At 40.2% G+C, this 60,948-nt stretch overlaps 4 protein-coding genes across 4 annotated transcripts; 1 reads left to right on the forward strand and 3 right to left on the reverse strand.

Annotated features, from left to right (window-relative positions):
• Nucleotides 1–7,336: 7,336 nt before the first annotated feature.
• On the reverse strand, nucleotides 7,337–11,353 carry f2rl1.2 (coagulation factor II (thrombin) receptor-like 1, tandem duplicate 2). The gene is made up of 2 exons (XM_012869676.3): nucleotides 11,141–11,353; nucleotides 7,337–9,338 (listed from the first exon to the last, which is right to left on the reverse strand). The coding sequence occupies exons 1-2, from the start codon at nucleotides 11,217–11,219 to the stop codon at nucleotides 8,260–8,262; spliced, it is 1,158 nt and encodes a 385-aa protein (XP_012725130.2). The 5' UTR covers nucleotides 11,220–11,353; the 3' UTR covers nucleotides 7,337–8,259.
• A 6,504-nt stretch (nucleotides 11,354–17,857) lies between these two features.
• LOC105931134 (proteinase-activated receptor 2) lies at nucleotides 17,858–24,217 on the reverse strand. The gene is made up of 2 exons (XM_012869684.3): nucleotides 24,030–24,217; nucleotides 17,858–19,921 (listed from the first exon to the last, which is right to left on the reverse strand). Exons 1-2 carry the CDS (start codon nucleotides 24,097–24,099, stop codon nucleotides 18,858–18,860), a joined length of 1,134 nt encoding a protein of 377 aa, XP_012725138.2. The 5' UTR covers nucleotides 24,100–24,217; the 3' UTR covers nucleotides 17,858–18,857.
• Nucleotides 24,218–28,777: 4,560 nt separating this feature from the next.
• Nucleotides 28,778–32,610, reverse strand: LOC105931131 (proteinase-activated receptor 1). Its single transcript, XM_012869677.3, has 2 exons — nucleotides 32,313–32,610; nucleotides 28,778–30,569 (listed from the first exon to the last, which is right to left on the reverse strand). Exons 1-2 carry the CDS (start codon nucleotides 32,392–32,394, stop codon nucleotides 29,323–29,325), a joined length of 1,329 nt encoding a protein of 442 aa, XP_012725131.2. The 5' UTR covers nucleotides 32,395–32,610; the 3' UTR covers nucleotides 28,778–29,322.
• A 21,916-nt stretch (nucleotides 32,611–54,526) lies between these two features.
• Nucleotides 54,527–57,868, forward strand: LOC105931125 (proteinase-activated receptor 3). The gene is made up of 2 exons (XM_012869664.3): nucleotides 54,527–55,659; nucleotides 56,540–57,868. Exons 1-2 carry the CDS (start codon nucleotides 55,593–55,595, stop codon nucleotides 57,595–57,597), a joined length of 1,125 nt encoding a protein of 374 aa, XP_012725118.2. The 5' UTR covers nucleotides 54,527–55,592; the 3' UTR covers nucleotides 57,598–57,868.
• The last annotated feature ends 3,080 nt before the right edge of the window (nucleotides 57,869–60,948 follow it).

Consider the following 60,948-nt stretch of genomic DNA (forward strand, 5'->3'; position numbering starts at 1 on the left):
CATCTCACGATGCTATCTCATCTTTTCTTCTTGTATTGCCTTTTCCTGCATAAACCTCTAACAAAGTTCATCAAATTGTCCATAGTTGCAGTCCTGCCCTGGTCCATAAATGGCTCCATCAGTTTCACAACAACGTTCTCAAACAGCCTTTCTCCTGTGGGGCGGCAGGGAACTTTTCCCAAATAGGGGATAGCATTACACGTGTATTTTGTGTCCAGATCCACTGCAATCCAAAACTTAATTCCAAATTTATCAGGCTTGGATGCAATGTATTGCAGAAAGGGACAACGAACCTTTGATGGAAATAACTGCTCATCAACAGTAATATGTTGCCCTGGACTGTGGGAAACACACAGTTCTGTACAAAACTGTTGCCAGATGTTTGAAATTGCAGCAAATTTGTCCGTTCTCACACGCTCCAAACGAGTGTCTTTGTTGTCGAAGCGCAGATATTTGATTATATCTTTAAACCGTTTTTGAGGCATTGTGGCTTTGATGTGTGAATTCCCAAAGTCTTTGGACCACAAATCCCTCATGGCACCAACACTCAGTCCATTTCCATTCATAAACAGAACTGCAATGAAAGCCACCAGCTCATACACACTCATTTTCCAGCCATGTTCTGTTATGCGACCCTGCTGGACTGTGCAGTCTCTGATGGTCATCAGCACACCAATATCCACCAAACAGAGGAAGCTTTGGAGGCGACTTGTAGTTTTTCCGCCTTGCAAGCTCTGGCTGTTTCCTTCGGGTTGTTGTCATGCGGGAATGTGAACCGCCGCCCCAGTCCTAACCCTTTGTGACGTCCAACAGGTTTTGTTCCATGGCTGCCTTGTATTTAGCTCCACCCACTTCCCCCCTCAAACGTCCTCATGCTTCACAGTGAGGATTGTGTAGTTCTGATTTTTTTACACACATCATTTTTTAAAATACTTTTTCATAAAGGCCAGATTTGTCAGATTGACAGATTCGGCAACCTGAGCTACGTATCCCTGCAGTTCCTTTAAAGTTCCAAGGCTTTGATTAGTGCTTTGATTATTGCTCTCTTTGTTTAGATGGACACCCAAGTCCTGGTAGGTCAGCAGCTGAGCTATACTTTTATTTTTGGGTGATGGAATGAGTGGTGTTCTGCAAGCTTAAAGGGGCCTGCTTATGTACTACAACTATAATAAAAACACATATTCATCTTCAAATAAAACAAAATACACCCAGCGTTTATCCTGATAGTGTCCACTTAGTCCTTTTTGTGCCTGAAAATAATTTTGCACTACGTACGATCAACAGACATAAAACATTGTTGTGCCATCTGCCAGCCATACTGCAGAACTTTCAGAAAGCAAGATGGCAACATTTGACGCAGCTACCGAAAGAGCCAGTAGACTACGGTGGCCGAGAGGTGCAAACGCACTGCAAATGCATAAATGCGTTGCAAACACAAAAAAGTACTCCAAACACAAAAAGAGAGGCTGACACACGAAACACATGCAATGGGAAAATGCAGCAAAAGAGAAACTCTGGAATCACAGAAATTAGACACATACAAAGGAAACATGCTACAAGTAGCAAAAACAGCTGCAAGTTAATAAAAGCTGCAAACCAGCTCTGCGCTACGGAAGTGCTCCAGACCACTAGGGGGAGCAGACCACCCAGTGTTGCAAATTAGCAACTTTGTGGCTATATTTAGCAACTTTTCAGAGCCCTCTAATGACTTTTTTTTCTTTCAAAAAAGCGATTAGCGACAAATCTGGCGAGTTTTTTCTGTCATTGGCGACTAGAGACTTCACCTGCAAACAACCAATCAATTTGCAGTTACTCTTGCTCTCTCTCTCTCTCTCTCTCTCTCTCTCTCTCTCTCTCTCTCTCTCTCTCTCTCTCTCTCATACACACACACACACACACACACACACACTCACACACACACACACTGCAGCTGCCTCGTCCTGAAAGCCCTCTGCTTGAGGTCGGAACAAAGAGAAGAGAGAGAAGAGAGAACCACTCTCCTCTGTTTTCATGTTGAAAACGTATTCGCTCACCGGCAAAGCTGCCAGTGATTCCGCCTTGGATTACAAAGAAGGATGTAAATATAATGTAAATAAAGTCTTTAATCTAGTCTCTCTCTGAAACTGTTGCACTTCAACTATTCCCAGAATTTGATTCACGCACAGCTGGAATCCCTTATTCACCTCATTTACTGTGTCTTTTTGGTCGAATTTGATGTATATTGTAGTGTGGATTCAGGCAATGTACAAAAATTCATGAATTACTTTATAAAGTTCATTTGTAGTTCCAATTATATTTAGAGTGTTTTTAATCACGTTTTTGTCTTGCCAAAAGCTTCTCTTTCCTATAGCCTCTTTTTTTTTGTGTGTGCTTGGAGTGCTTTTTGTATTTGCAACACATTTATGTATTTGTAGTGCGTTTGCATCTCTCGGCCACGGTAGGTAAATATAAAAGCGCAACTTTTATTAACAAATAGAGCCAAAACAAAGCGTGGAGCCCAGTGATATAATTTAATAAACCAACAGGGGGCAACAAATTAATCGTAAAACCTTTGTATGCAACCAGAGTGAGCTACTGGTGTAAACATTCGTAAAGTCATAGTAGTGACTGGGGCCTTTTGAAATAAATGGTTTCTAACACAACTCAGCTTTAAACTTCTCCACAACTTTCTCACTGACCCGTCTGCTGGGTTTCTTGGCCTCCGTGATGCTGTTTGTTCACCGATGTTTAAGAAGAATCTTAATGGAGGCGGACACAGGTTAATTAATTGGGCGCTTCTGGAGACACTTGGTTACACTCATATTTATCGAAGGATATCAGAGTGAAAGGGGGATGATTACAAATGCACACTAAATTAAAATGTAATAATTGTGTTTCTAAAAAAATTGCCTCCATGTGAGATCAATAAAGCCTATCTTATCTCTTATCTTATCTTATGTAATAATTATGCCCCACTATGTGTTCATCTATCACAGAGAATATGATTAAACTGAAGTTGTATGCGACAATACGTTAAATAGTGTTTGTGCTACCAATACTTTTGCCACTGTAGACCTAAAGGCTGTTTCCTGCAGTGATATGGAACGTTGAACACATTTCACACCGCAGAGCAGAAGTCTTTTTCAACATTATTTGCATTTCCAAAGTTTGCAGTTGCAATGTGACTGAATGTGTGAGCTCAATCTATCATTGCCGACACAAAGGAGGTGTGTGGATCTGCAGGTAACATGCTTATTTGCTTATGTATTCCATGTTTTAGTGTTAGGGGAAAAACTCGTTTGAATATTGTATGTACTGGTAAGCTATTGACGAACATTTAAATTAATGTGCTATAAATATCACCTGTAAGAACGCAAACTGAATATGGCGCTGTGGTTGATCACTTTGTTCAGTGGTGTGTGAAAAATAACTTGATGCTAAATATTTAAAAAATTACAGATATGAACATTAATTTCTGTAAAGCTCCACAGTCTCCAACTCCAGTGTTGATTAACAGCACTGAAATATTTGGGTACAATTATTAACAATAAGCTGACGTTTAACATGAACAAAGACCTTATCTATTAGAAAGGGCTGTAGCAATTGTATTTCTTAAGGATGTTGAATATTTTTAGTTTAAACTGAAGGATTATGAGCCTTTTTTTTTATAGGTTCATCAAATACATTATAACTTTCTCTGGGGTTGCCTAGTTTGGGAATCTGAGGATTCAAAATAAAAACAGACTAAACAAAATCCTTAAGGCAGCAAATAAAATCATGAGTGTTGTCCAACTCAGAAAGCCAAGCTGATTTTACAGTTTCCTGACCACCCTCTCAATGTGGAGTTCCAGTTTATCCCCTCTGGGCCGAGGTTTATGCTTCCTGGGATAAAAACCAACAGATGGAAGGACTCTTGTACCTACAGCATCAGGTCTCTAAGCCAGGGTCATTTTTAGATTTTTCTTTTAAGATTTCTTTATTCATATATAAAAGTTTGTGTTTAGGATGTTGCACATCTGTGTTGAGCTGTATGTATGTATGAGAATGCCTAACTGCTCGACGTATTTCTCCCATGGGGGACAATAAAGGAACTGAACTGCACTAAGGATATTCTCATGGCCCCAGTAATGGACTTGTGTCTAATTGTCCTGTTAGATCTCAGTGCTGCATTTGATACAGTTGATTATAATATTCTCCCAGAAAGAGTGCTGTTGGGATTAGGGGAAAAGCCTTAGGCGTGCTTAAATCTTATTTATCTGACACATTCCAGGTTGTTAATGTTAATAATAAATCCAGGGTTACTTGTGGAGCTTATTTATTTGTGCACTGTTGCTTCATGCATGCTTGGTATACAGGATTGCTGCAAAGCCATCAACAATGCAGACAACAGTCCACTATGGCTCTACGCCAGGGCTGAGAGCTGCTTCATGGGTGTTGTGTCATACAAATGGCTACCAGTACTGACCTTTGAGCTAGAAGAGTCAGAGTTCACATTAACTTTATGTAAACATATTTTTCATGCTTTGTTATAGTTATTGTTGTTTTTAAATCTATATCAATGCAAGGGTTTAAGACTTTAAGATTTCTAAAGAACCACAGTCACAGCCATTTTCAACAAATGAAAGAAAAAATATAGAACTTTGGAAAACCCCAATCTAGGAGTGCCCAGCCAATTAAAATTATAGAATAGAATATATTATCTTTTGCACAGGCATAGGTATATAGTATTTTTTTACTCTCACAGTCAGCAAAAAAAGGTATGTATATGTACACAAATATATACCTAAACATATGACCCATGAGCCCCATAAAAACCATAAATAATACAACCATACAAATATGAGGATTCTTCATTGATAAATAATGGTGATACAAATATACACGCAGTCCTGTGTATTGCACAAAATAGATGGGGACGGAGTGCACTGATGCTTCATCCAGGAGGTTACACAATAACCAAATACATCATCTGAAGCACTGCAGACCAGTCCATGATCCAACATAAGCGATTGAGCAAAAACAGTGTCTATGATAGCTTCATGGCAACAAAACAAAGATGACTAAAAATAACACGAAGACCCTTTTAGATATCTCAAAACCCATCCTAATGAATCTTAAAGACTTGGAAAAAAATATTCTGTAGAATGACGAGAGTGAAAGCTTGTGGTAGGGGGTGCATCCTGTTAGGGCTGGGATAAAATGATCAGCATTTCAGAAAAAGCACATCACACTGGAAGTCAAACATGTTGATGGTAGTGTGACGGCCCGGGGATGGTTTGCTGTTTCAGGGTTTGGACGACTGGATGGAAGGAATTCTGCTTTTAACCAGAATATGCCAAATGTCTTTCCATCAGTTGGTAACGTTAAGCTCAAGCATTATTGGTTGATGCTTCAGGGCAATGATCCAATGACCAGCAAGTCCACCTCTGAATAGTTCAAGACACAAAAAAGGTGTTGGAATCGGCAAGCACTTAAATCCTATTGAGATGCTGTGTCATGACCTTAAACAGGGTGATCATGCACAAGAGCCTTTCAATGTGGCTAAATGAAAGCAATTCTGCAAAGAAGAATGGGCTAAAATCCCTCCAAAGTGATTTAAATGATTTAATGACGACAGCTGTGGCTGCAAAGGGATGCCCCCCCCTCAAGTAAATTAAATCCTTCCATTAAATCAGTCAAACCAACACAAGTCAGTCTCACAGCAGCGTGCAAACTACATGCTACATTTATTTTTAACTTTTGCATTGAAGTTGGGACTCATCTTGACTTTGCAACTGTTTATAACTTTAAAACTAAACCCTTCTTTTATTTAGTTAACATTTCTTAAGCAATAGACTGGTAACATCACATATACCAAAAGGCAAACTAAGGAAATGGGGCTGATTAGTCTAAGTAAATGTGGTAAATACATCCTGCATTCTAAAACTCTGATCTTGGGAAAGGCATTGTGAACAAAAACTTTCAATTAGCTTTAAGACTTTTCAGAAGTAGCGTGTCTGCTAACAGAAGGCTGTCTGTCACAGCATTTACCGGGTCCTTACTATGAATATAAATACTGTCTTTCATAGGCTGTGTTTTATTAATGCACCCTGTCTACTTTGATGTTAGATGCATGCAATTAGGGTGTCATCTCCAGATACTCTTCATGTAAAGGAAAGCTGCCCTACCACATGTAGGGAACTGTTTTAATGTCGAAGGCTATGTGTAAAATACCAAGACTAGACACATGCAAACAAAATATAGTTCAAAGCTAGGGCTTGCAATTATGCAAAAACTAAACTAAACCAAAATTGTGTGATGTTCTATTCAGTCTACTCGTAAAGCACATGTTGACACCACAAACTGTTTCAATAACACGTAGAGGAAAAGTTGGCGTGATCAATAAGATATATTGAGGTTTGTCCAAAAACTGCTCCTTTTGACAAATCTTCCGACCTCCCTGAATTTACATATTCACAATCTCCTACCGGAGCTCGTTTAATAGCGACAGTGTGCTTCATGTAGCACGGGTTTTGTCGGTTATTTGATCTATGTCCGACAGTCTGTTCCTCTGTTGAGCCTCAGCTGTGTTTGAAAAGGAGCTGTGACAGTGTAATGTGACCAGGGCATGGCCGCAGGGCTAAAACGTGAAAGAAAGGCATTCTGCTCCGCCGCGTTGACAAAAGGTAAGGGGACGCGCTACGTCAATGATTTACCCTGAGCTCTGCCTTAACTGGCTGCCCTCTGTGTTTTCACCCTGGGGGGGGGATGGTTGAGACTCTTAAGGTGCGGTTGGAGCTTGAAACATATCAGTTCACTTGCTGCTTATCTTGAGGTGAGCGATCATAAATGGTGAACAGAGGCGTTTTAGCTACAGATTAAAGTCTCTGCAAGCAGACATGCAACACTGGACAGCTCAGAGATGTGCAGTTGTAAGGGACAAAACATTAAATCAAGCTGGGAGGGGAAACATTTATAAAAGCCCATCAGTGGTGCACTAATAGAGAGATCTTACTATGAAAATGGAGTGTCCCACGTTTAAGTTTCTAAACGCAACAGAAACCAGCAAGATGACAAATTCTTTAGATCATCCTCAAAATGTTTCTCGTCATGCCTTGAGAAAATCTCTAACCTCCAGCTCATTGGCTCTTTCCCAAAGCAACCTTTGACTCACCGCACTCTGACTTTCAACACAACACATTCCAAAAAAATTGCACGAGTTTTATACGAGGCTAACCGAGCTAACAGAGAGGATGTTCGTCTGCCGGACGGCTATAAGTGCTGTGACTCACTCGACGCAACAGATGACGCAATGGGACGAGGCAGTTTCACAGAAACTGTTTTTGGTTCTTTTTATTTAAAAAAATATGTAACAATGTCAATGGTTGTTCTTTTTTTTTTATTTAAAAAAGGTTTAAAATGAGTTTAAACGGCTGACAGAACATGTCAAACAAGCAACATAAAATATATGAATAAAAAAATAAATATTTCTCGTTTTGCAAATTCTCTTGCAAATCACTAAAACTGTAGCCGTTTTTAAACAGATCTCATTTGCACTAACCTGCAGTATAACATGTACATATATACAAAGATGCACCAATCAACCGGCAAGAAATCGGAGTTGGACAATTATCTGCTGATTGTTGATCAGCAGGACAAATACTAAAAATGTCATTTTATGCTCAGAAATAAGAAGTCCCACTTTTTACAGTCTATGAGCTCATCAATCGACAGCAGGCCTTTTGCACTTTGTTGAGTGAACAAACAAAACAAAAAAATAAATAAAACAAAGTTTAAAATGTATGTTTAAATGCAGAAACGGTGATGATCTTGTAATGTTTTTCATTTTTCTGTTGCGTTCAGAACTGTAACTTTTACTGGAGAACCTGCAAACAGCTCTTTTTCTCTTTTATGAGGAATAGCATTTGATTTGATTTTTTTTCCAAATATCGTCATCAGCAGGTCAGACCTTAAACGCCGGCAACCTAGATCCGCCAGGAAAAGCCTGATTGGTGCACCTCATGCAATAAATGTCAGTCTTTAACAGTTGACCTCCCTTTTAGATCTATTTACACAGAATATAACACAGAAGAAAAATCCTAACCATTCACATTTTAACAGCGAGCAGAAGCTCATGATACAGTCACACACACAGCAAAACAGCGTCCTCCGAAGGTTTAGAGTTCATCTTTGGTTGAGCCCTGAGCCGAGTTTGGGTGGACTACATCGTCAGTGCAGGAGAGACAACGCGCCTACAGCGCGGCGCACTGCTTGATCCGATCGGTCCGTTCTCTCCGTCTCCTAACAGTTGCTGCTCTCCGTGTTGTTGCTCGCTGACACGAACGACTTGGTCTTCTTGGAGTACTTCATGGAGCTGAACGTGACCTTCTCCCGTTCCACCGTCCTGCTGCTCCGGCACAGCAGCGTGTTCTTCACGTGCTCCCTGAACTCGTCCGACACGAAGTAGTAGATGAAAGGGTCCAGGCAGCTGTTGAGACTCGCCAGGCACAGCGTCGTGACGTAAAAGCCGTAGCCGTTGTTCGCCTGGCCGGCTTTGAGCAGGGCGTAGTGTATCACCAGCATGATGTTGCTGGGGACGAAGCAGACCAGGAAGGTGAGCAGGACCACCAAGATCAGCAAGAAGGCTTTTCGTCGCATCTTTCCCGACGTGCTTTCTTCCATGCTGTTCCCCAGGGTTTGGAGTAACAGGACGTACGCCGCAATGATCACTATGCAAGGGACGAAGAACGCGACTGTGCTCATGAACATGAAGTAGAAGAGCGGGTGTTTGATAGAGGCGTATGGATCTTTGGGGTCTACTATGGTGACGTCATGGCAGGTTGTTATGTTCATCCCGTTGATCTTAGCTGTGTGGTCATACAGGTACAGAGGGATGGAGGTGATCCAAATGAAAGCCCAGACGGCCGCACAGACACCGATAGCGACTTTGTTGTTCTTCCTCTGGGTAGACAGCGGGTGGGCCACGACCCAGTACCTCTGCACGCTGAGGCAGGTGATGAAGAGCACGGAGCAGTACATGTTCCCGTAGAAGAAGCTCACGAGGACTTTGCACAGGGGCTCCCCGTAGATCCAGTCGTTTCCGTTTACGTGGTAGGAAATTTTCAGAGGCATCCAAACCACAAACAGCAGGTCGGCCAGGGCAAGGTTGGCCATGTAGATGGAGGAAGGGTGCTTCTTCTTGGTCCTGAAGAGGAACACCCATATGGCCATCCCGTTTGCTGTGAGCCCAACCACGAACACAACGGAGTAGACGATCGGGAAGAAAACGGTGGTAAGACCGCTCCTCAGAGCAGCTATTGCTGCAGGATCAATAGTCGCTGTGTTGTCGTCGTCGTTCTTTATTCCAATAAAACCTCGACCTAAAATAGACAATAATTAAACAGATATTAGAGTTAAACAGATTCATACATGGAGTTAGGTCTTTTTTTACATCTACTTGCATTACTAAGAAGAAGTTCAACTTAGGACATTATAAAGCCATCAGAAAATGATTTACAAAAATAGCAGATGGAGGTTAACTTAATCGCCTGACAACTTTAATTTAAGTGACTTGATAACATAAGTTTGATCACTTTGCCAGATCAACCTGGTGCAATTTTCTTCAGAAATGTTGTGCTCATACACCTAGAGGTCACACCTTAGCTTCATTAAGGTATCTGTTGACAGGTTTATCAAGCTGTTTAAAAAAAAAACTACTTCAAACCACAACGTGTTAAATGTTCTGTGACAATGGTTCTGGTAATGGATGAGTAACAAGAAGATTTTCATGTTAATTCCGGAATTTGACTTTTCTATCAAAGAAAACATTTTAGCAACATGACACAAAAAAGTCGGTCAGTTCTTTCCAGACCAAGTACAAGTACAAGTACTTCAGTTTAGATACTCTTAAATTCCAAGTACCCATACTGAGTACTTAATAAATTGATACTTATAGATCACAAATAACTTAACATCACAGACCACTGAAAAACAGTTTCTTTTTTTTATTTCAGTAAACAACCTCTTGATGTATAGCACCAAAACCTGGTATGGAGTGCCGTCTAGCCTTTGAGTTTCAGCTCAGCCCAGGAGTAAAGTTGGTATCAGTTCAGAGTATCGGGCTGCTTTTACAAGTACGAGTATGAGTACTTGACGATGGTATCGGGCCCGATACCAACACCAGTATCAGTAAAGGGAAACCACTGCCAAAAAAAGGTAAAGGCGCAGACTTTAAGCTAAATATCTAAACAACTTGTGTGAAGGATGATTCAGGGCTGCAGAGATGCTAGCTGTGCTTTTCCTGACCCTAGATCTGTACAAGTCCAGGGTGGAGGGAAGGTCTCCATCTCTCTGGAGATGACCTCTGCACATACAAATTTAACGTACTTTATTCACTGACCCTCTGCCAGAGTGACAACCTCCGTGAAAGGAGTATTCTAAAATGCTTTTTCTAAAGTGAGCAGGCATATTGAAACACAATGCCAAGAGAGAAAGATGTTTAATGTTCTCAGGTGTAAGAGATTACTAAAATGCACAAACAGCTCGCACCCACTATAAAGCACGGGGGTGGAAGGGTTATGATGTGGATCGGTTTTGTCAGGTTTTCTACATTCAAATGCGGGGAAATCTGACTAAGATCTGAAGCTTGGCAGAAAGTGGGTGATGCGCACAGAGATCGGAGCCAAGCACAAGAGCTTTTCAAAAACGCACTGCAGTGTTGAAATGAGCAGGCCAAAATTCCTGAAGCGACAAACCGATTAGGTCACACTGTACAATTATTACTGAGCCCTGTTGTTTCTAAAAGTGTGACTCTTTTTTTTTTCCTTCCACACAGCTTTTTAAATTGTGGTTTAATCTTTGTTTCTAAGCTTTGTGTTTTTCATCTTCATAATTGTTGTTACCACTTCCCGGTATCTAAAATGCTAGAATTTAAACGTCCAGCTTTAAAATAAGAAAGAAAAAAACAAACAAAGCAAAAACAAAAAGCAAACACAGCAAGGTCTGGATGGTGTTCTAGTGGCTTAAAAAAGGAACCCCCGGGCGGTTGCGTCTGGGGGAGGACGCGAACTCAGTCTCCCTGAACAAGAGCCTGACTGTTGCGCCCTGTGCGCCTCTCGGTGTTGTCAGCACACTGCCCCCTGATGAATGACTTAGAACGAACGCAAATACTATTAGAACTTACCTGTTTTTTTCGGTGGGGTAACCTCAGCAAAAGCACAGCCAATAACCAACAGAACCGACAATATCCATTTGGAATCCATATTCGTGCGCACAGAACTCGGAATCCGTCTTCCTCTGGTCGCCTCTGACCTGAGCTCCCGTCTAAAAGAGTCCGATAAGATCTGCTCAGCGTTGAAGGACACACCCCGAGACTACCTGCCCGAACTTGCGCGTACGTCACTTCTGTTTGGCACGCGGGTAGTTTTCCCCTGTCTGGTTTCCATGGAGCTCGTCTTGAGCGAAACGTCACACATAAAACGATCATGAATGCGGAAAGGCTGCGCCAGTGATACATGACACAGTTATGTCTATCCTGGAAAATAAATTCAGAATTCTACGCCCCTCCTCAACTGTTTGCTTCCTAGTAATGTTATCTAGTTCAAGCACATGAATAAGGTGGTCTTTGATCAAACTCTCAGTTTGGTATCGACCAACACGATAATAATAATAATAATAATAATAATAATAATAATAATAATAATAATAATAATAATAATAATAATAATAATAATCTAAAGAATAATATTAAAAGAGCTCCAAATAAATTATGCGTACTAAACAGATACACAGTTTGCACAGTTTGCAGAGCGCTTACATCCTGGGGAGGCTGTAAAGTTTATGGTTTCCTACAAGACTGCCCCTCTGTGCAACATAGCAGGACTACTGTTCCCATAATGCTTGGAGTACACGGAATGTTTGGCCTGTACTTGTTCCGGGGACGCAGAGTGGCCAAACCTGTTTGATACAACAGCAAAAGGCGTTCTGTGTCTTTATTATACACTCCGGGTCCCCGAGCGAGACCATTAGCCCCTGAGTGCTGCATTTAACCAATCCCTTGGTTAAATGCAGAGGACGAATTTCTTTAAAGGGCATGTTCCAATGGCAATAAATATACATATTATTTCCAACCTCTTACTACCTTCCCTGTCGCCTTTATCCTGTCCAAATCTAGTGGAGAAAAAAAAAAAACATTCTGTAAAAAAAAATTATGAAAAAAAACCCTGCAACGAGCTGGTTGCTAATGTGTGGATATCCTAAAACTTCGTTGAAGCATCTTTTGATTTAGGTCCGACATTCACTCTTGTCCGGCAAGAGGCTGCCAGAATGCCACATGTTGATTTGGCAACATTCCCCCTCTTCCTTCCAGACTTTAATTTCTCAGATTGAGCGGACATCTCTGGCCCCACGCCTTCTTCAGGTGACCGTTCAGATTTATTTATTTGTTCCCGTTGAAACCTTGTTTTCTGTGATGCTGCAAAATAAAATAGTTGTCTTTCAGTTTTCTAACAAACACTTTTAGATTTTGGATGAAAACTAATTGGTATTTGGAACTGATCATGATTTTATACACTTTGACATAAACCTTAGATCCATTTAAAGAATGATGATGGCACCATCAGGGTATATATCCACGGACATCATGTTTTTGTTTTTTTTTGGTCACTCTGGAATTGTGACCCAAAGGTTCTAGTGCGGTCCCTTCAGTCCATAACAGATCATCCCACTAGGTTTTAACTAGACGGGATCTTCAGGTGAAAATGCCACCCTGCTTGTTAGATGTCGGAACATATAGAATGCAAACAGTATTTGCTGTGAATTGCAGCAGCTCCATCCCTTTTATACTGTACATTTAGACTGTACAGTTTTCTTTTTGTTTGTTTTTTAAATCATTTTCAGAAAAATACAGTTTGTCTCAAAGTGCTCTCATATTTTCTGGAGCAATTGAAGGCACTCTTTCCTGTACCAGGGGTGTGGAAGATGTATATGCCCCATACAGATTTATTATGTAATTTTTTTGCATTCCTTTGGTAATTGAAAATATAGTAGTCTGATAAGACTACTGTATATGTAAAACTAAATGTAAAAGATAAATGTAAATCTAAGCTTTGAAATTACTATTTTCGTCACCTGGGACAAAATACAGTCCAAGACAACCAGGATTAGGAGTGTAAGTCTGGTCGTTCAAACACACACAGATGGGTTTGTTCCCTGTCGTTCGCTCTGCATATGCTCTCACTCCCTGCATGGTCAAGGGCCCGCTGTTGTTTGCCTTTAAAGGCGCTTAGTACAATTATTTGTGCACCGAAACAGACAGGCCGATGTCCCTGAACTGGAGGGACATTCTGGATGTCTCCATAGTATACACAGATTGGTGACACGCTCCAGTTCCATGCTCATGAATCCTCCAGTGTGGCTCAATGAAAACAATTCTGCAAAGAGTGAGCTGGGATTTCTTTGCAATGATGTAAAATACTAAAAAGGCCAGTTATCTTAAACACTCTGGGGGAATTTTTTTCCCAGTACTTTACAATTCCTCAGTTTTTACGTCTCAGAAAGCTGGAATTTTACCAGTTCCTTTGGTATGAAAGCAGGCACTAAGAGGGAGTGGTGGCGCAGTGCTCAGAGCAGTGTGCTTGCGTTTTGGGAACGCTACAAGAACCAGGTTCAATCCTCACAGACTGCCACCATGGGTCCCCGAGCAAGACCCTTAAACCCAGGAAGCTCCTTGTGTGCCACTCACTTATACTGCTCCCTAAGGGATGGGTTAAATGCAGACAGACTTCCCCTTTGTGGGACTATAAAGGGAAAGGTACATTTTATTACGGTTATCTAGGTTTCTGTTCAAAAAGGAGCACAAATGCAACACAAGAGACCTTTATGAATTAGACTGTTTAAAATAGCAACCCCTCCCCTCCCCAGATCTTCTGAATAGCCCCTCATAATGCCTTAATTCTGATGTCCTCTCCTGTTGCGTTGATCTGATAGTGTGTAAAATGCAACAACTTGGTGCAACCACACCCTGAAAGAGCCTTCTTAACATGCACACCGTGACACAGCCACACTAGCTGAGGTTGAAACCATAAAACCGCTGTCCCTGTGACAAAGAGTTTTCCTAAGCAATGACATCCCGGGAAGTTTTCTTGGAAATGTGGGTGTTTCCTGTAAAAATGAAAGAGAATGTGTGAGTGTTTTAACCCTTAAGGCTGTCAGGGGAACAGAGGAGCACTCAGACGCGTACTGGTGTACAGATGGTGTACTGATTTAGCTGTTTATAAGCTTATGCTTTGATTTAAGCATTTTGAATTGGCTGTTTTTTTTAAAGTATGTTACAAACATCCGCACACTCATTGAACTTTTCTGTATTCTCTCACATTAAAACCAAAAACGTCATTGTACTTCATTATGATTTCGTGGGATTAGACTAACGCAGATACTTGTAAAGAGGTAGGAAAATGATGCAGCGTCTTTGAAATGTTTCAGGACTTGCACAACATCTGGAAGTGTGGCATGCATTTGTATTCAGACCCTTTCGCTTTAATCCCCCTAAACATTCCAGGGTTACTAGATGTTTTCAGAAGTCTCCTGATTAGTAAACCGAGTCAGGTGGGAGTATTATTACCAGAACAAATATTAGTCATGCACTCTACAGATATGACCTGTTCGGACAAGTTGCAGGAAATCTATTCAAGGAACACTCAAAGAGTAATAAATCATTCTACAAGCCATGGCTTAGGATACCACATGTGAAAGAGGGTTGGAAACAAAACTGATCCTCCTGGCTTACATATAAAATGCTACATGTAACTCAAAATGCTGCATGTAACTTAAGATGACACCGTCATCTTAAACGTACTATCCTGCTATACATACTAGAAACTGCAGCTGATTAAAAAAGTACTTTCTGACTGACAGATGCCAACCAAACTTTACATAGTTTAGTGTAATTAATGGAGGAATAAAATAAGATTTAAAAAAAGATATCAGATTTCTTTCATTCAATTCAATTCAATTTTATTTATATAGCGCCAATTCATGAAACATGTCACCTCGAGGCACTTTACAAAGTCAAAATCAATCATATTATAGAGATTGGTCAAAAAATTTCCTATATAAGGGAACCAGTTGATTGCTTCAAAGTCCCGACAAGCAGCATTCACTCCTAGAGAAGTGTAGAGCTACAGGGAGAGTCATATAATGGACTACTGTGTATTTCTCACATAGAATCCCAAGACCATATATTGAGGTGTGTTGGTAAGATTTAATGAAATATAAAACAAATTTAAGGGCTATGATTTCTTCTACAGGGTGTATAGGCTCGACTTATCTCCAAGAACCAATTACATTAAAACGGCATTGCTTAAGGTCAATATAACATGCTGTTGCTAAAGGACATAATTACCACATAATTACCTTTTTTTGCTTTTAAAATGAATTGATCCGTCTGTTCTTGACTGAATGCGTGACTTCTATCAAGCCCAGTAAAAATGGAAAGGAAAACCACTATCGTGTCTTTATCTGATTTCCCTTTGGGATTAACAAAATCGCTTTGGATTAAACTAAATCCATCAAACTGACCCTGAGCGACCCAAGCACATTCACTCTACTTGAATTCCTGACAAAAAAAAAACAGAGCACACACAAAAAAAAAAACAAGTGGGAATCAAATTTTCCACCAAAATGAATGCATGTTGCATAAAATCCATGTAAAAGAAGCTAAAATGTTATGAGGGCAATTCAGATGAGTTCAAGCCACCGGTTTTAGCAAATTTACAAACAAGCTTTTTACATTAGTGTGTGTTCAACAACTGCTTCAATTGAATCATGTAAAAGACACAAATTAGGCCTTTGAGGTGGAATTGGAAAAAATTGTACTGAATCCTGAAACAGCCCAGCAACTACTTAGCCAGGTTTTTTTTGTCATGAAGCTAATTAGATCAGTCGTAATTCTTTTTGGTGATCATACAGTTTATATTTAAACACTTAAAGTTCTGACGTACGATTCAGATAGCCTACAACCAGCACAACGCTGAATGGAGAACAAACACTAGACATGTGTGTTATGAAAATAAGGAACATACAGTTTGACCTTTCCAACAGTCTGTTATACAATACACACTCAGATACACACCCTTATTTAAAGAGCTCTTTTAGTTCCACATGCGGGATGGTTTAATATTTATCTCACTGCAATCCATGCATCACACATTTGGCTCTATGCTTTTTAATCTACTCACACTTTGAAAAAGTTTAGGGTAGCATCGGGTTGCAGCTAGAATGTAGATCTGCCTTCCTGTATTTGCATCCATACAAATACAGGAAGACATACAAAACACTAAACATTTCCTCTTTCTGAAGATAATTTCCAGTGATATAAATATTACATATTTTTTCTTTTTTTTAGATGTAAGAAATATTTGTCTGCATTCAATCAGAATACAGAATAATGATTATGACAGGATAAAATGTATTGGACTATTGGGTGGAAACCAGAAAGCCTGAAAATACATTAAATAAATATCCATTTAAGCATTGATACGATAATTTTTTGAGCGACAGAATTGGAGCAAATAACAGGGTAGGATCACAATTAGTGTGAGATTATGCAATCTTGTTCTTAAAATATCATCATGCGTCACAGGTATCACATGATTGGCTGATAATGAGCAAAGAGAAGCTAGTAAGGGAGCTGGACATATCATTTGAAAAGCTAGGTTTCCAGGTAAAGATAGCCCTGCTCTGATAACAATTGACCCCAACTTTTAGTCCACAATAAAAAATAAGATTTTGATCAAAGACCACCTTATTCATAGGTGTGCTTGAACTAGATAACATTCCTGGGAAGCAAACAGTTGAGGAGGGGCGTAGGCGTGAGGAATGACCCATTTGACATCAGCAGATTTTTCACAGTGTGTCCGAGAGAGCCTGTTTACGCATTAAGAAAAGGCAAAGCCAAGGTCCATGATGTCATCCGAGCAAAACAAGCTGAAAGACTTGTGTTGGCAGACAACAAAAAAAAATCGGTTGCATCAGGGTAAAACCAGTTTTGGTTAGAGATAAAGAAGAGATGTGTCTCTACACATCTAATCCAGCGCAGTTGGGCAAAACCCTGAAACGGTGCACCTTCAAAAGGTATCTCAGTGACAAAGAGTAGTGATGATATAACTACATGGGGTGGCCACAAATACATTTTCTGATAACTAGAGTGGCCACATCAAGGATTTTAATGGTCGAACAAACATTTCCATTTTCAATTAAATCTGACTTGTTAATGGAAATTTTTCTAAGGACTATATTGGCTCCAGCTAAAATTGCCCCATCTCTAATACAAACACCCACTCCATATTACTACATCCTCCCAAATAATTTCATTTACCCTTAATGTTCAGCCAGATTGTATATTACACCCCATTGCCTCCGACAGTGGTATTGGTCTTTGGTTGAGTATGTCACCCCTGATAGAACTAGAGGCTACTACCTGCCAGTTGATTTTATATGGAGACATTATTTCAGGCCACTAAAAAAAAACACAGTAGATCAAGTGCTTCCTTCATCAGTTTTTCTAAGTGGGTACAAAAGGTCAGTTAGACCAGTATAAATCGACACATGAGAAATATTATTACTACTTTTATATACCATTTTGCTTATTTCTTTATGATTGATCATTTTGTATCTTGTGTATAGCACTTAGGTCCTGTGGGTGTTTAAAGTGCTTTATAATTAAAATTAGTATGGTAAATATTGAAAGGTCCCGTACTAGACTGAACCATTTTACTCAAAAAAAGACATGTATGAAAAGACCACATTTTTTAACATTAGGAACCAGCACATGCCACTTTATATAAACTGGTAAATGCAACAAACCTTATCTAGAAAAACACACAAAAAAAATAGATAAACATTTGCTGTAAGCTTCCTGATAGAAGTACTTGTACCTTTTAATCCAACGGAAAAACAGATGAATACAATATTTTTCCCATGTATCCATCTAAGCATGATATACTGTGTCTGAGTTTTGCTATGCTGTTCACAGATACATTTACAGATAAAAGGAGGAGGGAGAAGAAAGATTTTGAAATATCTGACCTCAGTCAGAACTAAATAAGGGAGAAATGGCCGAGTTTGAGGCACGGCACCGAATTAAAACATCTACGTAGACAGCAGATGACCGTGTCCTTCCAACCACTATAAGGCTCTGATCTGAATTCAAAGCACATTCACACTGTAAATGAAAGATTTATCCATGCTAGAATTAAGATTGGCTTGATTTAATACCCAATATTAAGTTCTAGTTGGGCCAGTGACTCCCTTTTTGTTCCTTGGTATTTTTAAACATGCAATTACTGACCATGGTAGAAAGCAGCTAAGAAGGTTTAGCAGAGGTGTAGTATAATCTATTTTATTTTTGTAATTTACAGATTTGAAATCTGTAAAATGACTAACAGGAAAATTTGCTGGAACATCGCTTTGGTGCCGTGCTTTTTGTGTGTTATATTGTGAGAGGCTAAAAAACACGATGCAACAAAAAGACAAAAAACAAACAAACTTGATTATGCATTTAGTTTTGTATCATTTAATAGGTAAAAGTTGCCCTTCAACAGGTTGCTTCAAAGTCCTGTGGCACACAAAAAAGGCTACAGTCACTCTACAAAACTATAACATGAGCATCTTTAACATGACCAAAGTGATCCTATAAAGAGTAATAAAATGAAGAGGCATTTACGAGAATGGATTAAATAAGTAAAAAAAAAAAGTCTGTACAAATAACTTTCCAAAAACACCCAAACTTTGAAAGAGCAGAAGGTTTAAGGAGATTAAAACAGATCATGTTTCTAGACCCGTTTAAAACTGCTCAACCTCAAGGTTCATTTTCTCTTAAACCTGAGCGTAACAATGACCCCTCAGCAGTCGCTGCTCCTCGTGTTTGGCGTACTGGAAGTGTACGAGTTGCTCTTCTTGGAGAACTTCAGAGCGCTGAAAGAGACCTTGTTCCTCTCAACAGTCCTCTGACTCCTGCAGAGGAACGTGTTCTTTACGTGCTCCCTGAAGTCCTCGGAGATGAAGTAGTAAATTAAAGGGTCCAGGCAGCTGTTGAGGCTCGCTAGGCATAGGGTGGTGATGTAAAACCCGTACAGGTTGTTTGGGACCTCGCCCAGCAGGAGAATGTAGTGCACCAGCAGCATGATGTTGCTGGGGGTGAAGCAGATTATAAACACGAGCAGGACGGTGATGATCAAGACCACGGCCTTGCGGCGCTTCTTGGCAATGGTAGGGTCCCCCATGTTGTTCCGCAGAGCCTTGAGCATGAAGACGTAGGACATGATGCACACAACTGAGGGGACGACGAAACCCAGCAATCCCACCGTCAAAAAGTATCCAGCGGCAATCTTCTTTTCACTGGGCCTGGTGACGTCGTGGCAGGTCCTGATGTCCATGAGTGGTATGTTCACGACTTGATGATACATGTAGAGGGGGATGGAAGTGAGCCACACCAGCACCCAGATAGCTACCGAGATGGAAACCGCTAACACGGTGCTACTGTGCCTCTGGGACATAGGGTAGACCACAGCCCAGTAACGCTGGACGCTAATGCAGGCGATGAAGGCTATGGAGCAGTACATGTTGCCATAGAAGAACGCTACTAGCACTTCGCACAGCTCGTCTCCATAGGTCCAGTTGTTGCCATTGAAGTGGTACGCTATTTTCACGGGGAGCCAGACAATAAACAGCAGGTCCGCCAGAGCCAGGTTGGCCATGTAGATGGATGAGGGGTGCCTTTTCTTGGTCCTGAAGAGGAAGACCCATAGAGCCAAGACGTTGGTGGGCAACCCGGTGACAAACACCAGGATGTAGATGACGGGGAGGAAGACGGTTGTAAGACGGCTCTCGAGGGCTTTTCTGGTTTGAGAGCCGATCCATACTGACCCATCATCGGTCTCCGTTCCAGTGAAGCCTTTGGTGCTCACTGTGAAGTCAAAGCATGAAAATATAAGATGATATGGAAGTTATTGTTTTTGCAATAAGCATTTATAAAACATGAACCTTTCCACATTTTAGTGCATTACAACCACAAACATGTGTGGATTTTATTGGGAATGTATGAGCTAGACCAACGCAAAGTAGTGGATAACTGACATGGGAGAAAAAAAGAAACACTGCCATGATAAATCCCTTACAGATTGACATGTATTTCTTAAACACATGCTTTTATTATTGGATAAAAATAACCTGAGTAAACACAAATTGTTTTAATTGATTGGGGGAGAACTATCCAAAACAATCTGGCCCTCTGGAAAAGTACCTGCCCCATTAAACCTGGTTAGGTTCTAATTGGCATGTCCACTTTTGTCTTGTCAATCAATTAAATATTTTCCAAAACGTTTTGGGGGACATCAAGATGTTTTGCGCAAAATGTCAGACAAGCCTTAATATTCATGGTGGTGGCCTTGAAGCTCTCCCATGGAGGCCAATTCTGCTCAGTCTCTCTCTTGCTTGTTGTTGAACATTGAAATTAACTGAGTCAACAGAGTTCTGCAGAAAACTAGATATAGATGTTCTGATGCTTCTGATATGTTGTGATGCTGGAGTCTTTCTTGTTCAGCAGCCTCTCCTGGGAAAGTTCTTTACTGCTGCATGTTTTCTCCATTTAAGGATGTATCTCTCTCTATGTGGCTGACTTGCGTCCAAAGTTTAAAAAATGGTTTTGTTTGATATATGTTGATGACTTTCTGCTGTTCTTGAATGATGACTAGATGATGTGTTTGTTGTCGATATCTGTCAGCCATCAGAACTATTTATTATTCTTTACATCTACAGGGCGGGTAATAATCTTTCAAAATAAAATGTCGCTTAATCACAGTTAATGAATTAAAAAGGGGGCAATTACTTTTTCGCAGGACCAGGTGGCTTTGGAAAGCTTTTCTCCCCCATAACAAATGAAATCATAATTTGAAAACAGCTTTTTGTATATACATTTGTTTGATGATCTGAAACATTTAAGTGGGACAAAAAGGCAAAGAACAGAAGAAAATTTTAAGGAGCAAAAATTTTTCAAAACTCAGTTCGAACCCCACCAAGACATAACCATCTACCCAAACCGACAGGCTGGGTAATTGACCTGAAAAGCTGCCAAGTGCTCCATGGTGACAATGGAGGGCCTGCAGAGATCCACAGATGAGATGGCAGAATCCATTAAAAGGACAATCATTGACCATACAATCCACAAATCTGAACTTTATGGGAGAGTGACTAGAATTATTATTTTTTTTTTTTTGAAGAAAGCCATAAAAAGTTTTATTTGCAATTTCTGACGGGTACCAGCAAATACAGGTACAGGTCAAAAAGTTAGATTATTAAGTAAAAAGGGCAATATTTTTTAGATATTCTTTTTCAGTCAGTTCAGAAAGTGAAACGGGTATTTCATAGAGCTTCATTACACAGTAAAATATTTCAAGCTTTTATTTCTTGTATATTTGATGATTATGGCTTACGGGTGAAGAGAACCCAAAATTCAGTGTCTCAGAAATTTTGAATATCACATTAGACCAATCAAGAAAGGGTTTTCTAAGTACAAATGTCAGGCTTCCGAAAAGTTCTCTACTTCTATGCACTCAATGCATGGTTGGGCCTCCTCTTGCATGAATTACTGCACCAATTTGCCGTGGCACAGAGGCGATCAGCCTGTGGTACTCCATCAGTATAATGGAAGTTTTGATATTTGGCTTCAGGTCATCAGCATTGGTGGTTCTGGTGTCTCATCGTTCTCTTGACAACTGGTAGATGGCTGCATTTGACTCTTCACTCTTCCTCCAGGATATGAGACCTTTATTTCCAAATGAATGCAGAATCTACTTTCATCTGAAAACGGGACTTTGGACCACTGTGCAACAGTCCAGTTCTTTTCTAAGATACGTGTAGCCCATGTCTAGTTTCTCTCCGTGTGTGGTTCCGGTGAAGCTCCCCTAAATTCTTGAATGGATTTCGCTTGACAATCCTTTCAAGGCTGCGGTTCTCCTGTTGCTGGTGCATCTTTTCCTATCACACTTCTTCCTTCCACTCAATTTTCCATTTATATGCTTGGATAAAGAACTGTGAACAACCAGCTTCTTCAGCAATGACCTTTTATGGCTTATGCTCCTTGTGACGGGTGTCAATGACAGCTATCTTCCCCATGATTGTGTAACCTACTGACCCAGACTGAGAGAAGGTTTAAAGGCTCAGGAAACCTTTGTGTTTCAAATTAGTTAGCTGATTAGGGTGCGACACCACTAGTTTCCAAGTCCAATAATGAACACAATATTCTACTTTTTTGAGCCACGATGTTTTGGGTTTTCATTATCTGTAAGTCATAATCATCAACATTACAAGAAACAAAAGCTTGGAATATATCACTCTTTGTATAATGACTCTATATACTCTGAGATGACTGGGAAAGAAATATTGCACCTTTGCAAAATATTCTATTTATTTTTAACATGTATACCTGTATCTGGATAAAGGAGCTCTGATCAGAGTGAGAGTCTAAAACTGAACATTGCAGCGGGCATGCAAAATACTAGGTGTGGCAGAAAAACTGAGTCTAAACTAACCAAAGTCTGACCGGGGCAGGGATTCACCTTCCAACAGGACTGTGACCCTGAACCTACAGGTTGACCTGCAGCCCAATGCAGGTCAACTAGTTGGTGGGTAGCAACTAGTTACATTTACATGTTTAACCATTTGAAAAAAAACAACAAAAAAAAACATACTTCTTGGAGCACTTCTACAGTATCATACTTTTCACTTCTACTTGAGTTATATCTTAACTAACACCCCCCTTTATAGACAGTAGATATTGTCACCTGGAATACTTTGTTCTAACAAATATTACCTAGGGCTGATTTGGCTAAAAACAATACAATCTGCAATTTTCTTATATCAAATCCAATTAATTGGTTTACTACTTTTCGTTTCACAAAAATAAATTATTTTTTAAACCTGCTTGTATGTCAAGCATTTTGTCTGGGAGTTGACCTAAATCCAAAGTGCAACTAAATACAAGCTGTGAAACATGCTTGTAAAATAAGATGGCGGCCCCCCCGGCACTGTAAACAGTGGAAAAATACAAGATGTTTGCTGCTAGACAACTTTTGCACAACTTCACTTGTGTAACTTCAAACTAACTTACAAAAAAACTAAGTAAATGAGTACATTAAAGTTTGCATGCTATTCTCTTTATGAAAGCCCAATGAGTGCACGGACAAAATAATCACGATTTTCCAAAAATTAAATTCTTAAAAATTGTAAATTCATATTACCGTAGTCGATTACATCGATTTATCGCTCAGGCCTAATATTACCTACTGTAAGTATTGGTTTTAAAAGCTTTATGTTGGAAAAGTCTGATCCTTCTGCATGCTCACTTTTCATGTTTATTATTAAAAGTACCATAATCAAGTAATTGTAACATTTGCCTGTATGACTACATCATTTTCACAAGTTTAATTAGAAATAAACGTAGTGCCGCTCTAGCGCCATCCGCAAATAGTTCAGTTCAAAGCATGTTCATGTGATAAAATGGCCCAGTCAAAGTCCAGACCTCAATCCAATCCAGATGATCTGGGAAACTGAGGTTAAAAAAAAAACTCTCACATCAAACTGGACTGAGCCTAATTTGTTTATGTCCAGAAGAACAAGGAAGAACAATTTAGTCTTTCTATTTGCAAACCTGGTAGAGACACGAGAGCTGACGCCAAATGCAGCAAGTACAAAACATAATGGCATTACAAATAAAAGTACAGATAAAAACACCAAACTCCTGCCACTTTAAAACTACTTTTGTGTTGATCTACCACATATAGCCTACTCCAAATAAAAAGCAACGCAGTTTATGGTGGTAGCACAACAGAAAGCTGAAGAGACATGTGTGTCGATCCAAACATGTACCCCATTAGACCGCTGGCTGTAAGCACCTGTTTACCTGCAGGTCTGCGTCACCTGTAGCACAGCCTCCCTGTTCGTGTGCTGTCCCCAATGAATGCTGTTGGGGTAATAACAGTTAAATAAAAACTCAAACAAAGAAGAGGAGACTTTACCCTGTGTCCGACAGGATTGTGTGACAGCAAGAAGCAGGACGATCTGAAGCCATTGTCTCCTCAAAGGCATGGCCAGTAAATGTGGAGAAAAAACACACAGGTCGGGAATGAAAGCGGGCGCGGTTTACCGTCGATGCTCTGTGATTCCGGCCGTACGTCTACCGGGATGCACAAGAAACCTGCTTTGACACCTGTGTGATGTCACAGGCTCACGTGACCCCGTCTCCCCGCCCCCAGGAGGGTGACACGCCTGAGAATTGAGGAGAGATTTACGTATATAGATGCGTTATCTGCTTTCCAGGAAAGGGGGGTTTGTTGATGGCCAACCTTCCAACCATACGAGGCGATTCCATACACAGTGAGATCCTTAAACTGGTTTAACCCGTTTACACATTTACTTAATCAGTGATCAGTACAACTATACATCTGAACTGATCACCTGACGCAATTGAAGAGTCGTAGCTTTCCTTATTCCTCTTTTTAAATGATCAGCCGAGACAGAACATTTCATTTAAAAATTCAGTGTTTTAGGGCCACTTAAAAGATAAAGAATAAAGCAGTCCTGTTTCACTAGATGAGGACAGCATGTCAGCTGACTTAAGAATTATTTAGTAACCAGGTGCTTTTCTTTAATCTTCACTGCAGCCGGGCTATTTTTTAACTAGAAATAATTATGTGCTCAAAAGACACGTGGATAAGATTTCTGATTTTAAAAAAAACTCCAGGAAATAGTTCAATATTCTTTAATAATACTGCCGCTCAGGGCAGTTGTGTACACACGTCGCTCGTTGTTAAATAATGGTGGGATGACGTGTTTTTATAAACGGTAAAACAGCACCATCTACAGGCGCAGATAGGTAACCGCACAGATTTAACAGCGTTGATTCTACAGCGTTAAACTAAGTAGTCCCGGGTCACTCATGCCTCACCTTGAACGACAATTACATTTATTCCCCAGAATTAAGAGAGATATACGTTATGGATTTCATCATTATTAGAATGCAGGTAAATACTGTTTTGAATGTGTTTTGCTGTTATCAAATGTCTTTGAACCAGGGGCGGTTCTAGACAGGGGCCAACAGGGGCCCGTGCCCCTGTAGAAATGGTCCTGGCCCCTGTTATGGCCCCTGTAGTAAAGACATGATATTAAATACACTTCTCATAATTATTTGCAATGGAAAAGAAACCATAACTGATTGGTCGCTTTGTCCAATATTATTATTATTATTATTATTATTATTATTATTATTATTATTATTATTATTATTTACCTATACAGTTTTACTCTACTTAAAAATAATTTAAAACTTAAGATATTTCACATTTAGCTTTAGCTGTATTGAGCTTGGGGCAAAATTTTCAAATATAAATATTAAAATATTAAATATTGCCATTTTATTATTATTTTTTTTATTTTTTTTTGTTCAGTGCCCCTGTGAAAAAACACTGGCCCCACCTTGGCCCCCCTGGTAAATTTGGTCTAGAACCGCCACTGCTTTGAACTAACAGTAACATGTCTTTTTGATGACCCAAGTCATAATATATACAGTACTCTTTGTTTGGGGAGATAATTATTTGTGGCTAGATGGTAAACATCTCTGCATTCATCCAAACGTGGCCTGATTTTGTCCCTCTTCCCCAGTGCTCCCTCAACACCCATCATAAATGTTTATTATAACACTAATGTTCCATTTCTACTTACATACTCCAATTTGATTCAAGGATTTTGTTTATTTCCCATTACAGTTTTTTTCAATTGCGAAGAAGCGCTTACCCATACTTCAGATACTTTTTCTAAACTCTTAACACAGACTCACACCTACAAAACACAATTGGCCAAATGGATCATTTTCTTCTCAAAAACACATTGTGTTAAAATATACTAACTCTTCATTTCAAAATAGAACACATTTTTCTCTGCACACACTTGCTTTACCAAAACACTGGAAATCTGACTCAAAATTAAATTATTCTGTCAAAGAATGACACTTGTTTTCACTTCACAAAGTATATGCAGTCAATCAAAATACACCAGATTTCAAAATACTGGCTATTGTTGACTTTACAAAAACTACATAGACTTTTATGTTTCAGTTTTACAGGTATTTGCATGAAAAACGTGCGTTCCACCGTTTTTACACTAAATTTCTTGCTTGATAACTGTATGCCCACATATACAGTAATGGTCACATTCAAAAGCATTCCAGTAAAAAGCAAATCCGTTTTTTTTTCTTTTCTTTACTGTTTACTACAGGAGGTACAGTAGAAACACGGTTTGATAGAACAGAAAACGTTTTACAGTATTTCTCATAGTGAAAAAAATATCCGTGAAGCATACAAGACGATTTTTAACAACAACAAAAAAAAAAACAGCAACAAGTCCAGATAAATATTGGGGGAGCTAAAAAAAATAATAAAAAGCACAACATTGCTGTATCTAATCTCTGTGATCTTCAGGGTTAGGCCACATGTTTTCGTCAACATCACATCTGATATTATCCAAGGCAATGCACCTGGGATAAAACCGCTTGATATGTCACATCCACCCTTGACAATCCTGAACTGTGATGTCCCTGCAGCCAGCATCCATGGCTTCAAGGAGGGACATCTGGTCATGTGGCTGATGGTCATAAACCTTCCACCTCCATGCTGAAAAGAACTCCTCTATGGGGTGGAGGAAAGGTGAATAGGATGGAAGGAAGAGACTTACCAGTCTTGGGTGAACTTCAAACCATGTTGTTATTGCTTGCGAATGATGGAAAGCCACATTGTCCCAGGTAATTACAAAGGTCCTCATGTTTTCACCCTCCCGATCCTGCTCTGGAAACAGGCGCTGGTGGAGATCATTGAGAAAGGCAAGGATGCGCTCAGTATTTTAGGGTCCAACCTGACATCTGTAAAGGAGTAATCTTGCAATTGTTGCACACATGGTAATGTTTGCCCCTCTCTGTCCTGGCACATCAACTGTGGCCCTTTTTCCAATTACATTTCGTCCACGTCGACGCCTTTTGGCCAGATTGAATCCTGCCTCATCTATGTATATGAATTCATGATGGGCCTGGTTGGCCTCCAATTCCAAAACTCTCTGAAACAAAGTTTATGTAAATCATGTCATTACTACAATCCATACTGTACTGTAACCTATTACTGTGTAGGCTAACTACTTGCAAAGTGCAAAGCTTATAGAACTGGACATTGAATTGAATATACACTATACCTGGACATATTGTCGCCGTAGCTCCTTGACTCTCTCACTGTTCCTCTCAAAGGGAACAGTGTAGAGCAGCTTCATCCGCACTCTGTGTTTGGATAATGTCCGTGTAATTGTCAAGAGGCTGATGCTATCGATGTTATCAAATATCCCATGGTCCTCCACCATCCTAGTTTGAATTTCACAGTTTTATTGCATTGTTTGCAACAACTATTTCTACAATGGCCAGCTCTTGATCACTATTGAGGAGATTTCCTCTTCCCACAGAGGGTGGAAGACGTTGCATCCTTTAGAGGGACAAAAAAAAATTAAACATATGCATTACTGTATGACCTTATTGACATGTCAAGTGAGAATAGAAACAATCCATGTAAAATGCAATACTTACCTGTTGGTTTGTTGAAAGATGCGTATAATGGAGGCAACCGTTGACCGCCTCAAGTTGGTCTGCACTCTTTCACAAGCCTCTCTTAGTGAAAGACCATGGTTGATTACATGGTCAATGAGAGTGGCACAAATTTCATCACTGACTACTGTTCTTGGAGTCCTTGGAGTGCCACCACCCCGCATTCTTACACCTCTACCTTGCCCTCTCCTTGGGCCTGCTATTCTCCCTGGGCCCCTTGCTCTTACTCGTCCAGACATTACAGTGTTTGTCTTTTTATGTTTCTTTTTCCAAAATCATCGCTTGTCAAAGTCCTCCTTTTATATACAGGACTGTCTCAGAAAATTAGAATATTGTGATAAAGTTCTTTATTTTCTGTAATGCAATTAAAAAACATGAAATGTCATATACATTCTGGATTCATTACAAATCAACTGAAATATCGCAAGCCTTTTATTGTTTTAATGTCACTGATTATGGCGTACAGCTTAAGAAACTGTTTAGAGTTTTGAAAATGTGACAACCGATTGGACAAACGCTTGTTAGTGACTGAAAAAAACTGTAATTGCTGGTGCTGTCTGACAATTATCCCTGCTGATCAGTGTGGCCATTGAGATCCCTGTGGTTTCCATGCTGGAATCGAACTGAAGCCTTATGATTACCTGCTTAAATGTCTAGAAAGTGCCGATCCAAATTTGTTATTTTTCAGTTGCTCACTTATTCTCAATTGATCATTTTGCATTTTACTTTCCATCATTATTTAGTAGATGTGTGTTTCTAGTTAAGGAGTTTTGACTCAAATAGTTTTGATTGTAACTAAAGTGGTCTAAAATCTCCTGATAGATGGTTATATTGACTTTAAACTTGACAAAACATGGCATGCAAACACAAGCGGATGTCAGGGAACCCCAAATAATCACTAACCATAGAAATTTCACAATGCACTTAATGCCACTTGGAATATGTGCCTCTTCACGCTTTCTCCTGTTCTTGACAATTGTGAAAGTATTAAATGAAGTAGAAGACGGGAAATCTACAACTTACATGTCTGACCAGCAGGTGGCAGCAAAATATTATCTTTCAAAAAAAAAGGGCCCACTGCAAAATGCCTACACGTGTTAGTTTCTTGATAGGCTTCAAAACAGGACAAAGTTGGGTCTAAAACATTTATTTAGAGATGAAAAAATATAAAAAAAATACACGCGTAATAAAAGGTATACATTTGTAAAAAGATAATACATGGTCAATAGCTTTACAGAGTGCTTAAAACTAAGCTCATTTTAAATCCTAAAAAATATATATAAAAAAAATGTAACAGCCTGTTTACATACTTAATGGATATCTAATAATATGTGCAAATGTAAATATACAGTGCAAAAAGTAAAGCATGTCCTTCTCAAATTCTACATTTAATAACAGATTTAGCTTCACTAAGGTCCTGGATGTTACATCTGGGAGTGTAGAGTTCTCCTTGTGAAACAAATCTATATCTATCGTTTCTAGTAGCACAAGGAGTTTGGTTAACTTCCATTTTAAGTAAATCTCACAAAAAAACATTCCTACGGAGTTCTGAACACTAAGTATTCAACCGCATGGAGTAACCTTTACTTCACAACTTTGTGTTTCTGCACGTCAAACGTCAGGAGGTAAGACTCAGTTAAAACGGCCCCCCTATCCCCTCCTCAGGGTGACCGTGATCAGACCAGCAGTTTATTGTACTGACTGTCGAGGTTTGCTTCCAATGAGTCCGTTTTGGTTACAGATGATGTTATTTTGGAGGATTCCGTGTGCCTGTGTTTCAGAATGGGTCTGGTGCTAGATCTGCACGAGTCAGACGACGAATGGGTGATGCTGCCCTTCTCCGTGGACCTTCTACACTTCAGCATTCTGGACAGTTGTCTCTGACACTGGGAAGAGCCAAAGTAGTAGGCGAGGGGATCGAGGAGGCAGTTCAGACTGCCCAAACACAAAAACATCAAGTAGAACCCGTAGGAGCCGTCGGGGGCCTCGCGGACGTCCTCGAGTCCCTTAAACAGCCAGTAGTGTGCCAGCAGGAAGCAGTTTGTAGGCATGAAGCACAGGACAAAAATCATCAACACCGTCAAGGCCATCACCACAGCTCTTGTTTTTTTGCGGGAGCTGCCTGGAAGCCCACGTGGCACACTGCTCAGTCTCCAGATAACTTTTGCGTAGGACCCCACTGTGACGATAAAAGGCAATAGGAATAGGGAGAAAAAGATGACAATGAAATACGTGTGCAACCAGAAATTCTCATCGTGGTACTGGACGTCATGGCAGGTGGTGATATTCAATTCCTCGAGGTGAACCGTCTGGTCGGAGACAACAAGAGGCAGAGAGGCAGCGAAGGACAGGACCCACATGGCTACACAGGCTATGATGGTGTTCTTTGGCCTCCTCCAAGCCAGGGAGTCAATAGGGTAGACGACTGCAAGGAACCGGTCCACGCTGATGCAGGCTATGAGAAGGACGGAGCAGTACATGTTCCAGTAAAAGCCGCCGGTGACTACTCGGCACAGGAGCGAGCCGAATATCCAGTCGTTGCCCTCAAAGTGGTAGATGATCTTGAAGGGAAGCGTGAGGCCAAAGAGCAGGTCGGCGGAGGCCAGGTTCAGCATGAAGATGGCTGCTGGCTTCTTGGGCCGAATACCCAGAGCGAAGGCCATTACGGCGCCAAAGTTGATGGGCACGCTGATGCAGCACACCAAGGTGTAGAAGGAAGGCATGAGGATCGTGGAAACGGGGCCGGTCAGAAACAGACGTGCCTGATCAGAGAGACCAAATCTAGATTCTGTTCCATTCAACACTGTACGGTTTGGACGAGGGTTCAGCTGCTCATCATCATCATCTCCTTCATAAGTAGGAATATCTATTGGCTCATCTGTGGATGGGTAGCGACGAATGACAAAGGTCCGTGGATTTGTGGCTGAAGGAAAAAACAAAAAAAATATATATATAATCAGGATCTGTATTATTTAATTAAGTAAACACACAGAAATAGAACAGAAAATGCATAAGCATGAGTATTTTCTATTTTGATATCAACTTAGGATTCAAAGAGACATTCTGGCAGCTTTTGACTGTTTCATGACAGACTCCAATTGGTTTTGTCAAACAAAATTATGGTTGACCGACATAATTATAAGTCATTTCACTTTGATTTGGATCGTAAATACGCAGTATATCTTTTAAAATACATTGTCATACAGAGCCAACCTGAGGCACAAGTAAAATAGGCCCCAGTGAAATTCTCTCACAAAGCCTCAAATAGTGCTGCTTATTTCACCCCTTTGCCATTTCACATCTTGCCAGTTTTAGTAGTTTCTGACGGGACTTTTCCAGATACAAAATAATTCCGTCTACAGCTGGATGTTTTGTATCCATCATGTGTCAATTTGTGGCCAGAGGGAGTTTTGTACTTACTTTGATAATAGCCAATTTAAAGTAATCTTTTGTAATATCCATCAGTATAAGGTTAGTTGAGGTATTTTAACCAAGCGCATACAGGGATAAGTACTGGAACAATTTAAACTATAAATGTATATTATAACCTTGTGCCCTGAAATTTAGGCATTTTTTTACTGACCATTGCTGTTTATAAATCAGAAAATCATGAACTTAAAACAGGAACTAAACTCGTACGCCAATGTTTTGTTAACGTGAACATAAAATAAGTGGAAAGGGACACGAAGGCAACACATGGGTATGAAATAGAAGAACATGTTGGTGGCAGCTTGGCCTAAAGCCAAAACACCTTAGCTTAAGTGCCATTTATTGAACAAATAATGCAAGCCACCTGGTAGGACTAAATACAGGTTTACTTAATGGAATAATTGCATTGAACTTCCAGAGAAAAATGTCACCAAATGCAAGAAATATTTTTTCAGATCCATTTTTCTTACCATTTGGTTGTAAACATGTTGTTTTTACATTATTTTCCACAAATACAGTATCAACATCCCATAGAAGAAAATCCACACACTTTCTTTTAACAAAAGGTTTATATTTGTTCTACAATTTAACACTTAAACTAGAAACAAAATGATGTGTTCATTATTAATGAACATCATTTTGTACAATATATATTCATCAATAATGATAAGTTGTCTTTATACAAAAAGGTCATATATAATTTGTGTCTCTAAAAAGAGATTTATATAAGCTCTACTAAGTGCAAATATGGCTGCCACGATCGGAAAAGTTGCATGACCCTGGCATGTAGGGCCACATTCAACTTTGGACCGCCATGTTTTTTCCCCCCCTTCATTTCCAACACTAAACAAAACGTTTTTAAAAAAACTATCATTTCTGAAATGTGGAAAAAATGCAATCTAACTTTTATGCATGTTCTTAGAAAGAAAAAGCTAATATTAATGTAAAAACGTACAAATACACAGGCACCACCTGTAATGATCATATATTTTTTTTCGCCGACTTCTTTCAGGATGTATGATTTAAATAAAAAAAATACAGAAAAACAGCTTCTGAGGAGATATTAGTTTACAAGAAAAACAAAACAAAAACACACTGGCTTCCTAAAGTGTTTCCCCAAAACAAGCTTCTTAATGTGCAAAATGAGACAGCAGCACAGCGTCGGAAAGGCCACCCGCTGTTTGGTGCGCCTTTAACTCATTAACTTCAGTAGACTATAACTAACAGGTTTTCTTACCGTTGCTTTTCGAAGCCGACGCAGCAGCAGAGAAGAGGCAACCCAGAACCAAAAGCAAATATTTCCGATCCACTAAAGGCATCTTGCTGGCGGAATCCTGGCTCTTCTATTTGAAACTAAATGCCAAAAACTGGACCGCAGTTAATAATCCTTGCGTCCGCTCCCAGCGTTCTGCGCGTCTCTCCCACGTTCCTTCCCTCCGCGGTTACAAGCTGCCTCTAAATGCTGCCGGCGTGTTGTGGTTTCCGCCCAAAGTGGCCCTGTCCAGTCCAGACGCTGCACACATTCCTTTCTCCTGAGGTCAGCCTTCCCGTCACAGAATAACAACTAGACCACGAAGTACCGCGCTATTATCAAGGCCGAACAAATAATCGAGTGAATAAATTGTAGCCTACCGCATTTTTTTCTCCTACATATTCTGCTGATGTTTAAAATGTTCTGCTCATTTCGCCACCGCCGTTATCTACATCCGTGAACTGTCGCGTTGCAACCACTGAATTCAATGTACTATTTTGTAATTCTCGTGGATGTTTAATCAAGTCTGGACAGTGCAAAAACAAGTATCAAACTTCTTATATTCTAAAGATCTATTAGCATAACCCCTTCCAAAAACTGCGTATTGTTTATTATTATTTACTAAAAAAGTATCATAAGTTTTAGATTTTTTTTTTTTACTAGTCTAGAACATGAATGTATATGTTTAGCTACCCAAAGGATGCATATATCCAAAGGTTCAATCTACTGTATGACCTTGGAAATGTAGTGCTACTTTTGTTGGCACATATACATTCACATTTTGCACATTTTCTTAAGTTATCTTACTCAGATGCACATTTCTTTGAATTAGAGTATGATATTTTTAAAAACTAGCCTACAATATTTTTTCTTATGCTGTAAGTTTTTTGCCATTACCATGCCTTCTTTGATTCCTACTTTCTGTCTTTATGTGTTTTTTTTTTTTAAATCTTTGTGTGAATCTGCATGCTTCCACATGGGTTCCACCTCTATGTTATTAAATTAATTATTTCTGATCCAATTTTTTTACATTTCAAGAATAACTACTTGACATTTGCAAAAATCCTAATCAGTCCGTTCTATCTTCTAGAATGGAGGGTAATATTTCAAAATAGGTGTTAGAGGTTTCTTTATACTGAGAAAATAAATAAAAATGTCTCTGTCTCATTTAATTCATCTGCTTTTCCCTCTGGGAAAAGCAGATGAATTAAATGGTTTTCAAGTTGTATTTTACATCTTGAGATAAAAAGTAAGAGGAGATGGAAGATAATGATAAACCACATTTAGGTAGAGACTTGTCAGAGTAACCCCTCACCTCAGTGGTGAAATGGAAAAACAATGAAATCTAATATAGTCGTGATGTGCCAGCTTTTTTAACAAATGGCAACAGACAGACAACGTCAAAGGAGATGTCTTGTTGTAGTAACCCAAACATTTTTTTTCTAGAAAAGAGGCAAATAAATCAGCATCATCTGAGATTTAAATGTACTCAGTGTTGAAATAAGGTTCATGTGGAAGGTAAGCAAGATTTTGCATGTATAAAGGAACATATTGAATGTCACCTGAATAGAGGTGCCACCATTTTTGTTTACGTACTTCATTATTCAAACTGACCTTGGGAGACATTTGTATGAAGGCGATATGGCGGCACAGGACCCGTTAAAGCAGCAAGCTTTTAAGGGATTCTATGTGTATGCGTTTTATTCTTGGGGTTTCATCACTGTCCAAGAACATGAATGCTAAATCAGTTGAACATTATTAATTGCATTTAGGTATGAAGGTCCCCCTCATATTCTGTTCACATTTAACAAGTACACATTAATTAAAAATAAAAATACCTTTGGCTGCTTGGACATCAAAGGGATGCAAATTTTAAAATAATAATGGGCCTGATATAGTGTAAAGATAAAAAAACAACAACAATTATTAATTTATTTTTGACCTGAGAGGGTCAAAAATAAATTCTTCCTATTCAAAGAGCAAATACAGCCCATGTAATTTCATATGAGACGGTTCCAACATCAGTTCACAGCTGTTTCAGGTGGAAAGCAAACAGTAAAAGAGTTCAGTCAGAAGCTACAGATAATGCTAACATCAGCTTGTAAAAACAACAGAACCTTTTGCTAACTTTATTTATCTTAAAGGTACATATTCACGTTATTTGACATTTTTAAACTTTATACGCCAGTATCTCACTCTGGTTGTATACAACGATTTTCTGAAAGATTATCATGTCCTGTTGGTGTAGAATTTGTTATCTTTATCTTTTAAGCTTTTTTTTTTTGCTAATTTTTTTTTTTAGTGAATATAGCCTTTTCTGTGTATATTTACCATTAAAATATCATGTTACCAGGGTTACGTCATTGCACATGCATTCAATTGGTCAACAAGCCGAAGCTGTAATTTTCCTCGATTTTGTGGAAGGAGTCTCAGGGGAGAACTCACTGGAACTTAAAATAGGAGCAGGCTGGGTTGGTCTTCAACCACGCCGAGCTGTCGGCTTGGTCGGGACTTATTTAGTAGCCGTGTCAATGGCGATCATCTGGCTTTCTAATAGTTCTGCAGTACTGCCGGTATATGGCACCACAAATATTTATGTCAGCTCATCGCGCCCATTGCTGGGGATCTATTTAGGCTAAAAAACACTATCTGGACGGACATTGAAGTATGTAGCCTTATTTCATCAAAATCGACTGGATTTTAGTCTTTTTGGTATAGGCATATAATGTGGCTATATACCTTTAACTGGGTTAAGAAACAAGTTAGAAAGGAAAGATTAGTTCAGGCACACTGCAAATTCATTCAAGAAATTCAACAGCCCCTTCAGACGTTGCTGCCCTAGGCAACTGCCTATGCCACCAATGGCTGGGTGTGCACTGCCTCTCATCCCTTAACTGCTTGGAGTAGGTACCAGCCCCCATGACCTTGATATAGATTTTCTTTTACAGGGATTTTCTTTTACATTAACCTTCCTTTTAGTATTTACGTCTACTTGTATAGGAATGAGTTGTAGAGGCTATGTTATGAATAGAGGTAAGGATCTTTGAGCAGTAATACCGTGTTGTGCCGAGAAAGAGCACTAAAGATGTAATATATGGTTTTAGTGTTGAGCTTGTAATGTATAGAAGATCAGAGGAAGATGTGCTGTGTCTTGTCTCTAGAGAGAGTAGATAGGGTGGCAAGACAGGAATCGTTGTACTACACAAGGAAATCAGGTGTGGCAGAAAAGTATTTTAGGTTGGTGCAGGACCTGCACAAGAACAGTGAGATTGGTTGGTTGAAGTGGGGGTGAAATTTAATCAAAGAACTGCTCCAAGCCCATTGTTGCTTGCAAAGATAATGACCATGGGCTACAGTCTTTGCCGACAACTATTCATGATCCCTTGTGAGAGTAGGGAACGGTTGGAGGAGAGTCATCACAAGGTGGAGGTTAGAAAAATGGAAGTCACATACAGAAAGACAAAATGTATTTTGCATGAGATGGAGACCAATGGAAGAGTGAGGCTGGAAGCAATGCATGTTGTAAAGGAGAATGATTTTAAGCGCTGGGGCTTAATCTGGGGCCTAACCATCCAAAGCAGAACAAAATGGTCAGAGCAGAACAGAGGGAAAGGAGTAAGTGCAGGGAGAGCAGAAAGGATAGAGAAGAGTGTCAGGTATGATTAGTTTCAGCAGGATAGTTTTAACGGATAAGGTCTCCAAAATGGTAACGAGACTCAGAGTCTTGTCCTGTGACAGACTGGTGACCTGTCCAAGGTGCAGTCCACTTAGCCAGTGACCGCTGGAGATAGGCACCGGACTACAACCCCCACCTTACAACCCCTAATGGGTAACCAGGTGTAGACAACGGATGGATGCATGGAATCTCAATGATGTATGGTTTATTTGTGATAGCAAAAAAGGCGTGGTGACCAAAATGAAAACGATTACAGATGAGTCCAATGAAGGGAGTCTAATTTAAAATATAACGTAAAGCTCATTTCATTAGTTCTTTCTGCTCTTTAAATTGTAGTCTTGGAGCCAAACATTTAATCTCCAGGTTAAGTATAAACCGAGGTCTTCACTACCTCTAAAACTAACTGGGGGGTTAGGGTTAGGGGGGAGGGGGGTAGTTCTATAAACACAACATTATCTCAATGTTGCTTACAAGAAACGTTTTAGAGCATCCCTGGAGATGCTGCAGGACTTCCTCTGTAGCAGACAGATAATCATATCAGAAGGAACGGGTAACTACACAGGGCATTTGACATACTGGTTTAAAGCAAATGACCTATTCCGTTCATGATAGGTTTTGTTTTTTAATTAAGTCTTGTTTTCTTTCTTAGTTACCTCTGGGAACAAATTGTTAATTTTTGACTAGAGCGAAGACTTACTGTTTCAAATTTGTATATTTTTCATGACATTTTCACAGAAACTGATTTCCTGGGTTTCTTCCTTTTCTGTCCATCACAGCAAATAGTTTGTTTATTGCTTATATAAACTAGATGTTCAGACTGTAAACCCATCTAATTTTAGTAAATCACATGACACGGTAGCCCCCACCCCCGAATGAAAATCAGGCCCCAGGCCTTTGAAAACAGGAGACTTGTACCCGCATGTCTGTGTCTGACGTAGTCATGGAGCTGCTAGACTGAACTAACAGAAAAGGACAATGTGTTTGTTTTGCACTATGAGAAAAATGCACAGATTTATTTTCTGTCAGTGTAAGGGGAAAAACTTTCTGAGGGAGGAGGCAGGATATGTACTCTCTGAAAGATAACCGGGGGAGGATGAGAGCGGGCTGACTCATTCACACAAATAGCCTTATATCCCCTGAGAATCTGATCTCGCCGACTTTAAGCATGTCACTTTCCTCCCAAAACCCCTTCCTCAAGGTGGGCTGTTTTTCATGAACTTTTCTCCCTTTTGCTCACTTTCACACTCACTTTTATGTAAGAAATCCCCCCCCCCCCCCCGAACACCCTGCTTGTTTACAATCTGGTTGCTTGTTTTGTCTACTCTCTCTCTGAAGCATGCCTGACTGAAGTCAGCTCCAGTCCCCACCTGTTACTCATTACTGAAGTCCACCATCCTCAAGACATCCGTCATCGCAAGTTCACCCGTTATGCACGTGGGCTCTGCTTTGGAAGAGATGGACTGTTCTTAAACCTTACCTTTGTTTTCTCATTTGCTTTATGACTCCCCAAAAGAACATTTGTCCGTTCCCTTTCTGTTGCCCTTGCACGCACATCTGGACAACAGAAAACCCAGCCCCAACCCATCTGAAGGCAAACCGATTTCAACCAAATTGCAAAAGTTTCTCTCACATTGTTTCCTCTCTCTCCACGTGTGCAAGTCTTTCAGTGAACGTGTTGTGTGAAAACTTTATTCTAGCCTTGGAGTATGACGCTATATAATTGTATAACTGTGTTTATCTGTTTTTCACAGCAGCCGCTGAGTCACAGTCAACTTTGTTTTGTCTTGGAGAGGGAGAGACTCAGAGATGTCGGGCTAGAGAGCAAGATGGTTAATGTGTTCTTGATTTTGTTAGAACAGACCAGAACCCCTTCTGGGACTTATGTTCAGTTTTGTAACTTGCTCTCAATTTTTATAAGAATGTAATTGATTCTGACTTGGAGGAAGATCAACAATCTCCTTCTTGATAATATAGGAAAGTAATAAGATTTTCTTTCACAACAGACATTAAATGTGCATCAGGGCGGGTTCTGTTATTTTTCCCTTCATGCTTAAGGATTAGGTTTGTAAGTGCCCCCGAGGGATCAGACATTTGTCTGCCAGATTATTCAAACTAACAGTCTCCCTGTCAGTTTAACCTTCTGGTTTGAGCATCCAGCCCACCAATGTCAGTGAAGCATCTGGACAGTATCAAATTTATAATATATTCTCAAGTCATCGCAGAAATATCTGAGTTGCTGTTGAAATAATTCTGTATGGTGCACAGATGCATACATACATGGTGTGTGAAGGCTACAGCCCTGATGTGCCATAATTATATAGAATACAATAGAATTTTTTTAGAATTAAATTTTATTGTCATTGCAGTGTCACAAGTACAAACAACGAAATGTGGTTTCTGCTTTTAACCCATCCCCTAGGGTAGCAGTGGGCTGCCACTGTGCGGCGCCCGGGAAGCGCTCTGGGGTTAAGGGTCTTGCTCAGGGACCCAGAATGCCGGCACTGGGGATCAAACCGGGTACTTGCATCCTTCTCTGAGTGCAAGCGCGCTGCTCTAACCACTATGACATGCTCCAAAAGCTCTGTGGCATTCTGGCTTATCTGGTGTTCAGACTGTGCACACTACAGCGTTACATGAGTAGTAAGCCACTAACAGAGCATTATTTTGCCTTTGTATTGTGTATTGGGATGTGATTGACATGAAAGGCAAAACACACAATAATGCGATATAAAATTAGACATTGCATGGACAATTAGTTACTTGATAATGTACACATGTGGGACATTTTCAAGTTGAACCATGTAAACTTCTGAGCTCATTAGTCATAAAGTTGGAGAGACATAAATGTTACTAAGATGTGTCTAATTTCTGCAACCAGGTTTAAACTTTGCAAGCTGCAGATATTGTGAATTGGCTATGAATAAACTGACCTACATTGAACTGAAATGAAATTGAGGAACTGAAATTTCATACTAACTATCCAGATGTGATTGAACCACAGATGTTCTCAAAGTGGCCAAGGTAGTCATGGTGGCATAGCAATTCAAAATGTGAGCACTGATGTTCATGTGCTCTCTACGGAGACACACTCAGCAACAAAGGTGTAAATAATAGGGTTCTGAAGAGCATATTCCCTGCAAAATAACACAGCAAAACTACAAACTTAATCAACAGACAGGCTATTGGAAAAGTATGTCATGCCATCACCAAAATGTGTTTTTATGAGTTTTGTCAAAAAGAAATTAGAAAAACACTGCATTCCAGTAGGAAGCTGTCACTTCCCAGAAACATCTTGGTGATAGCATCATGTTCAACAAAGGCTTGTTGAGTCTGCCCTCTGGTCACTTGCCAGCACTGAAGAAGCAATGGCTTTCAAATGAACCAAATGAATTGTGCAATAAAATGCTAAGACATTAGCATTTTATTGCACAATTCATAAGACATAAGACATTGTACAGTGAGGACAAATTTTTTTGCTAACTGAATTGAACAAAAATTGAATTGAAGAGAGGACTTTAGTAAGATACACACTACTGCTTCCCCAGAATATTCAGAAATATTTTGAGTCAGAGTTTTTAGAAAAGGGTGAGCATTCTAAAGTCCCACTTTTTGTAGTTAGGGGTTGACTGTCTTAGTCATGAAAGAGATATCTATAGTCAGTGTAAAAAGAAGGTACAACATGTTGGGTTATGTATGAAGACAGAAAAACAATGGGGATTTCACACACAAAAAAATAAAATACCCCACACATTCTTGATTTTGCAACCCTAATTATATAGAGAATCTTTGGTTAAAACTTGAAAACTGATTTTCAGGAATTCTTCCCATGGACTCTGAGCTTGAGCTAATTCACATAGAAATATGGGCTTTGTTTTTGTTCTCTAGCAGAAACATACTAACCTGGTAAGCCAAATTGATCATGTGTATCACATTATCATTCTGGGACTGCTCTTATCAAATCCGTTTGGGGAAAGGAGGGACATTCAACAGAACCTCCTGCCCTGATTGGGCGAAGCGACACCTAGAGCCCGCCTACTAAAGGTTGGTTTTAGCCAATCACGGTATTAAATGAAAATGTAAGCAGCAGACATCATGAGAAACTACAACAAGTCAAGCTAGTCAAGGCATTTCTTGTTGTTCTTCTTTTAAAGAAGAAATCATGGAATCTTACTAAATATGTGTGATAACAGCAGCAATGCATGCTTCCTCCTACGCTGTCATGTTTATTATGGTTAGGAGGATGACTCGGCAGCTATTGCTTTTGTCACTGCAGTATGTCCCGCCTTAAACTATAATTCTGCAGCGTGATTGGCCTGAACCATTTTTGGTACAGTCACAAATGGTTGAAGCGGAAACGATACAAGATGAATTCTTGTGTGTCTCTGAACACGCAAATACCGCGAGAATTCAGCTTGCAGGTTAGGTTAGAAACATGCCTCAAATGACTTGCAGCTATATTTGGAGCTAATGGAGGTTCTACTGTATAAAATATTGACTCATGAAGAAACAATACTGATATCATTTGGCGTGGATTTGGTGCAAGACCCTAGTGTTGACAGAATCGTTGGATGATGAGGATGTTGATTATATTGAACCTTCAAAAGCTGTGAGAAGTACAGGACAGGAAACATGGGGAGAACAGGCAGAGAAACAGAGGAACAGACAGGAAAATGGAGAGGGAAATAATGGGAGGATCCAGTGAAGAACGGTGACCAATAATGAACTTAAATACTGAAGGAAGAGTGGAGAATGTGATTGGATACAAGTGTGAAAATCAAAAGATATTTGGAGCAGTAGAAACAGAAGGTAAACAGGGAGACTAAGGGAGGAAGACTAATAGACATGAATGGGACTAAGGGCACGAGAACACATTTAACCAAGAGTAAAAGACAAATACTACCCAAAGGCAACAAAGCAGAACACACAGGGAACAGAACACAAGAAAATAAATGAGTACCTAAACCAAAAGGAATAATGTATTATGGTAAAACCTTTTGGAACATAATGAACAACAAAGACATGGCAGAGAGACACAAGAAATTCAGTACCAAAATATATAAGGAATATAATAAGTTCATATCACACCTTTCCTCATTTTATTTGTTACAAACACACATTTGCATGTTTAAACCAGTTTGTCCTTTCCTCTGCTAGCCTATCGCTCTCTATTTTGTCAGGAAAGGGTTTTCTCTGAAAGCAGTGTTCACAGTAGCTGAAAACAATGAATGTTGTGAAGGCAAACCAACACAATGAGATGACAGGGAGCTGAGGGAGTGAGATCATTTCCTGTACGTCAATCTGTGACCTCTTTCCTTTACACGTTGATCTCACGCTGGTATAAAAAATGTGGTATTTATTTCAGTCCAATAAAGATAAAAGTGCGGCTGTTCACGGTAAATGCAGTATAGAGGTCAGCCCTGCTGTTTTTTTCTGAATACACATTAGCTCAGGGGAGGAGGCAGGATGCAGATAGTGAGAGATAAGGTTCAGAGTCAAGGCACAGTTCTAATTGAGAGTAACACCAAAATAGGGCTTGTTGTTGTGATGTCTTTTGCTGCTGAAAACCTTTGTTCTTTCCTGGTTGTTTTTTCTGGTCTGGCCTGGCCTCTTTTCAATATTCAACATTTAACAAAGTAAACAAGTAAAACAGGAAGAAACAAGAAAAAACAAAGGAATTCCCCAAAAGGATAAAAGTGTTCAAAATGAAATATATGAATAAAATATTTTGAAATAATTATCTACTAGAATAAATAAGCTATAAATGTTCAAAGTGACAATGAAATTGTCAAATAAAATTACCATCTCATTATTATGAAATGTTTTTAATTCTTCTTTTAATTTTTTTTATAATAACAAAACATTAATTTCACATAAATATTTTTGCAATAAAAGAAATGATCATTGAGGCATTATTATTTAATTCCAGCAACTAAAAAAAAGTCCTCTTTTATTTCATAATGGTGTTTTCCCCAATGGCCTTTTCATTTCATGATGACACTTTTCAGCAGAATCACTTCACCTGTCAATCAGACGTCAGTGGGTTAGACCTGCGACACCATTGGCTGATCCTTAAAAATTGATTTGTTATTAAATTTTAATGCAGCCGACAAATGTGTCACTGTGGGTTGAAGAGAAATTTTAAACCGGAAACAGATGAGTTAAAGTTGTGAATAAAGTTGGATGTTTCTGAGACATAAAATTAACTTTTATAAAGGTTTTAGGCGGGACGTTAGCTATGTTGACCTGAAATATCTCCTTGGTGTGTTGACATATCGCTTGATTTAGAAAATACTCAGACGTGCTGGGAGTGCAGCCCCCGGCTCGCTGTAGCTGAAAACAATGAATGTTGTTACCTAGAATTACTGGTGGCTGTCCTGTCCTTGAATTGTTTTTTTTTGCCATTGCTACAGAGCCATCATGTTTTAGTCAGAACTGACAATACAATGGTGGTAGGCAGCACATATAAACCGACACGGATGTACCCGGGAGGTGAGGCTGCACAGACTAGCTCACAGCCTAATGATGTGGAGCAGTGACTCAACCCTGAAGTAGTCCTCCGGATTGGGGCGAGGTGCCCGCTGTTCAGTGCCAGCTGCTCTTTTCAGTGGGCGACAGGGATGCACCGTAAGGAGTGGATGCCTTGGCGCATCCATGGCTGGATGCGTTGTTATATGCGCTCTTGCCTCTCAACTTGATAACATCAGTACGGAACAGAATGAGGGAACAACAGTTGTCAGCGATCGTATTAGCACCATATTGGCCCAGCAGGCCTCGGATGGCGGAGATCGTGAGGCTCCTCTGTGTGCAGTTATGGCCGCTGCCGGTGCGTACGGATCTGGTCTCCAGACGCATGGCCAGATTTTTCACCCACATCCTGAGAGATTAGCTCCCCGGGCCTCGTTTGTGAAAGGATTCATTTAAATAAGTTTGGCCTTCCTTTAAATGTGATCCAGACCATTCAGAGCACTAGGGCACCAAAGTGGGGTATGTTTGAGGGCTCGTGATTTAATTTCACTGTTTGGTTCCTGATGTGTTGTGCTTCCTACATCACCTTTTAGACCATGGAAAGGCCTTTTCCACCATCAAAGTATGTTTAGTTGCAATCACGCAAACATCCCTTTGTCTTACAAGACATCCCTTTGTTTAACGCTGTTCTTGCCTTGTAAGTTGACGGCTCCTCCTCCCGTTCTGCTGCAGGTTTGAATCGAGTCGGGTTTGCTGTGTGTTCTGACTCAGCACCCTAACACCACCTATGTTAAGATACCAATTGTGGGCTTTAGCTCGGCCTTTAGGAATTCAGGTCCTGAAGCTGCATGAGCTGGGATTCTTTGTGCCTCTCTGCTCCTGGATCAGTGACTTCCTCACCAACAGGTGGTGAGGATTGGAAAACGCACATCTGCCCCACTGACCCTCAACACTGGAATGTCGCAGGAATTCTGTTCTCAGCCCTGCCCTCTTCCCCGTCTTCGTACACGACTGCTCTGCTATCCGCACAACAAACATGGTGTCGATGTTTCCCAACGACACCGATGATGTGGGTCTTATATCAAACAATGATGAGAGGTCCACAATCTGACACTATGGTGCTCTAGGAATAACCTCATCCTGAACACCAGCAAGACCAAGGAGATCAACAGGAGGTCCATGAAGACAAAATGTGTTCCTTTCTACACACCTGGAGAGGCAGTGGAGCATCTGGGCAGCATAAAGTTACTGGGTATTCACGTTTCCTCTGACCTCACTTGTGCCGGGAACACCCCCCACCTGGTGAAGAAGGCTCTTCTTTCTCAGAAAATTGAGCCACAATTGAAGACATCCTGTGTCTCAACATGACAGTGTGGTAAGGGAGCTGCACGACACAAGAGAATGTAAGGATTTAGCACCGGTGGTGAGGACAGCATAGAGGATTGTGGGATACCATCTACCAGATCTGGACATGGTTTATATGACGAAATGTCTCTCACATGGTAATGACTGGTAATGCACACATTTTAACTTCTGTGGAAGTGTTGTTTGGTACATTGAACTTTTTTTGTCTCAATTTGCCTTTGTTATAAATTAATAATTGCACAATATCCGTCCGCTTCCCTTTTTTATGTGGTGTGTTTTTCATCCGTAAGGGTGTTCTCTATAAATGTTCATTCTTTGTTTTCTATGGATGTCTAAATGTATCATCCAGAAAAATTTAGAATATATGCTACTATTTGGTCACCTCAACTCAAACTATAGTAAAATAGTTCTGATTTTATTGAAAACCATAAAAATTGCTGGGATAAATTAGTTATTTAATTATTGTGAATATTTATGGAATCTGTTCTTCTTTGTAAAATAAGTTATTTTTCAAGTCAGACCTTAAAATGTGTTGTGATCAGCGGAGTTAACTGAAACTGTCTTCACTGGAACTTGAATGATTGCACCATGATGACGCAACACAAGTTTGTGTTTCACTCTGTTAATTATTCCTTCCTTTTCTCTTAGTCATGCTCTATACCAAGACCAAATACTTGTGCCGGCCTTTAATCTTCAGTAGCAGCATTCCTTTAGTCCCAAGTCTGTTTACATAGAAACCAAATATCTTCATATAAGTTAACCCCCCCACACCCACCTCCTCCTTAAGTGTTTCACATTTTGCCACATGAAAACTACAAAATTCAATGTTTGGTTTTTGGATCTTATACGACAGTCCAGTGGAAGACAATGTTATTTGTCCTACTGGAAGGTGAATCCCCCCCCCCCCCCCCCCCCACTATTACTCTGTGTGTGGCTCCAGTCATTGGTAGCTTGGATCAGCTTCCCTATTCTTTACATAAAAATAAAGAGTAAGATATTGTACAGTGAGGACTAATTTTTCAACATAAAAAACATACCGAACAACTGATAAAAAAACAAATTGCTTGACAGTAAAATTGGGGGAGTGCTGGCCGAGTGGTTAGAGCAGCGCGCTTGCGCTCTGAGAAGGATGCAAGTACCCGGTTCAATCCCAACTGCCTGCACTCTGGGTCCCTGAGCAAGACCCTTAACCCCCGACTGCTCCCCGGGCGCCGCACATGACAGCCCACTGCTCCCCTAGGGTAATGGGTTAAATGCAGAACAATTTTAAAGGGGAGTGATGGCCTAGTGGTTAGAGCACAGAGCTTCGGTCCAAGAGGTTCTGAGTTCAACTCCCACAAGCTGCCGTTCTGGGTCCCTGAGCAAGACCCTTAACCCCCAATTTCTCCCCAGGCTCCACACAGTGGCAGCCCACTGCTCCCCAAGTGGATGGGTTAAGATGCAAAAGTGAATTTCTCCATAGTGAGATCAATAAAAGTCAATTAATATTATTATTAATGCTGCACTTGTGGTGTGTGTTGTGTGGATCTCTGCAGCTTCTTTAGAGTTACTACAAGCATGTTGGCTGCTTCTCTGATCAATATTCTCCATGCCCATATAGTGTAGGTGGATGATCTTGTCTTGGTAGGTCTGCAGTCGTGCTATACCTTTTCCATTTTGGGTTGATGAATTGAACAACACTCTGTGAAGCCAAAGAGATTACAGGAAATGTAAGTGGGTTCTATTTATTAACTTGAGAAGGCGTTGGCTGCACTGGATTTTATTTAGGGGTATCTGGAGAAATGGGGATTTAATACCTATGCACACCACCTCCTACAGTTTTTTTTTTTTTTTGGAAAGGAAATTCAAAAACCAAATGTTCATTTCCTTTACAATTAATAAAAATTTGTTCCAAAATGTGTTCCACTTTTCTATTTAAATGTAGCTTTAAAGTTAGATAAATGGATTCCAAATACCACAAATATGGGACATTGGTGACACAAGCAGGAAACTGTCTGGAGCATAACATTTGTGAATTATCGTGATATCAGTTTATCCAACGGGGATCACGATTTGTGTCAAGATGTCCACATAAATGCCAGTGAAAGCTTTGAAGTGGACAAGTACAGGAAGTCATCTGTTTGGCCAGTTTATTTGAGCTTTCATAGAAAACCATCAGCCACTGTGATGCAAAGCATGTGTCATTGGAGACTCTAGGGAAACTTGAACAATGTATGTCAGAACTCTGCATTTACAGAATCGGTGTACAATATTTGAGACTTTAATCAAGGGGTAATTATGAAAAGAAAAAGACCATGCAAAAGTGATGAAAATATGTGTAGCTATAAAGGGAAATGTTGCCATCTTCTGTGAGAATGAGGAATTTCTTACTGTTTTCAGTTTAATTCAGAAGACAGGATTGCCTAAGGCAGATTCAGAAAATCTAATAATTTAAAAAATAGAACACCATTATTATCAGTTAATAAAGCGACACTCAGAGGTATAAATACACCCATCGTATGCCATTTGGGTTTATAGAAATAGAACCTTTCACAGATGAAAATGACAAGGTGCGACTGGATAATGTAAATAAATAAATAAATAAAAATAAAAAGGTGCTTCCCAAAGCATAGAAATTTAAACATGATTAAAAATAAATAAAAAAAATTAAAAATTATACCAATAAGTAAACCCTTTTTTATTCAGTTTGGAGTTGTGATTCAAAAACTTTATAAAGTTAAGAACATATATGTAACAAATGAACTGGTGAACCCGAAGATCAGCCGAACACAGAATAGAGTTTAGAAAAGTTTATTGTGAGCATGAGGTATGGCAGCTGAGGCAGGCAAGCAGAACCAGACTTGCCGGTGAATAATGGCTGATGTTGCAAGCAGGCAGGGCCCCGACACAATATGCAAATTCGGGCCGGGTACGGCCTTAAATTCAATGAATAGCACGGGCTCGAGTAGGGCTCGGGCTTGACACCGATAAAGTTGGTTTTATGTATTCATGATTTTTCAGTTAGGTCAGGTCAGAAAAACATTCACGCGCACAGCTTTTTATTTCTCTTTTTCTTTGGAAGCAGACGCTACGCAGCACGCCACAATGTAGTAAAACGAGGGCACATTCTCTCAACATGCAAAACATTTTGCGATGACCCCTCTAGGGCTCCGTACTTCTGTTCCGGTCAGTCAATAAAGATGGACAAACTGAAAAGCCAGCTAGCCAGAGGTGAGCTATTGAAAATTCCCAATATGGGAGGGAAAATCTCTTAATGGGAACACTTCGACCTCATAATTAACAAAGAGCTCATGTGTGCTGCTCATTTATCTACTCCCGTGGCGCATAGATTTACCGATGTCATATATCCTGGCTGTCCGTTACATGCTGCTTTTGCGACAATGACATCCCGTTATTTCGACATTGAGGTCTAATTAAATGCATAAACGCTTGTCTTTGCAAGGGTTAATCCTGTGTTAAAAGTATTATTTGTTTAATTGTTCGAGTCGGCTTTCTGAGAAACTATTACGCAACCGAAGTGTCGGGAAACAGTCATGTCTAAATAGCGGACCCTTTTAGTCGGGCTTGGGTTTGGGCTCATTAATAGCTTAATTTGTCGGGCAGGCTTGGGTTAGGGCCTGACTGCCAGGGGTCCAGGCCGGGCCGGGCCTGAAATTTTAGGCCCATGCAGGCCTCTAATAAGCAGGAGACCAGAAGATGCAGGTAGTGACAGACTTAGACTGAGTGATGAAGGCAGGAGCCGATCAGGTGCAGAAGGTGCAGGTAGTGACCCACCAGAACAGGCAGAGCAAGCAGCTAGAACTCAGATAACAGGGCAGAACCGGGCAGCATGCAGGCACTGGAAACCTACATCACTGGGGGCAGAAATTCCAAGTCCAAAAGGCTGAGCACACAGAAACTGGGAGTTTCAAGGCGATGGTGAACATGAGGCAGGACAAGACGAGATGTTTTGGCAGAGAGTGGATGAAAGAGGTAGGTATATATAGGCAGGTGAACAGGTGAGTAGAGTTGACTGTAATTATTTGCAACAGGTGGAGCTGATCTGAAGCAGAGTGGTGGCTGGAGAGGGACTGAGCTTATTGGAAGATAACCGGTGGATATATATATATATATATATATATATATATATATATATATATATATATATATATATATATATATATATATATATATAACTGGGTGGAGCTAAACAGGTGTGTGAACTGAGTGATCAGACCAGGCATCAGTGGCAAGATCATGACAAAAGCAGGCCAACATTAAACCTTTACAATAGCCTCGACCATTTTGCAAATAAATAACGTGTACACTATTATCAAAAGCTAGATTTTTACCAGGAAACAAATCAATTTCAATGAGGTCAACATCCATCCAAATTTATGCCAATACAATGCTTATTGCTACATCTGTGTTGCATATGTACAAGGACACTACTGAGCCTGTATGGTATGATGTTGACCCTGTGATGATTAGAGGAGGATAAACAGTAAATTCATATCATCCATGCCAGTGAAGAGCGAATATGTCTTTAAAGTTCTTGTTTTGGAAAATAAAAAAAATAAACAGATTTAATAATGGTGTATGACTCTATGGAGAGAATAGAAACAGAACAGAGACTTGGTTATAAAAGGATACAGGAAACAGATGGCTGCGACAGATGCAACGAGGAGCTTGGAGAAAAAGAAACCACACTTAAAGGCCCACTTTTGAATCTTCAGAGTTTCTGTACTACAACTGTACTTAGAACAAAGAATTTCTATAAATCTAACTAGTATGACAAGCTATGACAGGATAGCAAAAAAGGAGTAGAGTAGTAACAGCCAAACTTCTAAGACATTTTTTCTTTCCCTTTTGAAAGGGGCGTTTCTGGATCGGTTTAAAAAGAAACTGCCATCAAGCAGATCAAAAGCTGTTTTTTGTCTTGACTTTGAACATCCTCCTAGACTTCATAGCTTGACGTCACACACAGAAAGTTCCCTGGAGAAGTTCCCTTCTCTATCTGCATGTTTTGTAGCTAGCGAGAGGTCGAACCCATGCTTGCACGGAACACACAAATATTTGAGAAAGTGATTCAATGAAAACACTGCGGCATCTGCTATCAGCTGGATGTCAGGGCTCTGATAATAAACTGTCCTTTCGTGGGATAAAGTTCTGAAATGCAGTGCCTTTCAAACGTTTTCGTATCAACAAACAGCTCAGGGATAAAGTTATGGAGAAATTTTAAAGCGGGGTTAGATTACAAAACCATATCCCAATTCTTGAACATCTCAAAGAGCACTATTCAATCCTTCATTCAAATGAGGACAAAGTATGGTCAAACTGCATAACACGAGGCCCATGGCAACGGAAAGAGCTGCAGAGATCCACAGCTAATGTAGGAACATCTCTGAACAATTCTGGACTTAATAAATCTGTCCTTTGTAGAAGAGTGACAAGTAGATAGCTGTTGTTAAAAAAATGGTACACCACGGCATGTAGAAGACACCAGGGATATAGAAACGAGAACTCTGGTCACATGAGACCACAATTTCAAAACCGCAACATGCAAAATACTGTGTGACAGAAAGCTAATACTTTACATCACTATGAATAAACCAACCCCATGATGTGAGATGGCATGGATAAGTTTGTCATAGGGAGCTGGTGTTTAAGGGAAGGTAGATGGAGCTTAATACAAGGGAATCCCTGAAGAAACTCTGTGAGTGTTACAAAGGACTGGACCCAAGCAGGGCCGGATTATCCATAAGGGCCAGTGGGCCAGTGCCCAGGGGCACCAACCATGGGGGGGCACCACATGACACATGCTTTAAAAATATATTTTTCATAAATTGTTATATTATTTACTTGAAATTGTTGAAAGACCATGCATTATTCGTTTTGTGAACACTGATGTCACAATAATAATAAATGATAAATAAATCAAGATTTTTTTGATTTCAACATTTTAAAATGAGATCTTTGAATATTGCTCACTGCTAATATGCCTACATGTAGTTGTGTAAGTTAGTAAATAGTAAATTACATTACAGAAATCCCCTTGATTATGTCTGATGTTTTTGACCGGAGGACAGCACGGGTTAGCAGGGGGGGGGGGGGGGGGGGGGGGGGGCTTTGAGGTATAGTGCCCAGGGACACCACATTGTCTTAATACGGGCCTGACCCAAGCGCAAGCTCGGGGCTGATGGCCGGCAGGCGACTGAAGGGTCTGAAATATTTTCATCCCAGCAGTAACTCGTGCTGGAATGGTTGAAGGGATCTTGGTGCTCCGTAGGAGACAAAGACTGCTGCAGAGGACTCTTGATTAGCAATTTTCCACAGCTAAGGGACTGACAAACCAGTGAGGTCAGGCTGGAAGGACCAGTCTTTTAAGCTGGAGTTTGATTACTTCTCAACAGGTGCTGTTGTCAGGATGAAGATCACACTTATGACTCCACCTTATACCACCTGGGAATGTGACAACACATTGAAGACAAATGGAAAAAAAAACACACTGGGGAGGATTTTATTTTATTTTATTGAGAGCCCCATTAGCTCCTGGCTGGATACAGGAGCTATTCTGCCTAGGGTCTCTTTCTTTCCCATTCATACAAAAACATACATACACAACAAACTGTGAAAGCACAGTATGGTACAAGATTTAATTATTATTAATAATATATCAGATATATACATAAAATAAAATGGAAAATAACAACTATGATTATTGCAAATAACTAAGTTGTAATGTCCCAACTCAAATCCATTTATTCACAATTTTACAATTGATCCTCTAATGTGACGTGGTAGCCACAGTCCTGAGGCCTACTTCTTTTACCCACAACCACACATCAGAAATAACTGTAGTAATATGCATTACACACCAAAATTTACATAATCATTGCTGCTTACAAATAGTTGATACTGTTCAGAATTCATTGTTGTGTAAACAGAAAAAGTTTAAATTTTTGTTAAAAACATATTTTATTGTTCTCTAAAACCAAAAATCCAGGTAATGCATCCTATGCAACCATGGCTCTATAAAAAAAGAAACAGGGGGTTGGGGGGGGGGGGGACAAGGGAAGCAAACCAATCTGACTCCCCAGCAGTTAGAGGCTCCAAAAGACTTAAAGGGGAAGTCCGGTCAACAAGGAAAAATCAGGGTATCATTAGCTATAACTAAAACTAATACGTTTGTGGTTATTTAATGAACTTATCTTTAATCAATAAGAAAATAAAAACATAAATTGTCGTCTGAATCACTGTGTATGGGGGCTGACATTACTGCCCATATTTGGGCAGTAAGGGGCGTTTGACATCACATCCTGGGGCGTGGAAAAGCGGAAGCGGCGACAGCATTTCTCTCCGCTTTCCATGCAAAGTCAATAGGAGCCGTTCTACATAGCTGCGATCATCAATACTTTTTTCGGGTTTCCAGAGGACTTCACCACTGACATTCCCAAGAGCTATTGCTGAAGCAACAATGCCCACGTGCATGGCCATCGGATGTTCCAACACAACTGGTAAAAGTGGAAAAAACATTGCTTATTTCAACTTCCCGATTCATGAGCCACCGGGCTCGGTGCTGGATTGCCAACTTGAACAGAACGGATTTGCCATCTAACTTCTGGCCAGAGAGAAAACACGTCATATGCAGTGACCATTTTGAAGAAGAATGTTTTGAACATGACATGAGAGCGAGGATATTCGGTAAGTTATTTTTTATTTTAGAATTTTTTATTTAGAATTTGCGGGGATGGTCACCGAGCAGAGGGGCGGAGGGATTCCACATGTGATGTGGTATCCCTCCGCCCCAGCATGTGCTGGAACGCTTTTATATTTTATTATTTATACAATAATGACCACCTGCCCTATTTACTAGTGGGCAAATATAACATAAGTCACTTCAGCGATCTCTCCTCCGCTGTGTGTGTGTGTGTGTGCGCGCTCCGCTGCAGCGTGCAGCGCCGTGCTGCGGCGGAGCGCGCACACACACACACACACACACACACACGCACACACACACACACACACACACACGCGTGTATACATATATACTGTAGGACCCGACTGAGTTTGCACTGGAAATAGGTACGCTGGATTCCGTCAAAAGTCCGGTTTCTGTCAAGAAACTCTTCTAAAAAAATCCATATCGCTATCAGATGATGATAGCTCCACAGAACTCTCATCACTGTCACTAAGTACTTCATCACTCTCTGCTTCGTACAGAACACCAGTCGTCACCATGTTGGAAAATAGTGCGCCGTGACAAACAGAGCGTTGAAACTTGCTCAACTGCGGGTCCGCCGAGTGACGTCAAAAAATGGGAGGTGACAGTACTATTCTTGACCAAGATGGATTCCTCCACATAAACATGATTAAATGAAAATTATTCATAACTAAAAAAACGTATAATTTTTTGCACAGTATGTAGTAGTTTTATATTTAAAGTACTTTCAGTGGTTTGAATTCTGATTTTGACCGGACTTCTCCTTTAAAGGGGCGCAGTCATATACAATGAGTTTACGAATTTCTACACCTGTAGCTCACTCTGGTTATATACAATTAAATTATCACGCCCCGTTGGCTTGTTATATTTTATTTGCATTTTACACTTTGTTTTTGCTCTATTTCTTAGTAAACAAAGCACCAGCTTACCAGATGTACAATATTGCGCATGTAAGTGAACAAGAAGACGCAATGGCGTCAAGCACGCCAAAAATAACTCAGTGGAGGTGCAAATGAAAGATGTAAAGTAACCCTAACCCTGTACATCTGGTTCGTATTTAATCATGCTGAAGTGTTACTTCGCTGTAAGGGAAATTCCAGGACAGTCTACTGGTTCTTAAAATAGCTGAATGAGCTTTCTGATGGCTCCACAGTACTGCACAACAATGTTTAAGTATGCTAATCATGCCTGGTGCAAAGTCTTTTCAGGCTAAAAAAGGATAAAGTAAGCACTACCAGGACGAATGCTTGGCATATACTGTTTTATTAGAAAATTATACATGTTTTTTTTTCGTGCTTTCTTTTTTTTATGCTCAAAATACGTGACTCGGCCCATTTAAACAGTCACAATCTCCAGGTATTTCTCTTGGACAAGTTATTTAAGTGCCTGGATCCTGCCTTCTTAAGGTGTGTTCACATTAAACGCGAATAGCGCCACACTGTGGCCCCTTTTGTTTGCTGTCGCTTGCCTGACATTATCTGGACTTGTTTCAGTAGTAGTAATTGGTTGAGTCATACAACTGAGGCCGACCTCAGGCTGCTACTATCAGCTTTTCTTCCATGTTGCGACAAGACACAAAAGTTCAGCTTTTTCAGCTTCAACAACTGTCTTCGCTTCGATTGCCACGATCGTGCATTTTGCATTGCTAGAATTGCCTCTGTGGCCTCACTTAGCATTGCTTTGCATCACGTCACTCCTGTGTTGTGGATTGTGGAAACTGTAGAGTTAGTTTGTTAGTTTGTTCTGTACAATTTTAGTTTTGTCTGTTAGATTTATTCCAGTGTTTGCTCCCATTCTGTCTTTATTTTCCCTCTCCCTCAGTTCCCTACCTTCATTGCCCTAACCTGTCACCCATTATCATCCGATTGCTTTCACCTGTTTTCGATGCCTTTCTCTCCTCACTTCCCTGTTTTTAAGCTTGCTGGTCACACTCTCCATCTGTCAGATCCTCTGTTATTTAATCACCTGTCCAGTTTCTCGCCCCACCACAGCTCCTTTGTTCCTCTAGCAAATTTCTTTATCTTTATGATGGCTCCAGGATTCTGTTTACCCTTTGGTCCAGACACTACATCGCATTGCATGACATAAAGTGGGGTAGAGGTTTAGCTTTCGGAGAGACCATAAACGTGGATCCTGAATTACAATGGAGTAGATGAAATGAAAGCGTGCCAATGGATTAGAATGGCCTAGTCAAAATCCAGAGCCAATGGCGTACCGCGAGCGAGCTTGACGTCACGAGACGTCATATCACGTGGTACGCGGTAGGGCAAGCTTGCTCTGTCCTCCACTGTTTCGCTGTAAAAGAGACTTGCGTTACCCTTGGTTTTACTCGTAAAATGACTGCTTTTTCCAAATCTAAGACCATGGTTTTTAAACATTGTTGCTATGGAACGTGCAACAGCGACTCGAGGTACGCTGATCGGCCGCATATGAAGGATGTTTTCTTCAAGACTGCCAAGGAGAAATGTGTGCGCTGGGTACACCGGTGCGGTCGCCCTACACAACAGTTCAACCCGGAAAAAGTTACCAAATTCACGTACATATGTAGCAAGCATTTTGTTGGAGGAAAGGGCCCAACCGAAGAACATCCTGACCCAATTCCAGCGACATCAAGTAGTGAACAGGTAAGAGTTTTTTGAATACCATTTACCTTTGTCAACCGAGCAATCGAATGAAGCGCCTGCTACCATGATAGCATATAGGCTATCATGGCAGCTGAGATGTAAACAGTTGTTTTGTAGCTACCTATTGGCAACATCGATTCCTGGACGGTGATTACAAACAGAAAAAAAAAAAAACGGCCGACGACGCCATGAACGCCGAGCAGGGAAAAAAAACGACTTACCGTTTGATCAACTCGGCCCGTTTTCCGGTCTTTTTAAGCCCTCGACACTCAAGCCATCGTTTGAGCTGAAGGTTGGTGTGTTCTTCGACAGTTCGACAAGTAATCCGTGCGCCTGGGACATCGTCTTGGGAAAGTTTAATGGCTATAAAGTCGGTCATATCGCTGTTTCTGTTGTGCGTGTAATAGCTGGTGGCTACGGGCGTCCTCTACCTGTTTGCCCTACCAAAGCGGCAAAAGGGGCGTTGCTCTTGAGACGGTGACGTCACGTGCGCAGTACGCCATTGATAGTCTGTACCAAGAATTGAAGTTCACAGATCGTTACCAACAAGGGACAAAAACGTAAGTTTGTAAAGATGGTGGTTTCACACCTGAACACTTACAGATGTAATTGCAACAAAAGATGGTCCTACAGAACATTTACCAACTTTCAGATTCTTATAGGTAAACCACTTTGATAACCATGTCTAAATTCCTTCAAGTTTACATCTATGTATTCCCGAGTTTTGGGCTAAATTATGATAAAATGCAGTTATACTTGTGGTAGCAATGTGGAAAAAAAGCGGAAAAAGTTCAAGAGCTATGAATATTTTTTCAAAGTCATGCAACCATTCAACCAGTGACCCAGGCAGAGATGTTTTTAGGGATATGAAATGCATAATTTATGTTCCAACGTTTGTAAGTGGAAACCAAAGAAAGCTTTTCGCCCTACGACAAGCTTATCACCTCTCGACAGTCACTTCCTCAGTTATCCGCCAGCCCCTTTTTCCAGCACCTCACGTCATGTTTCCACTCACATGCATCATTTTTGCCAAAGATGGGGCGAGGGACGGTTTATAGTTATGCATTCCCCTTTGCAACAGTATTTCACACTGTTTTTAAATAGCGTAAGGAAAAACCAAAGAAAACAATGAGGGTTTTCTTTAATCCTAAGAATAAAATGTCCACTTGAATCACCAGAGACACTTGAAGCACACATGGGTGTGACAGACAGCACAGTTTTGAGAAGATAAATAAAAAAATAAGAGAATAAGCATGTTGCCACATGTAAACGGCTCCTTCCTCTTCCAGTCTTCAGTCTAAGGTGGAGCTTCTCACAAAACACTCTCAGAAGGAGGCGGGGGGGCACAAACAACACGTAGAGGCAAAACCAACAAACTAAAAGCTGCGTGCCTCACTTCTGAGAAGAGTGCTGTTTCAAGTTCGGACCAAAACATGGGGAAACTTTTCATTCGCCTTCTGCTGTTTGCTCTGTTTATACACGGGACACTTCAGGAAAATGGTAAGAGAGGCTTTTTTGTGATTGGGATTTCATTTTTGTGTGAGGTTTGATTGAGGCAACGTAAAACTTGCCCTCTTGTAACATTGTGGTTGTGGTTTCTGAACAAAAGTGCAGACACCTCATGCAGTTTGACTTTAATGTAAAAAAAAAACACTTATTAGAACACAGTCTGATCTATTTAATCTATTTAACAGGGCTTTATTTTATATGACAATCAAAGACAAACAGACATTTAAAGTAAAAATGTTAGTTACTAGCTTGGTTTAGACACTTAACTGTAAAGATTTTGGGAATATCTTTTGTTTTTCTTTTAATCCTCTTTTTCCCAGAATAACATAAAATCTGATACAATCACATTGACCTTTGGGAATTGTTCTGTTCATCTCAATCAGTCAATCGGTCTCTATTCATGTACAATAAGGGAAACACAACGTGTCTTACGTAACATAAATGGAAAAGCAATAAAAACTAATGACTAATCAGAAAGACAAGTCTAAGTATGAAAAAAAAAACCAGTGTGTGCTTAAAAGTGGTGGTGTTAGTTTGAAGGATCGAGGAAAGTGAGATAATTTTCTAAGAAGCCTGGATTTAAATGTCCTCATACAAGTGAACAGACAGAATTTCTTTCTTTAATTAAAAGGTGAATAAATAAATAATCTGTACATTTAATCCAGACAGCTGGTATGGAAACAACAGCAATAAAACAAAGTACGGTAAAAACCCTAAAGTTAACTTTATTTTTGAAAACAGCAATGGTCTCTAGTGCCCTCATGCCCTCATTGTTTTAGACAGTTGCCCTACACCTTCTAATTTGTTTACTCCGAAGACTGATAACAACTACGTGCCAAATAAAGCTAAAAGAAGGATTTTTTTCTTGCAGGCGAAACGGGGATAAAAGATGAGAATAACAGCACAAAGAGAGTGGTCCCTCAGCCCAGAGTCTTTAAATTTCTCGTTCCCACAAAGCCTGACCTCCATGGCACCCAAGCTCCCAATTCAACTCTCTCTCCAGCTCCCCAGCTCATAAGCGGCGCTGCTCTAGGATACCTCAAAGGGCCCCTGAGCATCAAAGTCATCCCCGTCATTTACATTATTCTGGTAATTGTTGGCATCCCAGCCAACATCACCGTCCTCTGTTTACTCTTTACCAAAATTAGAAAGGTTTCATCCGCCATCCTCTACTGCAGCCTGGCCATCTCCGACCTATTCCTCCTCATCTCTCTCCTGTTCAAGGCTCACTATCATCTCCATGGAAACCACTGGGTGCTCGGAGAAGCTGCCTGTCGAGCGGTTACGGCCTGTTTCTATGGTAACCTCTACTGCTCGGCCCTGACGTTGGTTTGCATTGCCATCAAGCGCTACATGGCCATAGTGCACCCGTTCATGTACAAAACACTGCCCAAGGTGAGGTGCACATCCCTGGTTGTCCTGGCCGTGTGGGGGGTGTTTGGTGTCTCCCTTGTCCCCGAGCTCTTGGTCCAGCAGAGCTTCCCGGTTTCTCAGCTGAACCGCACCACTTGCCACGACGTAATGCCTCTGGATTCCAGCTCTCATGCGTTCCTGCTCTATAGCAACCTGATTCTCACAGTTTTGTGCCTTCTGGTGCCAATGGTGGTCACTGTTTTCTGCTTCGTCCAGATCCTCAAAGCTCTCAGCCGGTCACACTTCGACTGGACCATGTACGTTAGGTCCAGCTCTCTAGTGTTTAGCATCTTTCTGGGGTGCTTCTTTCCTGCCGGCATCCTGCACTTCCTCCATTACATGCAGATGTTTGGGAATGGAAATGACAGTCTGTATGTCTACTTTAACATGGCGGTGTGTCTCTGCTGCCTCCACGCCTGTCTGGACCCCTTCTTATTTGTCCTCATGTCCAAGTCTGCAGGCTCCAGACTGTTCTTCCTGACTCCCAAAGGCAAGAACCTTAGCATATCATTCTGAAAGAGACTGCAACGTTAAAAGAGACTGAGGAAATAGAGACTCTCTGTGGCTGGAACCCAAAAAAAGTCTGTCAGTTTGAAGCAGAATTAGTCTTGACATGTGGTACAGTGGCTGTTATAAATATTGCACTTTTATGTTAAATAAATGTTTGTGACAGATTGGTAAAACATGTAAAGATGATGTACATCCTTTTTTTTATCATGTTGATGTTAACGATGTAGCATTTGATGTAAAGATTTTCCAAATAAATAATTCAGAACCTTCATAAAAAGCTAAATTTCAGGCTGATGATTTGATAATAGTAATTTGGATCAACTTTGTTGAAAACATAACCTTGTTTAGTAGTATTTAGATATTTTATACAAAAATGTAAAAAGGCAATTTTAGCTGTAAGTTCTTGTAGGGTTCCTAATTTGACCATAAGGTTAAAAACCACAACAAGCTAAAAAAATAAATGGAATAAATTTACTGTTTTAAATGTTCTTGTGTAGTTCTAAACATATTTATGGTGTTTATTATTCACTTATCATCATGTTTTTCTCTTTATGTGGCCTTAATTACAGTGGCATGCAGATGGGTGGTTCTGTAAATAATCAGTCAGGGACTTCTAGCTACTTTTTTTTGCAGCTCTAGTGGCTCGCTTTTTAATGAAAGTAGGCTGATGGGAAGGGGGGTAGAAGAGATTCAAACCCGGTCAAACGCGTTGAAGACTAAGGCCTCCATACATGGGTCGTGCTACCTGCGCCTAGTTCTGGCTATTTTTAGGGTGAATTTACTTGCTTTATCGACTGAAGAGATGGCAATGCTGCATTTGTTGCTTTCTCAACACTGCTGTTTGGAAAATCTTGGTCTGAAAACTAAAGGAGCACAACCCTGCAGTGTAAGTAAAGCAAGCACACTAAGTGTAAAAGCAGCATCTTACCTGGACCATGGTTTCTCAAATGAACCTGCTAATTAGTTTGCTTGACTTTGCTCTATAAATGGCAGAACAACCTAAGAAGAAAAGCACATTTACTTATTTATCAATTTACTAATTATTATTGAAATTTCACACCACGTGCGACAGATGCAGAATTTAAATCCTAGGTTTCTCTAAATACCTTTAGCTAGAAAAGCTTTTTTTTTTCTTCTTTTTTTTGGGGGCGGGGGGTTTTAGCGGCTCTAGTGGCTTGTTTTTTTCTGAAAGTAGGCTGACAGGAAGGGGGTGGAAGAGGGGGAGAGACATGCGGCAAAGGACCGTGAGTCGTGTTTTAACCCGAGTTGACCGCGTCGAGGACTAAGGCCTTCGTATATGGGTTGTGGCACCTGCTGTGCCACAATCGCGCCCAAAAAGCTCATTCTTTTGATGAAATGACAGACCCAACATAATCACTCTTGTGGTCTCACTCCACAAATATGATCAAAATAACACGCATTTCAATGAGAAAATGCATTATAAATTTCAACAGTGCTGTCTTTTTGTACATTTCACGTGGCTGCAGTTTAAGTGTATGATATGAAAATGCATTTGAAAGAGTCTTTTATATGTTGAAAGTTCAGTGCAGGCGCATAACAGCTGCACACTATTCTTATCTTGCAGGGTTGTGGTTAGAAGGAAGTACAGATCTCCACACAGTAGAGATCGCACATGATAAAAGGAGTATTACTAATGTATTACTAATCTAAGCTTGCACTACACTTCAGAGATGAAGATGATGCCTAAAACCAGCTAAAACAGAATAAACTAACATGCAGTTTGTTAAATATTTCCTAACAAGTCCTAGAAAGTCCTTTGTACTTTGCACTTTGCAAATTAAATTTTCACTGCAACTCAGTGTTTGATTCAATTTTATTTATATAGCGCCAATTCATGATACATGTCATCTCAGGGCACTTTCCAAAGTCAAATTCAATCAGATTATACAGATTGGATCAGATTATACAGGTTGGATCAGATTATACAGATTGGATCAGATTATACAGGTTGGATCAGATTATACAGATTGGATCAGATTATACAGGTTGGATCAGATTATACAGATTGGATCAGATTATACAGATTGGTCAAAAAGTTTCCTATCTAAGGAAACCCAGTATATTGCATCAAGTCTTAACAAGCAGCATTCACTCCTCCTGAAAGAGCGTAGAGCCACAGGGGCAGTCCTCTGCATTGTCCATGGCTTTGCAGCAATCCCTCATACTGAGCAAGCATGAAGCGATAGTGGAGAGGAAAACTTCCCTTTAACGGGTAGAAAAACCTCCAGCAGAACCAGGCTCAGTATGAACGGTCATCTGCCTCGACCGACTGGGGGTTACAGAAGACAGAACAGAGACACAACAAGAGAGACGAAAAGCACACAAGCACACATTGATCCAGGAATATTTTGTACATTAGATGGTAATAGCGGGTGATCTGTCTTTCCTGGATGATGTCACAGTTAACAGAATGCCAGACCAGGTGTACCTTCTATGAAGGGAAAAAAATTACAGAGAACAAAAAGGTAAAAGATGAAATAACAATCTAGCAATACAAATTGGAGAACAGTAGGATATGAGTGAGAAAAATAGACCCTGATGTCCTCCAGCAGCCTAAGCCTATAGCAGCATAACTATAGAGGTAGCTCAAGGCAAGGCAAGGCAAGGCAAATTTATTTATATAGCACAATTCAGTACAGAGACAATGCAAAGTGCTTTACATGATTAAAATATTGGAAAATAAAACAGAATAAAAGCAAGTAGGGATAGTGTAGAAACAAAAAAGAACATTTGAAAACAGTAAAACATTTTAACTTGAACATTCAAAGGCAATTCTAAACAAATGTGTTTTTAATCTTGATTTAAAGGAACTCAGGCTTTCTGCACTTTTACAGTTTTCTGGAAGTTTGTTCCAGATAAGTGGAGCATAGGAACTAAATGCTGCTTCTCCTTGTTTAGTTCTGGTTCTAGGTATGCAGAGTAGGCTGGAGCCAGAAGACCTGAGTGGTCTGGAGGGTTTATACGCTGATAACAAGTCTGTGATGTATTTAGGTGCTAAGCCATTTAGAGATTTATAGACTAACAGAAGTATTTTAAAGTCTATTCTCTGAGATACAGGGAGCCAGTGTAAGGACTTTAGAACTGGGGTTATGTGCTCTACTTTCTTAGTCTTAGTGAGAACGCGGGCAGCAGCGTTCTGGATCAGCTGCAGCTGTCTGATCCACTTTTTAGGCAGACCTGTAAAAACACCGTTGCAGTAATCAATTCTACTAAAAATAAACGCATGGATTAGTTTTTCCAGATCCTGCTGAGACATCAGTCCTTTAATCCTAGAAATGTTCTTCAGGTGGTAGAAAGCTGACCTTGTAATTGTCTTTAGATGCTTTTGGAGGTTCA

Source organism: Fundulus heteroclitus, chromosome 8 (assembly GCF_011125445.2).
Source record: "Fundulus heteroclitus isolate FHET01 chromosome 8, MU-UCD_Fhet_4.1, whole genome shotgun sequence".
Taxonomy (NCBI): Eukaryota; Metazoa; Chordata; class Actinopteri; order Cyprinodontiformes; family Fundulidae; genus Fundulus; species Fundulus heteroclitus.

What these genes read in the sequence shown, in the direction of transcription:
- f2rl1.2 (XM_012869676.3), bottom strand. Translation starts at nt 11,219, where the DNA reads ATGGATTCCAAATGGATATTGTCGGTTCTGTTGGTTATTGGCTGTGCT. An exon ending in TACCCCACCGAAAAAAACAG is followed by an intron (nt 9,339 to 11,140) that starts GTAAGTTCTAAT and finishes TGTCTATTTTAG; the next exon opens with GTCGAGGTTTTATTGGAATA.
- LOC105931134 (XM_012869684.3), bottom strand. Translation starts at nt 24,099, where the DNA reads ATGCCTTTGAGGAGACAATGGCTTCAGATCGTCCTGCTTCTTGCTGTC. An exon ending in ACAATCCTGTCGGACACAGG is followed by an intron (nt 19,922 to 24,029) that starts GTAAAGTCTCCT and finishes TTGACTTCACAG; the next exon opens with TGAGCACCAAAGGCTTCACT.
- LOC105931131 (XM_012869677.3), bottom strand. Translation starts at nt 32,394, where the DNA reads ATGCCTTTAGTGGATCGGAAATATTTGCTTTTGGTTCTGGGTTGCCTC. An exon ending in GTCGGCTTCGAAAAGCAACG is followed by an intron (nt 30,570 to 32,312) that starts GTAAGAAAACCT and finishes TTTTTCCTTCAG; the next exon opens with CCACAAATCCACGGACCTTT.
- LOC105931125 (XM_012869664.3), top strand. Translation starts at nt 55,593, where the DNA reads ATGGGGAAACTTTTCATTCGCCTTCTGCTGTTTGCTCTGTTTATACAC. An exon ending in CGGGACACTTCAGGAAAATG is followed by an intron (nt 55,660 to 56,539) that starts GTAAGAGAGGCT and finishes TTTTTCTTGCAG; the next exon opens with GCGAAACGGGGATAAAAGAT.